The 60,948-nt window shown below is 41.8% G+C and overlaps 2 protein-coding genes across 3 annotated transcripts; one reads left to right on the top strand and one right to left on the bottom strand.

Moving 5' to 3' along the window:
* Positions 1-21,654: 21,654 nt before the first annotated feature.
* Positions 21,655-55,913, top strand: LOC122696384 (placenta-specific gene 8 protein-like). 2 transcript variants are annotated; one of them, XM_043906317.1, is made up of 5 exons: positions 21,655-21,767; positions 42,157-42,285; positions 44,769-44,893; positions 53,447-53,561; positions 55,702-55,913. In XM_043906317.1, exons 2-4 carry the CDS (start codon positions 42,186-42,188, stop codon positions 53,549-53,551), a joined length of 330 nt encoding a protein of 109 aa, XP_043762252.1. In that variant the 5' UTR covers positions 21,655-21,767; positions 42,157-42,185; the 3' UTR covers positions 53,552-53,561; positions 55,702-55,913. The 2 variants fall into 2 exon arrangements, with proteins under 2 accessions (XP_043762252.1, XP_043762251.1); XM_043906316.1 differs by lacking the exon at positions 21,655-21,767 and adding an exon at positions 25,027-25,167.
* Positions 50,443-52,920, bottom strand: LOC122696383 (pyridine nucleotide-disulfide oxidoreductase domain-containing protein 1-like). Its single transcript, XM_043906315.1, is given in 3 exon segments — positions 50,443-52,207; positions 52,209-52,456; positions 52,564-52,920. Coding segments are annotated over 3 exon segments (1,434 nt in total). The 5' UTR covers positions 52,729-52,920; the 3' UTR covers positions 50,443-51,186.
* Positions 55,914-60,948: the final 5,035 nt, after the last annotated feature.

The following is a 60,948-nucleotide window of genomic DNA, read 5'->3' on the forward strand; positions in this document are numbered from 1 at the left end:
ATATTTCACTAAGTATTACTATCCCCATTTTATAGCTGAGAGAACTGAAGCTCATAAAGGTTTAGTAATTTGCTCCATCAATGCTGAATAAGTAGATAGTAAGAGAAAGAGATTGGATCTCAAAATAGGTCTTTTTGTGTCTAACACCCAGACTCTTCTCTCTCTTATTTATTCAACAGATGCCTAGTATGTATTTCCCTGTACTAGGCTCTCAGAAAGCTACAAAGAAAAACAAAACATGATTCCTGGAACCCAAGAAAACCACTGCCAGTAGAAGAGATAGATACCAAACCTGTAATTACAAGAGACTTTTTAAAAAAGTGCTGCGATGGGTAAATACTATGGGAGCACAGAGAAGCATGTAATATAGGGTGTAAATAGAGAGACATCTCACATTAGGGCAGGATTTTACCAGGAGAAAATGAGGAGGAAGAATTTTTTTTTATTTAATAAAATGCCAGAGAGTAAACATTTTTGGCTCTGCAGACCAGACAATCTCTGCTGCAGCTACTCAACTCTGCTATGGAAGCACGAAAACAGACACAGTCCAAATGAAAATGAATGAATGTGGTTGTATTCCAGAAACCTAATTTACGAAAACAAGAAGGCAGCTGGATTTTGCCTGGGTCAGAGTTTGCAGATCCCTACAAAATCAATGATTAAAGCAGGGAAGGGATCAAATCTTTGTCTAGAAAGAACACTCTGGGCAAGGTAAAAGAAAGAGTTCATATTCTCATTATCTTTTTCCTTGGAGTAACTCAGGAAAATTTGCACCGTGGTTGACCTAAGGGAGGCATCTCTGGTAGCTCAGCTGGTAAAGAATCTGCCTGCAGTGCAGGAGACCACAGTTTGATTCCTGGGCTGGAAAGATCTCCTGGAGAAGGGATAGGTTACCTACTCCAGTATTCTTGGGCTTCCCTGGTGGCTCAGACAGTAAAGATATTGCCTGCAATGTGGAAGGCCTGGGTTTGATCCCTGGGTTGGGAAGATTCCCTGGAGGAGTGCGTAGCAGCCCACTCCAGTATCCTTGCCTGGAGAATCCCCAGGGACAGAGGAGTCTGGCGGGCTACCGTCCATGGAGTCGCAATTGCAAAGAGTCTGGCATGACTGAATGACTAAGCACAGCACAGACCTAAGGGCCTGGGATTTTGTGAGATGTGGAAAGTAGTATTTTAGGGTATTTTCACACAGTTGTCTCACTCCCTTCTCACTTGCCCTCCCAGTACCATTTCCTCCTATATATTTTTACCTGTTCCCCTTTTGAAGGGGTGTAGAGTTGATAGATTTAGCAAATAAAAATACAGGACACCTAGCTAAATTTGAATTTCAAATAAACAAAAGATAATTTTTAGTGTAAGTATGTCTCATGCAATATTTGGGACACACTTATACTAAAAATGTATTCATTGTTTATCCGAAATTCAGACTTAACTGGGGACTTGTATTTGTTTTATTCTTCTCACTTTTTGTTTTATTTTTTGGTCTGTGCTGGGTCTTCATTGCTGCAGGGGGCTCTTCATTGCAGTACACGGGCTTCCCAAGTTACGGCACACCGGGGGCTCCAGAGCACATGGGTTCAGTGGTTGCATAACAAAGGCTTCTCTTGTTGCAGCATACAGGCTTAGTTACCCCACCGCATGTGGGATCTTAGTTCCCAGTGAAGTGAAGTGCAAGTTGCTCAGTCGTGTCCGACTCTTTGCAACCCCATGGACTATATAGTCCATGGAATTCTCCAGGCCAGAGTACTAGAGTGGGTAGCCTTCCCCTTCTCCAGGGGATCTTCCCAATCCAGGGATTGAACCCAGGTCTCCCACACAACAGGCAGATTCTTTACCAGCCAAGCCACAAAGGCCCAGGAATACTGGAGTGGGTAGCCTATCCCTTCTCCAGGATATCTTCCTGACCCAGGAATCGAACCGGGGTCACCTGTGTTGCAGGTGGATTCTTTACCAACTGAGCTATCAGGGAAGCCCCTAGTTCCCAGACCAGGGATCAAACCCATGTCCCCTGCATTAAAAGGCAGATTCATAACTACTGGATCGCCAGGGAAGTCCTGGGACCCTGTATTTTATCTGGCAATGCTACTGGGGCTCCTTCAGTCAGAGTTCCTCAAAATTTTAAAGAAATGTAAGCGGACAGGCTCAGCATAACCTGATGTCTAGATTGGGTTGTGACTGATAGGGACACGTGGGCAGCAGGTAGGTGTGGGTGGGACAGGAGAGTGAAGCCTAGGAAAGTGAGTATTAAGGTAGATTCCAGCAAAGTCCAAAGGTCGAAGGAAGTGGGTGCGGGGAATGCTGATGAGAGGTTTCTGAGAAGCCTGTGAAACAGCCTGGGCTTGGAAGTGGAGCAAGGGTAAGAGAAGTGCGTTTTATAATTCCTTCTGTCTGAATAGAGTTTTACAACTTCACACTGGTCATCTCCATTGACTCATGCAGGAACCTTTCAGAGAGAGGGCATGACTCATTGATCTCAATGAAAAATGAGGAAACAAAAGACTCAATATAGGTCAGGCACGTTCCCTTGGATAACCTTGGTGAATGGCCCTGCTGAGATTCAAACAAGGCCTTTGACTACACTTCACTTCCTCTGCTTTCTGAATGTTTGTTCTACGACCAAAGAAGTTAATCAGAGTGGTAAGAAGAAGCAACACGAGCATCAACAGCTAACATTTATTGAGCACTCACCTGGTGCCAGTTCTGAGTGCCTTGTATATTTAGTCACCTCTCACAGTATCCTGATGAGGTGGGTATTATTACCATCACCAATGTATAACTGGCACAGAGAGAGACAGAGCAAATCATTCAAGAAGATACAGAATGAGCATTCAGGTCCAGTTATTCTAGTTCAAGAGCCCAAGTAGCTGATGAAGACTCAGCTCTCCTTAACCAAACTTCAGTCAGGTTCCTCTGAGATATCTTCCCCATCAGGTCTCAACCTTGTCCCTGTCCTGTCCTTGCTGAGTCCAATGCAGCAAGAATCTTGCTAAGTCCGTTTAGAGAGAATTCCTCACCCTTAATATATATATGACTTTTAACTGCACTGTGTGGCATATGGGATCTTAGTTCTCTGACCAGGGATTGAACCCGTGCCCCTTGCAGTGGAGGCTCAGGATCTTAACCACTGGACTACCAGGGAATCCCTCCCTGACCGTCATATCTGATCAAATTCCTCATCCCCCTCCCTCCCCCATAGTTATCTCATCACCTTGGTCTGTCTTCAGCAAGAATCTTATTAAGTCAGTTTAGCAAGAATCCCCCTACCCATAATGTCTTCTCTTACTACCTCTCCATTTACTACTGACCTCCTCAGACTGCTTGTCAGCTGTAAATCCCCAGCTGTGTTTTCTGTATTCAGAATTTTTGTTGTTGTTTAGTTGTAAAGTCACGTCCGACTCTTTTGTGACCTGATGGACTGTAGCTTCCCAGGTTCCTCTGTCCATGGGATTTCCCAAGCAAGAATACTGGAGTGGGTTGCCATTTTCTTCTCCAGGAGATCTTCCTGATCCAGGGATCAAACTCACATCTCCTGCATTGGCAGGTGGATTTTTTACCACTAAGCCACCAGGAAGCCCAAGAGATAATTCCTATCTGAATTGCATGGCAGGACAAACACCTAATAACAAGAATAGTTGCTTTTCTTATCATTCCATAAATCACCGCCTCTTTTTGAAGTCCCAGGGCCATCCCATTCCTTGGCCATAATTAGCTAACTTGTCCTTGGATCTCATTATCTTTGTGGGGCTCCCATACAAACATAACTAGCTGTGTTTTTCTCCTGTTAATTATCTTATGTCAGTTTCATTAACAGACCGGCCTCAAGAATCTAGAAGGGTAGAGGAAAATATTTCCTCTCCTACACAAGTAATCCACTGATCTTTTGCAATATGCAACCACTCTATTGGAAACAGATATACAACAGATAAGACAAGGGAGTCCCTTGTCTCCAAGGAGCTGTGGTTTGACCAGGAACTGAATAATCTGAAATTGGGACAGGTCCAGAAAGTCCGGAAAGCAAGATTCCTATAGTCTTAGACTATAATCTATAGAAGAGCAGCAAGAATAAAGTCTTTGGTGCATCTTTATAACCCAGGGACCAACGCGATGATCCACTCAGCTTGTTGAGTCTAGCGTATTCAGAGCTCAAAACATCCAATGACAGTGGTTAAGGTCATACAGTGTGTTAAAATGAATGTTAATTACAACAAGAATGCAAGTAACTGAAGAAACATGTTCTTTTTTTTTTTCTTTTAAGCAGAAGTGAGTTCTTTCAAATGTTACTGTTAATTTTTGCAATTGTGTCTTGAAAGCATTTTCCTGCCAACTTTTTCCATGATTGTGTCAACTCGGGGGGAAGAGAGCAATGCAGCGGTCTGTTTTTCAAGATTTGTATCAAGTCAAACAACACTTTTCATCCCCACAAAGATGAGAGGTTCTCCCCTTGCTTAAAGTAGAGTAGGTGATGGGCCAGGTGCTACTTCCTCACCCAGGCTCTAATTTTAATTTTTGCTTGAAAATAGTGTATTTAAACAAAATTTTTCACAGAGTGTGTATTTCACAGGATGTGAAAACCCAAACCAGCTTCACTGGTCTGGGTGGGGTTGAACTTTCTACCCACAATTCAATTAACCCACCTGTGCAGTAACTGAATCATCCCACAAGGCAAAACAAGCATGAATGTGTTTGGCTGCATAGGCAATAGAAATTAAGGGCTGGGTCCTGAATCTTTGTTTTCAGAAGGAAAATACTTGTTTGTGATTCTCTTCCTACCATGATTCTTGCACCTCCTACCTCGCCCCAGCCCAGGTGGGGTTCCTGTGTTTTATTCTCCCAAAGCACCCGTTTGCAACGCATTTGTGATCTTCTGTGATTTTCTGTCTTCTTGCAGTGCAACTTCGGCTAACAAAGGACTGGTGTACTTGGATCTCATTTATACGGGATCCTGGATGCCTGGCAGAGTAAGTGCTCAACAAATATGTCTGTTGATGACCAACTAACTGGAGCTTCCCAGGTGGCTCCATGATCAAGAATCTTCCTGCCAATTCAGGAGATGCAGGTTTAATCCCTGGGTCAGGGAAGATCTCCTGGAGGAGGTAATGGCAACCCACTTCAGTATTCTTGCCTGAAAAGTCCCATGGACAAAGGAGCCTGGCCGGCTACAGTCCATGGGGTTGCAAGAGTCAGACACAACTGAGCAACTGAGCACCTGAGCACAGATGCATGACCAATTGACTGTCCACTTTCTAGCTGTGGTTAACATATGCGGAAATCAAGAGAGCCCCATGTTTATTCAGAGCAACTGAGTCCGTCTTGACTCTACCTTTTCTAGTTTTGTGACTCTGGAAAATTCACCCAGGCTTTCTGAACTTCATTTTTTCATCTGCAAAATAAAGATGGTAATAATAACATCCTCCTCTGGGGCATTTCTAAGGAGCTAATATGATGATGGACTTATAAGTGCTTAGTAGACATTCCAAGTACATCAGCCAAATTCAGTTAAGTGGTGAATTTATCAGTGTTGATGCTATAAAAGATGGCAGAAAATGAGTAACTTAAAAATTACAGAGACTTCCCTGATAGCCCAGTGCCTGAGAGTCTGCCTCCCAATGCCGAGGACTTGGGTTTGATCCTTGGTCAGGGGACTAAGACTCCACATGCCACAGAGCAACTGAGCCTGCATGCTCTAGAGCCCATGCTCTGCAACTAGAGAAAGCCTGCACCTGCAACAAAAGGCCCAATGCACCAGAAGGAAGACCCAATGCAGCCAAAAAAAAAAAAAATGCAGATATGGCCATCTATATCTTTGCCACCCAAAGTCAGTTTATCTGAGGATATCCATACCATGTGGGAACTCATGGAAGTGTCAGCAAATGAACACATTCACTGTCTGCCTTCTCTTGTCCTGACTACTTGAGTGCAGGCTCCTTGAGGCCGGGGAGCTCACTGAGTGCCAAGTTCTAGGTCAATGTCAGGCCTAACTGTATTCAATACTTGTTTACTGAATGAATGACTGCTTGACCTGAATGAGCTCTACACTTCCTCCAGCTGTTGAACCTTCGTGCACCAGGTGTGTGACTAATGCCTGGGAATTAAATTGCTTTACCTGTATTGCTCAGTTGTGTCCTACTCTTTGCAACTCCACGGACTGTAGCCCACCAGGTTCCTCTGTTCATGGGATTCTCCAGGCAAGGATACTGGAGTGGGTTGCTGTTCCCTTCTCCAGGTATCCAAACCCTGTCTGGATTTTAGTGTCTATGAATCCACCCCTGAATTTTGTTTCCTCTTGGCATAGAATTGTACCTAATCACTAATCCTCTGGATTAACCAAATGACACACCCATTTCTATGGGTACCTACCAATTCTGGTTTCCCAGGGATGTCGTAAGGACACCCACCCGGGCAGAACTTCCAGGAAACTGACCCAATAAGAAAACTTACCATCAGACTGGTTGCCAGGGGTGGGATGGGGAAGGAAACAGGGAGGTTTTGTTTAATGAATATAGAGTTTCACTTTTGCAAGATGAAAAATTCTGGAGATTGGTGGGACAAAAATGTGAGTATATTTAGTTTTACTGAACTGTGCACTTAAAAATAGATGATCAGTGTGGTGACCCAAGGACAAAAGAGCAGATAAAATCTGCTTGGATCTTGGGTCCAAGATTCCAGGGTCTTGGAATGCAGGAATGGAAAAACCAAACCCTTATCATCCTTCCCTCCCCCATGTTGTAACTATTAATGGATTTCAGGTCTTCCTGAGCAGTATAACCTATCTCCCCTGCTACCCCATAGGGAGAAGGTATTTGCCTTACTCTTCCCCCTACCCAGTATACATGCCACATCAAATCAGCAAATGACCCACAAGACCCCTATCCCACTCCTTGTACCATGGCTATAAAAGTGGATCCTGTTCACTAAGGGTTCACTAAGGAGCTCTGTTCAACGTCAGTTCTCCCTGGAGCTGGCCCACTGTTCTAACAGTGTCTCCCACTCTAATAAACTTTATTTCCCTCTCATTCTGTCTCATGTCAAAATTCTTTTCCAACCCATGCCTGGACCACGACAGTCAGTAAGTTTTATGTTATGCATATTTTTTACCACAATATTTAAAAATGTAATCATTGGAAGTCTCCACCATACACTCAAGAAAAAGGGTGAGACCTCCAAGGTATAAGGATACTGCATTTTATTTTATGACAGATTGTATTTAAAGCTTAGGTGTTCTTATCACCTCTGGAATTCTTATAGCTTCAGAGAAGCATTGATCTGTAGGGTCAAATAGGAATAAAATATCATCCAAATATTTCACATTCCCAGACAAAAATGGAGCTTAGAAAAATTAGGGTCCACACTATAAACCAGTGTGTGAAAGTTATTAAATGCACAAAATACATGGACCCAAATTAGCTATAATGTTGTGGCCATGCGTTCCAGGAAACAAACTCACTCAGAAGGACAATGCAGATAATGGAGTGCAGTTTATTACACTGGTGGGCCCAAGGCAGAGTCTCCTCTTAGCCAAGGACCCCGACCAGTTTTTGTGAAAACTTTATATACCCTAAGTGTACATGCTCAAACCCACATCCCCAAATTCCTTGAAACTAGTCTGGACAGGGTAAAAGAGAGATACAATCAAAGTTAACCCATGATTCATGTGTCACAAGCCTAGATAGTTAAACCATGGACATTTATCAAGAGGCCTGTGCTCATACCCCATAAGCATAATGGGATTTACGACTTTGTTCTGTTACAGAGATAATTGGCATGTTCTTTTAGGCAAAGGAGAGTCTAGGTACAAGTCCTGAGGCTCTTTCATCCGGGGGGTCTGGTTTCCAGTTTGTATGTCGTTTCCATAGATACAGGGCACACAGCTCAAAGTCCACAGTCCGGCCCAAGATAGAGTCCTGCTTTCAAGATGGAACCTGTTCTGTCTGTTTCCTCCTTCAATAACACTTACGGGATTTTCCCCAGCCTTATTGGGATATCACTGACATATAACATTGAGTGAGTGTAAGGTATGCAAACTGTTGAGTTGATACACTTACCTATTGGCAAAGATCACCACCTGCAGCTAACACTTCCATCAAGTCACACAATTACAGCTTCTTTTCTGTGCTGAAAACATATAAGATCTACTCTCTTAACAGCTCTGAAGTGTGTCACACAGTATTAACAGTGTTTGGGTTTTGAACAAAAGTTGCTTAACTGGAAACTTCTCTAGCAACAACTATAGACCTGTGGGGTAGAACACACACACCTGGTTTTCCACCATTATCATTCAACATCTCCATTCAAGTTACTCTGCTGAATTTGCATGCCTTTTGTCTTCTTGCTTCACAGAGCACGGTTACCTAGAGCTAACGGAAATAGGAAAAGTTTCAGTACTTACATTTCCCTTCTTTAGAAACCCAGAGACTTTCATCCATCAGCTTTGTCACTTTTCATATTTACACAATTGTTTCAGTGGCAGCAACACTGTAACCAGAGCAATTTACAGTTCATCCAGGGCTTTCTCCCATTCCCGGAGAAGGCAATGGCACCCCACTCCAGTACTCTTGCCTGGAAAATCCCATGGGCAGAGGAGCCTGGTAGGCTGCAGTCCATGGGGTCGCAAAGAGTCGGACACGACTGAGCGACTTCACTTTCCCTTTTCACTTACATGCATTGGAGAAGGAAATGGCAACCCACTCCAGGGTTCCTGCCTGGAGAATCCCAGGGACGGCGGGGGGCGGGCGGGGGGGCTGGTGGGCTGCCGTCTATGGGGTCGCACAGAGTCGGACACAACTGAAGCAACTTAGCAGCAGCAGCAGCATTTCTCGCATTCCCCTCTCAGTTTTTCTTCTTAAAGCATACGGCATCATTGCCCTGCCTCCTTTACAAAAATGTTCTCTACAACTTGTCTCCAGCTGTGGGTTTTTTTTTTTTTTTGGAGGGAGTTCCCTCCTCCTTCTCTGGCTCTATCCTTCCTGCTACCTTTCTCTCTTGGTTTTCTCCTCTATTCACTCAGAGAATACTTCTAGAGGGGCGGCAATGTGCTCCCAAGAGGGAGTAAAATGGATGTAGAGCCTGCTCCCTTGGGGTCTCCCTGAGACCAGAGAGACAGGTGTGGATCAAATCAACACAGGGACAAAGGTGGACTTGCAATGGCAGTTCCTGATGGGGGCACTGGGCCAAGGGGAGATCAGGGAAGGCCACTGGGTCTGAGCTCTGAAGGATGGGTGGGTGTCTGTGGACAGGTGAAAGGGTGAGGCCAGAAGCCCAATGTTCTGTCTCAGGCAGCACCATCTTCACCCACATCCTTAATTTGCATGGTGCTTGCTGGTTTACAACCACTCAGACATCACGCTGATGTTCTGTGGAGTGGAGGGCAGACGTTAATATTAATAGCTCTTCATGTAACCGAGGACACACACAAGGTTCATTAAAGCCATTGAATGGTGTACCCAGAATGACGTGGTCTGGAAATGGCACTGAAGCGACCACTGGACTGACCTCAGGTCTCCAACCATAACTCCTGGGAATATCATTTCCTCTTCCTTGGTGACTCAGTCATTCATAAGATCTCAACAGAAAGATCTCAGACCCACTTCTCTGGTCCTACCAGAGAATGAAAAATGCACTTTTTCACATTAGCAGCTGGATATTTCTACATGGGCACCCCAAAAAATGTCACTTAAATAAAACATCAAAAACTGTTTGTTATTGTTGTTCAGTTGCTAAGTTGTGTCTGACTCTGTGATTCCACGGACTGCAGCTCCTCCACTGTCTCCTGGAATTCCCTCAAATTCATGTCCATTGAGACAGTGATGCCGTCCAACTGTCTCATCCTCTGTCATCGCCTTCTCCTCCTGCCCTCAATCTTTCCTAGCATCAGGGTCTTTTCCAGTGAGTTGGCTCTTCATATCAGGTGGCCAAAGTACTGGAGCTTCAGCTTTAGATACTATTTCCCTTTTTCATAGTTTTCTTAACCTAATATTGGACATTTATTTTCCCCAATGAACTATATGATCATTTTGTCTAATTCTAAGAAAGAAAAAAAAACCCCTTGTTTTCATTTTAATAGAACTGCATGAAATCAATTTTAAAAGAATTGACTTTATTATAAGATTTCTCATCCAAAAACATGGAAATCTTTTCCAGCTGTTCAGATTTTTTTGTTTTATAAGACAGTAAGATTTTTTCTCTATATTTTCTGTTACTTTCTTATTAGAATTATTCCTAAGTAGTTTATAGTTTTCATCACTATTATATATGGAAAAAAATATGTTCCCATTTTTACTTTTTGCTGGTTCTTATTAGAGCAGAAAAAGACCTTTTGATTTCTGTATATTTATCTAGTATCCATCCACCTTATAACATTCTCTTGTAATATTTGCTATTGGTTTGAAATAAATAGTCTTTTGCCTGTTTAAATAATTTTCTTTTATACCTACCTGCTTAGAATTTTTATTCAGATTGAATGGCTGTTGAATTTAAACAAGTGTTGTTAGAATATCTGCTGATGTTTTCTCTTAGTTTATCAGTGTAATAGATTATGGTGATGGATTTAGAGACTGACCCACTCATGCAGTTGTGGAATAACTTATTTATTGTCTTTTATTTATTGCTTATTATTGTCTTTTATTCTTTTGATATAATGTGTCAAGAAGTCTTCTATAATTGTCCTCTCTAAATCATCAGTGATATTAATCTATAATTATAATTAATAATTAAAAATAATCTATACATTTTTTTCTTTCTTAAATTTTGGTGTTAAAATTACATTGACTGAAAACATCATTTTAAAAGACTTTTCAATGGCTTGGAGGAGTGGCTGAATTTCCATTTATAACCTGCTCCCAGGTGATACTAATACTACCAGTCCATGAACACACTTTGAGTAGCGAGGGTCTAAATTACTTAGCACTGGAATTATCAGACATTTAGAGGTAGATTAAAGCCCAACTCTGAGGCCATCGGGCCCTAGAATCTTTTCAGTATTGACCTCCAAGCACATAATCATTATTCTGGTTTTTTTTTTTTCTGTCTTCTTGGGTCTATTTTAATAGCTTGTGTTTTTGCCAGGATATCACACATTTCTGTAGGCTTTCATAATCATTGCTGTAGAGTTGCCTATAATGAGTATCTCAAATTTTAAAATTTCTCACATACCTATGGTCATGACTTTTTTCTCATTCCTAACCTCTTTTATTTTCTTCTTTTTTTTTTGACCTCGTCAACTTTGCGCATTTTTTGTCTGTTTTATATATAGTTTATTAGTCTATTCACTAACTTTTGGAGTTATTTCCAGCAGATTCTAATTCATCCTTACTAATACTATTTTAATCTATTATTTTTTCTATATCATTAATTTCAACTTTTACCTTTGTTGATTGATTTCAATTTTGTGTTTTCTTTTTCTAACTTTTTTAAGATGAATATTTAGTTCCTTTTTTTTTGGTTTTACTTTTAAATTGTGAAGGCATTTTAGAGCTCTAAGTGTTCCTTTCAGTACTGTTTTAAGGGTCCTATTACTTTCAATAAAAGTGGATTCTTTTTTTTTTTTTTTTATTAGTTGGAGGCTAATTACTTTACAATATTGTAGTGGGTTTTGTCATACATTGACATTAATCAGCCATGGAGTTACATGTATTCCCCATCCCGATCCCCCCTCCCACCTCCCTCTCCACCCAATTCCTCTGGGTCTTCCCAGTGCACCAGGCCCGAGCACTTGTCTCATGCATCCAACCTGGGCTGGTGATCTGTTTCACTATAGATAATATACATGTTTCGATGCTGTTCTCTTGAAACATCCCACCCTCGCCTTCTCCCACAGAGTTCAAAAGTCTGTTCTGTATATCTGTGTCTCTTTTTCTATTTTGCATATAGGGTTATCATTACCATCTTTCTAAATTCCATATATATGTGTTAGTATGCTGTAATGTTCTTTATCTTTCTGGCTTACTTCACTCTGTATAATGGGCTCCAGTTTCATCCATCTCATTAGGACTGATTCAAATGAATTCTTTTTAATGGCTGAGTAATATTCCATGGTGTATATGTACCACAGCTTCCTTATCCATTCATCTGCTGATGGGCATCTAGGTTGCTTCCATGTCCTGGCTATTATAAACAGTGCTGCGATGAACATTGGGGTGCACGTGTCTCTTTCAGATCTGGTTTCCTCAGTGTGTATGCCCAGAAGTGGGATTGCTGGGTCATATGGCAGTTATATTTCCAGTTTTTTAAGGAATCTCCACACTGTTTTCCATAGTGGCTGTACTAGTTTGCATTCCCACCAACAGTGTAAGAGGGTTCCCTTTTCTCCACACCCTCTCCAGCATTTATTGCTTGTAGACTTTTGGATAGCAGCCATCCTGACTGGCGTGTAATGGTACCTCATTGAGGTTTTGATTTGCATTTCTCTGATAATGAGTGATGTTGAGCAGCTTTTCATGTGTTTGTTAGCCATCTGTATGTCTTCTTTGGAGAAATGTCAGTTTAGTTCTTTGGCCCATTTTTGGATTGACTGGGTCATTTATTTTTCTGGAATTGAGCTGCAGGAGTTGCTTGTATATTTTTGAGATTAATCCTTTGTTTCTTCATTTGCTATTATTTTCTCCCAATCTGAGGGCTGTCTTTTCACCTTGCTTATGGTTTCCTTTATTGTGCAAAAGCTTTTAAGTTTCATTAGGTCCCATTTGTTTCTTTTTGCTTTTATTTCCAATATTCTGGGAGAATATTCCAATATTCTCTATATTCATAGAGGATCCTGCTGTGATTTATGTCGGAGAGTGTTTTGCCTATATTCTCCTCTAGGAGTTTTATAGTTTCTGGTCTTACATTTAGATCTTTAATCCATTTTGAGTTTATTTTTGTGTATGGTGTTAGAAAGTGTTCTAGTTTCATTCTTTTACAAGTGGTTGACCAGTTTTCCCAGCACCACTTGTTAAAGAGGTTGTCTTTTTTCCATTGTATATCCTTGCCTCCTTTGTTGAAGATAAGGTGTCCATAGGTTCATGGATTTATCTCCGGGCTTTCTATTCTGTTCCATTGATCAATATTTCTGTCTTTGTGCCAGTACCATACTGTCTTGATGACTGTGGCTTTGTAGTAGAGTCTGAAGTCAGGCAGGTTGATTCCTCCAGTTCCATTCTTCTTTCTCAACATTACTTTGGCTATTTGAGGTTTTTTGTATTTCCATACAAATTGTGAAATTATTTGTTCTAGTTCTGTGAAAAATACCGTTGGTAGCTTGATAGGGATTGCATTGAATCTATAGATTGCTTTGGGTAGTATAGCCACTTTGACAATATTGATTCTTCCAATCCATGAACACAGTACGTTTCTCCATCTGTTTGTGTCCTCTTTGATTTCTTTCATCAGTGTTTTATAGTTTTCTATGTATAGGTCTTTTGTTTCTTTAGGTAGATATACTCCTATGTATTTTATTTTTTTTTGTTGCAATGGTGAATGGTATTGTTTCCTTAATTTCTCTTTCTGTTTTCTCATTGTTAGTATATAGGAATGCAAGGGATTTCTGTGTGTTAATTTTATATCCTGCAACTTTACTATATTCGTTGATTAGCTCTAGTAATTTTCTGGAAGAGTCTTTAGGGTTTTCTATGTAGAGGATCATGTCATCTGCAAACAGTGAGAGTTTCACTCCTTCTTTTCCTATCTGGATTCCTTTTACTTCTTTTTCTGCTCTGATTGCTGTGGCCAAAACTTCCAACACTATGTTGAATAGTAGTGGTGAGAGTGGGCACCCTTGTCTTGTTCCTGATTTCAGGGGAAATGCTTTCAATTTTTCACCATTGAGGGTAATGCTTGCTGTGGGTTTGTCATATATAGCTTTTATTATGTTGAGGTATGTTCCTTCTATTCCTGCTTTCTGGAGAGTTTTAATCATAAATGGGTGTTGAATTTTGTCAAAGGCTTTCTCTGCATCTATTGAGATAATCATATGGTTTTTATCTTTCAATTTCTTAATGTGGTGTATTACATTGATTGATTTGTGGATATTAAAGAATCCTTGCATTCCTGGGATAAAGCCCACTTGGTCATGGTGTATGATTTTTTTTAATATGTTGTTGGATTCTGTTTGCTAAAATTTTGTTAAGGATTTTGCATCTATGTTCATCAGTGATATTGGCCCATAGTTTTCTTTTTTTGTGGCATCTTTGTCTGGTTTTGGAATTAGGGTGTGGTGGCCTCATAGAATGAGTTTGGAAGCTTACCTTCATCTGCAATTTTCTGGAAGAGTTTGAGTAAGATAGGTGTTAGCTCTTCTCTAAATTTTTGGTAGAATTCAGCTGTGAAGCCATCTGGTCCTGGGCTTTTGTTTGCTGGAAGATTTTTGATTACAGTTTCGATTTCCTTGCTTGTGATGGGTCTGTTAAGATCTTCTATTTCTTCCTGGTTCAGTTTTGGAAAGTTATACTTTTCTAAGAATTTGTCCATTTCTTCCAAGTTTTCCATTTTATTGGCATAGAGCTGCTGGTAGTAGTCTCTTATGATCCTTTGTATTTCAGTGTTGTCTGTTGTGATCTCTCCATTTTCATTTCTAATTTTGTTAATTTGGTTCTTCTCCCTTTGTTTCTTAATGAGTCTTGCTAATGGTTTGTCAGTTTTGTTTATTTTTTCAAAAAACCAGCTTTTAGCTTTGTTGATTTTTGCTATGGTCTCTTTAGTTTCTCTTGCATTTATTTCTGCCCTAATTTTTAAGATTTCTTTCCTTCTACTAACCCTGGGGTTCTTCATTTCTTCCTTCTCTAATTGCTTTAGGTGTAGAGTTAGGTTATTTATTTGGCTTTTTTCTTGTTTCTTGAGGTAAGCCTGTAATGCTATGAACCTTCCCCTTAGCACTGCTTTTACAGTGTCCCATGGGTTTTGGGTTGTTGTGTTTTCATTTTCATTCATTTCTATGCATATTTTGATTTCTTTTTTGATTGTTTCTATGATTTGTTGGTTTTTCAGAAGCGTGTTATTTAGCCTCCATATGTTTGAATTTTTAACAATTTTTTTCCTGTAATTGAGATCTAATCTTACTGCACTGTGGTCAGAAAAGATGACTGGAATGATTTCAATTTTTTTTGAATTTTCCAAGACTAGATTTATGGCCCAGGATGTGATCTATTCTGGAGAAGGTTCCGTGTGCACTTGAGAAAAAGGTGAAGTTGATTGTTTTGGGGTGAAATGTCCTATAGATATCAATTGGGTCTAGCTGGTCCATTGTGTCATTTAAAGTTTTTGTTTCCTTGTTAATTTTCTGTTTAGTTGATCTATCCATAGTTGTGAGTGGGGTATTAAAGTCTCCCACTATTATTGTGTTACTATTAATTTCCTCTTTCATACTCGTTAGCATTTGCCGTACATATTGCGGTGCTCCTATGTTGGGTGCATATATATTTATAATTGTTATATCTTCTTCTTGGATTGATCCTTTGATCATTATGTAGTGTCCTTCTTTGTCTCTTTTCACATCCTTTATTTGGAAGTCTATTTTATCTGATATGAGTATTGCGACTCCTGCTTTCTTTTGGTCTCCATTTGCATGAAATATTTTTTTCCAGCCCTTCACTTTTAGTCTGTATGTGTCTCTTGTTTTGAGGTGGGTCTCTTGTAGACAGCATATATAGGGATCTTGTTTTTGTATCCATTCAGCCAGTCTTTGTCTTTTGGTTGGGGCATTCAACCCATTTACATTTAAGGTAATTATTGATAGGTGTGGTCCCGTTGCCATTTACTTTGTTGTTTTGGGTTCACGTTTATACAACCTTTCTGTGTTTCCTGTCTAGAGAAGATCCTTCAGCATTTGTTGAAGAGCTGGTTTGGTGGTGCTGAATTCTCTCAGCTTTCGCTTGTCTGTAAAGCTTTTGAATTCTCCTTCATATCTGAATGAGATCCTTGCTGGGTACAGTAATCTAGGCTGTAGGTTATTCTCTTTCATTACTTTCAGTATGTCCTGACATTCCCTTCTGGCCTGGAGGGTTTCTATTGATAGATCAGCTGTTATCCTTATGGGAATCCCTTTGTGTGTTATTTGTTGTTTCTCCCTTGCTGCTTTTAATATTTGTTCTTTGTGTTTGATCTTTGTTAATTTGATAAATATGCGTCTTGGGGTGTTTCGTCTTGGGTTTATCCTGTTTGGGACTCTCTGGGTTTCTTGGGCTTGGGTGGCTATTTCCTTCCCCATTTAGGGAAGTTTTCAGCTATTATCTCGAGTATTTTCTCATGGCCTTTCTTTTTGTCTTCTTCTTCTGGGACTCCTATGATTCGAATGTTGGGGCATTTCACATTGTCCCAGAGGTCCCTGAGGTTGTCCTCATTTCTTTTGATTATTTTTTCTTTTTCCCTCTCTGCTTCATTTATTTCCACCATTTTATCTTCTACCTCACTTATCCTATCTTCTGTCTCCGTTATTCTACTCTTGGTTCCCTCCAGAGTGTTTTTGATCTCATTCATTGCATTATTCATTTTTAATTGACTCTTTTTTATTTCTTCTAGGTCTTTGTTAAACATTTCTTGCATCTTCTCAATCTTTGTCTCCAGGCTATTTATCTGTAACTCCATTTTGTTTTCAAGATTTTGGATCATTTTTATTAACATTATTCTAAATTCTTTTTCAGGTAGATTCCCTATCTCCTCCTCTTTTGTTTGACTTGGTGGGCATTTTTCATGTTCCTTTACCTGTTGGGTATTTCTCTGCCTTTTCATCTTGTTTAGATTGCTGTGTCTGGAGTGGGCTTTCTGTATTCTGGAGGTCTGTGGTTCCTTTTTGTTGTGGAGGTTTCACCCAGTGGGTGGGGTTGGACGATTGGCTTGTCAAGGTTTCCTGGTTAGGGAAGCTTGTGTCGGTATTCTGGTGCATGGAACTAGATTTCTTCTCTCTGGAGAGCAATGGAGTGCCCAGTAATGAGTTTTGAGATGGGTCTGTGTGTTAGGTGTGACTTTGGGCAGCCTGTATGTTGATGTTCAGGGCTATGTTCCTGCGTTGCTGGAGAATTTGCGTGGTATGTCTTGCTCTAAAACTTATTGGCTCTTGGGTGGTGGTTGGTTTCAGTGTAGGTATGGAGGCTTTTGGACGGTCTCTTATTACTTAATGTTCTATGTAGTCAGGAGTTTTCTGGTGTTCTCAGGTTTTGGGCTTAAGTCTCCTGCCTCTGGATTTCAGTTTTATTCTTCCAGTAGTCTCAAGACTTATCCAACTATACAGCACTGATAATAAAACTTCTAGGTTAATGGTGAAAAGATTCTCCCCCGTTAGGGACACCCAGAGAGGTTCACAGAGTTACATGAAAAAGAGGAGAGGGAGGAGGGAGATAGAGATGAGCAGGAGGAGAAAAAACGGGGACTCAAGAGGAGAGAGACAGATCTATGCAGCTGTCTGTTCCCAGAGTGTTCTCCGTAGCCCAGACACCCACAGAGATTCACAGAACTGGATTGGGAAGAGAAGGGGAAAGGAGGAAATAGAGGTGTTCTGAGGTAGAAAACAGAGAGTCAAAAGTGGGAGAGAGTAATCAACACACTCCTGAGTGAAAATGGGAACTGAATATTGGATTCTTAAATGTCCAAAATTTATATCACATACTGAAAAACAAAGATTAAAAATCTAGAGTAGAGGTTAGACTCTTAAAAATACAATATTAAAAACAAAAACACAAAAAATTTTAGAAATATATATGAAGTTCGGTTTAAAAATAGGGCTTCTCTCTTTTTTTTTTTTTGCAAGGTTATAGTGAAATGAAAATGAAAATTAAGGAGTAGTAGAGGAGTAATAGAGGACTTTAAAAGGGAATAAGAGAAAAAGAAAAAAAAGAAAAAAAAAAGAGAAAAAAATTTTTTCCTAATTAAAAAAATTGTAAAAATCTATGAAAATGAAAGTTAAGGAGTAATGGGAGAGTAATAGGGAATTTTAAAAGAAAATAAAAGAGAAAGAATAAAAAAATAAAAGAAAAGGAAAAAAATTTTTTAATTAAAAAAAAAGTAAAAATATATCTAGGAATTTCTCTGGAGCTGCTGTGGTCAGTGTGGGTTCGGTTCAGTTTCAGATAGCTCCTCGTTCCAGCTTACACTTCTCGATATCTACAGCCTCCTTCCAGTGTAGTCGGTGTTACCTACAGGGATTTTAATCTGTTGCACCAGTCACTTCTGAAGCGGTTCCCTTTGTTTATTTGGCTTCTGTTTGCCAGTCTCTTCAGTGCCTAATTTCTGCCCTGACACAGGCGGGCAGAGGTGGTCTCTTATTCAGGTTGCTAGTTCTGTTGCACTGCGGGGAGGGGCTGGCACTGCTTTCCCCGTCTACGCTGCTCAGGCTCCCGGCTGCTCTATATGGAGCGTGCCCTGCGCTGCGCGCGGTTCCAGCCCTCGGGTGTTCCACAAAAGCGCGGAACAAAAAGCTGTGCCTCAGTTTTGTGCCTTCCCCGTCCGGGCAGCTCAGGCAGCCAGGAGCTTGACGGGCGCACTCTCCCCGGCTGTGGCAGGCCCACTCCCTTCCGCGGTCCCAGCCTCAGTCCCCGCCTGCGCCGGTCGGGTGCCTGCGCCCTGTGTCTCGCGGCGACCCTCCCGGCGGATGTCGACCATCCAGAATCTCAGGAGGTCTTTGGTTAGAAACTGGAGGCCTGTTTGCAGTGCGGTAGGGGATGCGGTCCTTGGGGCCGAGCCTGCCCCTTTCGCCTCCCCCCTGCCTCCAGCCTCCGGTGGGGCTGGGTCGGTCCACAGCCTGCGAGCTCTTCTCTGGACTTGCTCCGTCCCTTTGTTCTGCGAGCGGCCGGCAGTGTGTTCGGGCCAGTTAATTTTCTCTCTCTCTCTCTCTCTCTCTTGCTATCCCACAGTTTAAGTTGGTAACTCACAAAAGCTCCCTCCGATTGTCCTCAGGGCACTCAGGCCCGGTCCTTACCCTAAGCAATGCCGCCCGCTCCTCTCCGTTCCACCCCCACTTGCTGGTGGCGGATGCGGGCGTCTGGGGTACTTTTCTGCTGGGAGTTGCTTTTAGGCACGTAATCTGTGGGTTCTATTTCTTTTTCCCCTCCCAGTTAGGTTGCCCTCCGAGATTTAAAAACTTCCCCCAGACCCAACAGTGCGAGGGTTTCCTGGTGTTTGGAAACTTCCTCTATTAAGACTCCTTTCCCGGGACGGGTCTCTGTCCCTAGCTCTTTTGTCTCTCTTTTTATCTTTTATATTTTGTCCTACCTCCTTTCGAAGACAATGGGCTGCTTTTCTGGGTGCCTGATGACCTCAGCTAGCGATCAGAAGTTGTTTTGTGAAGTTTGCTCAGAGTAAAGTTGTTCTTCCGATGAATTTGTAGGGGAGAAAGTGGCCTCCCCGTCCTATTCCTCCGCCATCTTGGCTCCTCCCCCAAAAGTGAATTCTTTTTCACTGGCTTCTAGAGAGTTTTTCCTACCTACATCATTCTTGTGAAAATTACAATTGTCAATATATGTAAAAAGAGTAGTTGCCCTACTCTTTTTCGTATAAGCAAATGTGGGTGTTAACTACTGTTATTATTTACCTATTTATTATAGACGATGTGAGAGGACAAGCCTGGAGCTATTGATGGCTCCTGTACCTTCATGTGAAGTTTGAGAAGGAATGAAGTTGGCCTGAAGCAGAGCAGAACTAAGACCGCTGGGCCCCGATCACAGGGTTGGACCTGGAGCAAGCTGGTCCCAAAACCAGTTGCACCGAAGATTTTTCAGATATGAGGCAATAAATTTCCTTTTTTGCTTAATGTGGTCTTCTCTGGTAGCTCGGGCAGTAAAGAATCCACCTGCAATTCAGGAGACCCCAGTTTAATCCCTGGGTCATGAAGATCCCCTGGAGAAGGGACAGGCTACCCACTCCAGGATTCCTGGGCTCCCTGTGGCTCAGACACTAAAGGATCCGCCTCATGTTCGACTTTTGCAACTCCATGAACTATAGTCTGCCAGGCTCCTCTGTCCATGGAATTCTCCAGGCAAGAATACTGGAGTGGGTAGCCATTTCCTTCTCCAGGGGATCTTCCTGACCCAGAAATAGAACCCAGGTCTCCTGCATTGCAAGCAGATTCTTTACCAACTGAGCTATGAGAGAAGGCCATGACTAACACTTAATATTTACTGTTAATATTCTGTGACTGGAGTCAGAAAGAGTCTTAAACAATACAACTGCCAAGCGGTGCCCCAGGATAGAAACTTGAGATCCATTTCAATTTTGCTGTCTCACTGTCCACATTCCATATAGCAAGTCTGCGGATTCTACTTCTTAAATTTCTTTTCATTATTCCTTTTCCCCAGTTCCTTAATTCAAGGGAGAGGGGGCAAAAAAGCAGTATTTGCTGAATACTTATAGACTGCTAGGTAGTGGTGTTATGACCACATGACTTTAGTCACGAAGTCAAGTCTGACCCTTGTGACCCTTCAGACTGTAGCCCACCAGGCTCCTCTGTCCATAGGATTTCCCAGCAAGAATACTGGAGTGGGTTGCCATTTCCTTCTTCAGGGATCTGACTCAGGGATCGAACCCAAGTCTCCTGCATTAGCAGGCGGATTCTTTACCACTGAGCCACCAGGGAAGCTCAGACGGTTAGGACATGTTCACTATTTAATCCCAACAGTGACCCTATGAAGAATTTGAAGCACAGAGATGGCGACTAACTAGACCAAGGTCACACAGTGAGCCAGCAGCGATTCTCACTCCAGAGGCCATACTGGGCACCCCTGTGCCAGACTGTCTTGATAAACATTTACTCAGTGGCTAACCCCAGAAGCAATAGTTATAGAACTCCACCCCAGGCAGTGCCCATATGACACAGGCCAGTGGCTCCTTAGTCCTTTTGGAAAATGGCAATGACTCTCCAAAGCAGTCTAGTCAATACCCAACCTGATCACTTTTCTCAGAGAATTTGTCATCAACCACTAAGTCTCCACGTTCTCAGCCCCAAAGCTTGTGGAACCTGTTTGCAAAGAGAAGAGCAACACCAGCCAGGTTGGAGCCATGCTACATCTTTTGTTTAAAGAAAAGACAAAAAAAAAAAAATGGCCTGGTGATTTTCTCAGCAGGAGTTCACACACACACACACACACACCTGTTCACATGTCTGTCTCCTTGAAAATATAGTTCCTGGACTTCCCTGGTGGTCTAGTGCTTAAGAAGCTTTCTGCCAATGCAGGGGACAGGGGTTCAAGTCCTGGTCCGGGAAGATTCCACATGCTGCAGGTCAACTAGGCCTGTACACTGCAAATGCTGAAGCCCAAGCACCCTAGGTCCCGTGCTGTGCAACAAGAAAAGCCACTGCAATGAGAAGCCCATGCACCACAGCTAGGGAGTAGCCCCTGCTTGCTGCAGCTAGAGAAAGGCTACACAGTAATGAAGACCCAGCACAGTCATAAATAAATAAACAAATTTTAATATATATATAGTTCTTCACGGAGTCTTTCCTGTTGTTTTTGTTTTTAATTTTTTAAATGTTTGGCCACACAGCACATAGGATCCCTGACCAGGGATCGAATCCACACCCCCTGCAGTGGGAACTCAGCATCTTAACCACTGGACCATCACAGAAGTCCCTGTGGAGTCTTTCCTGAATAGTCCTATAAACCTCTGTCTGCCGCCATTCCAGGACTCCTCACATAGACCATCTGAACACTTCCTACTTCTTCAGATGCTCCTTTCACTTCCTCAAATCCACTGAGCTCACGCCGGGACTTTGGCCCTCTCTTGGGATGCTCCTCCCACCCATCCACACAGCCACCTCCTCATCCTCCTCGGGTGTCTGCTCCAGGGAGGCCTCCCCTGCCCATCCTGTCTGAGGTAGGTCTTGCCTTCCCCGACTCCCTCTTTCAGAACCACAGCCCCTTGATGACTGTCTTTGCAACCCTTAGAACAATACACAGCAGTTTTATTCACTTGGATGCTGACTTGGGGTTTATTTGTGTTTGCGTGTGTTTTTCTTTCCTCTTTCTTGTTTACTAGGATAAAACTAAATGGGCATCTTGAGAGCAGGAAACCTGTTTGTTGCTCTTATATCGCTGGTACCTCACACAGCCCTGTTGTATAGCAAGGACTCAGTATATATGTATATGTTTGTTGAGTGAACGAATAAAAGGATCAGAGACTAGAATATAGAACCTGGGGGGCCTGATTTAACCCCAATCACAGATGACCTGGTGGGTCCCTTTTAAAAATGCTCAGTTGGTATAAATGGGCAGAATGCGTGAAGTTCCCAAATCCTGGCTCCTTCCCTACTTGATGGAATTCAATTAATCCCTGGGTGATTCTTTTCCTATTTCTGTGTGACTGGCTCAGTGAGTGAGTGAGTGAGTGCTCAGTCATGTCCAACTCTGTGATCCCATGGCCTATAGCCTACCAGGATCCTCTGTCCCTGGGATTTTCCAGGCAAGAATGATAGAGTGGGTTGCCATCTCCTCCACCAGGGGATCTTCCTGACCCAGGGATTGAACCCACGTTCTCCTGAATTGGCAGGTGGATTCTTTACTACTGTGACTCCTGTGGCTGGCTCAGACCATAACTCTAAAGATATTTTAATGTGATCCCACAGGTCCCTGAGTTTCACTCATGCCAGTGACAGAGGCCTCCCCCTGTCCTTCAAAGGGCTCAGCGTCCAGCTGGGGAATGGGGCAGGTGAGATATCCTACAGTGGAGGAGAGGGGTACACAGAGGGCTTTGAAAGAACCTTAAAAAAGGGGCTTCATCCTGAGAAAGAGAAGGGGTGACAGGGGAGGGGAACGCGACTCTATTGCATATCGTCCATGTATCTAGGCTCTCCCATATTATCTTATTTAATTCTCCCCAGGGCCCTGTGATGTGGATGTTTTCACCACTGTTTTACAGTTGAGAGTCATAGTGGAAAAATACAGACTTTTATGTCAGATAAGCCTGAATTCACGTTCCACCCTTTCAGAGTAGCTGCTGTAGGGCCCTTGGAAACTACTTGACTTCTCTGGACTCAGTTTCCTTATTTTTATTATTGTAGTAACAATGACAGTTGCTATGAATGTCAAATGATGAAGATATATGACACATTAGTTGAAATGATTTTGTGCTTTAAGCACATGCTGATTTAATACATTACAGCCCTTTTTTATTAAGAGATTTGCCCAAGATCCACAGAATAAGTGGCCTAGAACTTGATGACCTGTTGCTTTGACTCTTGGGAGTCCCTTGGACAGCATGGAGATCAAATCAGTCAATTCTAAAGGAAATCAACTCTGAATATTCATTGGAAGGAGTGATGCTGAAGCTGAAATTCTACTACTTAGGCCACCTGATGTGAAGAGTCAACTCATTGGGAAAGACCCTGATGCTGGGAAAGATTGAAGGTAAGAGGAGAAGGGGGTGATGGAGGACAAGATGGTTGGATGGCATCACCAACTCAATGGACATGAGTTTGAGCAAACTCTGGGAGATAGTGAAGAACAGGGAAGCCTGGCGTGTTGCAGTCCATGGGGTCCCAAAGAGTTGGACACAACTGATCGTCTGAACTGAACTGAACTAAAGAAACAACAAAAGGATATTTTCTTTCTTTTTTCTTTTTTCTTTCTTTTTTTTTTTGATACTGGAGTGGGTTGCCATTTCCTTCTCCATGGGATCTTCCTGACCCAGGGTCGGACCTGCGTCTCCTGCACAGGCAGGCAGATTCTTTACCACTGAGCCACCAGGGAAGGATATTTTCTATATGGGCCATACGGTGTGTCTCACTTCCCAGATCATAAACTCTCCTAGGACAGGAATGATGTCACCGCCCGTTTTGGCTGAGTGCCATGGTTTTGGCTCACACTCTAGTCTTCTACAATAAGATCATATCGATTGTGCTGATACCTGGGTTTTCTATTCAGTGGTATGTATGAATATCAGTAGATTGCTGAAGGTCTCCCTAAAATCAGTGAGTGCCCAGATACTCCTTTCCCCTTATCTTCCACCTCCAAGAACAACTTCTTCTGTACACACAACTAACCAAGGAGAACGTAAAGTAGTTTCAGTGATATGACTCATTCAAGTTTTATATTCAAACACCACGGGAAAAACTCTACAAGTTAAGAGTTACATCGAAAAGGATTATGTTTTAACCTCCGCTAAATGAACACACTTTAAATCAGCAACCAGGAAACAATTGAAGTTTTCGTATTCAGTATTGCGTATCTGTGTACCTATCTACTGATTCACGAAGTGATTCAGCTCCTCTCTCATCGCTGTTCCCGTTCTCTAAGAACTGCCCATTCCTATTGTGATTAAACAATAGGAATGGTGGTTTCCGTTAAAGCTACACTTCTGTTTTCCATCCTTGCTTTGGTCCTCTGCATCCTTCATTGTTGTTGTTGTTTAGTCACTAAGTCGTGTCCAACTCTTTGTGACCCCGTGGATTATAGCCCACCAGGGTCCTCTGTCCATGACATTTTGCAGGCAAGAATACTCGAGTGGGTAGCCATGCTGTTCTCCAGGGGATCTTCCTGACCCAGGGATGGAACCTGAGTCTCCTGCTTTGCAGGCAGAGTCTTTACTGCTGAGCCACCAGGGCAACCCTGCACCTTCTCTTTGTATGAAATTGTCCCTGCAGTGATCTCCATGATGACAGTCTTGCCTTCTAGACTCCAGGCTCCACACCAGCACCAGACGGGTGGCTCCAAAATTGCCCCTGTCCCTCTCTGCACCCCTAACCTTCAATATCTTCTCTAGTCTCTCATTGGCCATACAGCACTTTAGCTTAGAAAACAACCTGACAAGAAGGAAATCTAATATGTCTTTAGCATTTTTGAATCATAAGGCCAGCTGCTCAATTCTCACTTTTAAACATGTGTCAAGACACTTAAATGCCTTGGGAAATAGATGAATTCTAGAAATTCTGAATAAATAAAACTTGGACCTTCATAAGATGTGCTGTTGCCCAATCATAGATAAATCTTGCTGTCTAAGGAAGCAGTATTATCAGGCAAATGTCACATAAAATAAATGGAATCAGATGAAACGGAGTGTCCGCTTTCTTAAGCGGAGAAACACTGACCACCCTACCCCACCCCAAGCAGTAAAGACAGGCTTGCTTTCTTTCCTCCAGTCCCACCTCCTAACTTTCCACACCCCCCCTCCAACCCCGCCTTAACTGATGACAGCCCTGGGCTGCACAACAAAACGGTCGTGTTCCAGAGGTTTTTCCTGCTTATCTGAGCTGCTGTCCTCTGTAGTCAGCCTGTGTGTGGTGAGTATTTTTGCAATAACTTTAATGTTGCCAATTTCTTGTCTTTCTCTTTCATCCTCTTTCAAAAGAAAATTATTTTAAAAATAATCAATTATTGAGCCAGTAAATTCTCATCATATAACTAATATACGATAAGGCAGAATTGAATAATAGGTGAATTTTTGTTAAAACCTACATGTCTGCAACATGTAATTGTCTTTTAAATTAAATTTGACAGGGGCAATTCATAAGATCCTGTGTATAGACTGTTTCTTAAAAATGAAAAGACATTTTTTAAGTGAAAAACTACTCTTAGTTATAAAGAAGAAATTAAGACTCTTGTGTTTAAGCAGATTATTCTAAATTCCTTCTAGAAACTTTGTTATTTTATAATTAGTTTCAAGATTTGCTGTGGAAATTACCATTGCTAGATTTTGCGGTTTATTACTACTTTGCGATCTGAAGTTAATTCTCTCTGTTTTTATATAACAAAAACAAATTTTTGAGATCATCACAGTCTGGCCATTTGTCACCTTCCCTGATTTGCATTGTTGTTATTATGGGCAATATTACCAAGGCAGATCTTAGTGTTTTCACTGTTGAGGGAATGATTAACTCTTCTCACGTGTATGATTTAAAGAAAGGGGTCAGGGAGAAAAGTTTTGTTTTCTTTTTTATTTCTTAAAGATGGTTGATAAAAGGTATGACATCTAGATGGATGTCTGGTCTAGAGACTTTGGAATTGTGCGTATGAGACTTACTGTTTCTGTATTTGTACATTTGTTCATTGAGCCTATACTCTGTTCCAGGCATCATGTTAGGAGAAAAAGATGAGGGGCCAGAATTCATAGAGCTCAGACTCCAGTAGAGGCGAGGGACCTGAAAACAGCTGATCTTAAAGTATCAGGTCAGATGCTCATACTCAGCCACACAGTCTTGTCTGAATCTTTGTGACCCCATGGACTGTAGCCCACCAGACCCCTCTGTCCATGGAATTCTACAGGCAAGAATACTGGAGCAGGTTACCATTTCCTTTTTCTGGGCATCTTCCCAGCCCAGGAATCAAAACTGCATCTCCTGCTTCTCTTGCATTGGCAGGCAGATTCTTTACCATTTGAGTCACCTGGGAAGCCTTGAGAGGCCTTGTGTGTGTGTGTCTTAGTCACACAGTCGTGTCTGACTGTTTGTGACCTCATGGACTATAGCCCGCCAGGCTCCTCTGTCGATAGAATTCTCCAGGCAAGAATACTGGAGTGGGTTGCCATTCCCTTCTCCAGGGGATCTTCCCAAACCAGGGATTGAGCCCAGGTCTCCTGCATTGCAGGCAGATTCTTTACTGTCTGAGCCACCAGGCCCTCAGAGAGGCCTTTTGTTGTTCAGCCACTCAGTCATGTCTGACTCTGCAACCCCCTGGACTGCAGCCCACCTAAACCGAAGGCTTCTCTGTCCTTCACCATCTCCCAGGGTTTACTCAGACTCATGCCCATTGAGTCAATGATGAGGTCTTAAACACGCTGAAAAAAGTGTGATATGCTGTTCATCTACATTCCTCCATATGTAAAGAAGTCCAGCATAATTGTGATTATTTCCCTCAAAGATTACCTTTATTTGAGGAAGGAGAATAAATATTTCTCCTGTATTTTATTTCACTTTATCACCCCAACTTTATTGCTGCCCTGAGGATATGCCTGCTTTAGCTCTTTCGAAGCCATCCAAAGCAATCCATCAGAAGAACCGCCCCAGTGCACTTCCATGTATTAGCAAAATGCAGAGGAAGCCAAGAAGAGTACTGAGCAAGCATCATTGTTTAGCCATCAGCTTTATTGAGAAATTAGCACTTAAAATTACTCTTAAACTCTTAAACTTCTCTAGGGGATCTTCCCAACCCAGGGATCGAACCTGTGTCTCCTGCATTGGCAGGTAGATTCTTTACCACTGAGCCACCAGGGAAGCCCTTGGATTAATGGACACCACCCAAATTCACCATTCTGTAATTTTGACCTTTGATTTTATGGCTAATGACCAGCACTATCTTAACCCTCTTTTCTTCCATCACCAATGCAATTTGTGGGCACTGAGTGGGGTGAAGGGCTCTTCCCACCGCTGCCCCCCCCACAACCCCATCCCTTGCTAATAGCACAAAATCTAAAATTATTTAGCAAAGGTGACTGTTGACCAAAAAAGACTTTTTAAAAAATCAGCTAGGTCGCTTCAAGATGTTTGTGCTGAAGTGAATGGAGCTATTAGCTATAAGTGATCTTCAACCCACGTGACTCAAAGGACAGATGATTCCGGTTCTAATTTAAGTTGCAACAAGTTTTAAATTACAGTCCTGTACTTCTTAGGTCTTCTGGTTCTTTTAGCCAAGTTACAGGTTTGCTATGCTGATAAGACCAGATAATAGATATTCCAAACATGGGTGGAGACAAGCCCTCTGCAAGTCCAGGAGCTGGTGACCCCCTCTTCTCTTTCTGGGATTCTCTCCTGCTGAGTTCCTACTGGAGACAAAGATTTCCAAGAAAGAGGTGAAGAGACAACAGATAGAATAAAAGCAAGACATGAGTCTGGGAAAATAATTGCCTAAGGGAGGAATCTGAGTTTAGTTGAGTTTTCATAGCTGCATATGACTTAAAACTTCTAACTCAAGGATTCATTCACTGAACCAATAATATTTCAGCCTTTAATTCTGCAGACAGAAATAAATTGGGGGATGAGCTGGAAGAACTCAAACTCTTTCTTGGAAAGACTCTTTCTGTTCCTTTATATCAACTCAAGAGTCACGTAGAAGTTTTAACTAATTAGATAATAATTCTGAGCTAAAGCCCAATGATTGGATCCCAATTTTAAAAGAGATAAATGCTCACTCCCCAGTTATAACAAAAAAGAAAACAGCCTTCTTTTCCCTGTAGGAAAAATGTTTTACTGCCACATTTGGGAGTAAACTCATTAAAATGTGTTCCTACACACACAAAACAAATTTTTATTGGATTAAATGGAAGGACAGACATCACAGATGTCAACAGTAGTTAATCTTTGGACTTCCCTGGCAGTCCAGTGGTTAAGACTCCCTGCTTTCACTGCCAGGGTACAGGTTTGATCCTGGTCAGGGAACTAAATATCCCTCATGCTGTGTGCCCCCCTAAAAAAAATAGTGGTTAGCCTTGTATGCTGGATTTAAAAGAAATATTTTCTTTTGACATTTTTGTCAAAAATTTAGATTTTTGACATTTAGATTTATCTTCATTGATTGTACTATTTGAACTAAGTTTTTAAAATTATACATATTTTGGGTGAAAAATTAAGTGGGAGGGGACATTTGAAATTAGAGGGGAAATGTGTGTTTTATCTTTGTGTAAAAAGACTTACGTTCCATTCCTTCAGTACTCAAATCATCGTTTTGGATAGACATCCTTTAATAATTATGATAATTCAATTCTCAGCCCACCCTGTATGCTGGAATCACCTAGGAAGCTTTAAAAATATCAACTCCAAAGCCTCCTTCACTTAGACCAATGGGACCAGAATCAGAATGAAGCCAAGTGGTCAACTTATTATATAATCTAAGGGTCCATATTGTAATTTCTGTCTTCGTAGCATTGACCAGGAAGTTTGCTGTTGTTGTTTAGTCGCTAAATCATGTTGACTCTTCTGAGACCCCATAGACTGTAGCCTGCCAGGCTCCTCTGTCTGTGGGATTTCTCAAGCAAGTATACTGGAGTGGGTTGTCATTTCCTTCTCCAGGCGATCTTCCCAAATCAGGGATCGAATCTGTGTCTCCGGCATTGGCCGTTGGATTCTTTACCACTGAGCCACCAGGGAAGCCCAACCAGGAAGTCATATTACCTAAAATGAGACTCCATGAGCACTTTACTGCTTTCTTCTATCATCACAATGGGTGGGTTTTGGTAACACCCGGTGTAAAAGTTTTCCAGCTCTCTGCTGTAGAACTTGGACTTTGATCAGTTGTACAGCCAGATGTGATTCATTGGTGTGTGCTCAAGATGTACTGCTCAATAAAACACCAGCTTGTTTTAAATGGATATTTAAATACCAGTCGTAGCCCGTGTTGGCCAAGTCTCCTTTCTAAGCTTCCCCACTGGTCACTTGCTAAAGTAGTTTTATCAATAGAATGGATTTCTAAGGGAAACACAGACTTTCCTGCAGGTATGCCTTTAGCTTATCTCCATGTTGAATTAGGATGGCCATCAACTCACCTCCACACTTCTATTCAGGTGCATGTCCTGTTTGCATTTTTTAGTTTTTATAACACTACATTTGCTTTATATGCCTTTTCCTCACATCTGTTGCTGTGTAATAGGCAGCCCTCACTGGGTATCTGAACTCAGATTCATGCCAAAGACTTCTAATTTAGCCTCAGTGCAGCACAAGTCTTATCGAACCCCAGGTGGTGAAAATACTGTCCATGGAGGAATATTCAAGAATATCCATCCATGTTTTTCACTGAACAATCTAAAAAAATCTGATTTTTAATCTTGAATCATCCCAGATTATCAGAGAGGTAGATACTCAGATGAGATCATTTTAGCGTCTTGCTTTTACTGATTCTACCCCAGAATTGTGCTATGACCTTGTATGAGGGAATAGGTTCAGGAAAGTCACTGCTCTTTCTATTGTAGAGCTATTGAGATAGGCTTTGGCCACTGCATTTTATGTATCATCTCCTTTTTGAGGAAATTGAGAAATCTGTCTAGGTCTCAATGTCTTTTTATTTTATGGACGTGATCAATCTCCTAAATGTTTGTATTCCCTCTTTGCTTTGCCTAGTGGGAAGCTCAGAGACTAATTTTCAGCCCATACCAAGCACTGGACAGGAACCTTAGAACTGGTGCCAAATTTACTCCAGGCTTTATTTTCCCTGATCTCTTTATTTTTGAGTCTTGTTTTGTATGTAATTTAGTAGATGGTTCAAATCTTTTTAAAAACAGGGCAAGACTATGAATCAAAATTTCTCAGCCTTGACGCTAGTGAGCCAAATTTCTTGTTTGTGGGAATGGGTACGAAGTGGAAGAGAAGGGAAGGGACAGAGACAGAAGAGCCTTCCTGGCCTCTACCTACCAGGTGCCAATAAGCCGTTGTCCCCCTACCCTGAGCTGTGACAACCAAAATGACATTGCCAAATGTCCCCTGATTGAAACTCACTGGTATAAATGAATCAATAAACTTAATACTGAATATGTAGGGGAAGAAAAGCTCTCCTCAACCCTCTTAGGGTCCCTGGCTGGGTCTGAAAATTAAACTAAGTTTGATAGGGGAAATGCAGGCAAATGTTATTAAATGTACATGGGAACTTTTGCAAGAAAATTAAAGACTCAAGGAAGTGACCATAGCAGGAAACGTTTATACTTTTAGACAAAGAAACCATAAATTTGTGGAGTCAACAAGATAAGGGGGTTTGCCCGAGGGGTACTAAATGGTGAAAAAGTCACAAGGTTTGCTTATTCTAAGCCCTAAATTCCATCTCTGGTGCTAAGGATGTCTGCCTTCCTTCCGGCTCAGGGAGGGTACCTTTCTCCTGAGAGACTTACTTCTTGCTTTCTGGGAAGACAGGTGAAGGGAGAGACCTTCCTGCTTTTGCTATTTTCTCAAACCCCTTCAGGGGTGTCCCCGAAGGTGGTGCTAGTGGTAAAGAACCTGCCTGCCAATGCAGGAGACTCAGGAGACCCAGGTTCAATCCCTGGGTTGGGAAGATGCCCTGGAGAAGGAAATGGCTACCCACTCTAGTATTCTTGCCTGGAGAATCCCATGGACTGAGGAGCCTGGCGAGCTATGGTCCATGAGGTCTCAAAGAGTCGGACACAACTGAAGCGACTTAACACGCCTGCAAACTCCTTCAGCTTCAGTATGCCAAGGTGTCATATTTTAGGGTATTGGGTCCTGAACCCCACCAAAAACTTAGTAATTTCTAAGCTACGTGGAGGCCACTGTCTTTGAGGGACACAAAGATCATTGAAACCCACTGACCACGCTCAGAAAAGCCAAAAATTAGCCAAAAAAGAAAAAGAAAGTTTTCAGAATATGCATAATTAGATATAGCTCATATCTGAAGTTATTATAGCCACTGTAGTTCTCCTAATGACTCTGGGGAGAAGGAAGTGAAGGTACTATCATCGTCATTTAGACAAAAGGCGCAGAGGTAGCCAAGTATCGGTGGTTAGAGCTATGGTTAGAGCCCAGCATCCTGACCCCCAAGTCCAGGGGGCTCTTCAACACACCACCAAAGTGTTGTTGAGCAAGTTCAAAGGAGGGAGCGAGGCAAACCCAAATTGGAGGATTTGGAGTGGCTTCCTGGAGGAGGTAGTGTTTGAGATGAGATGTTGACTGGTCAATAGAGAAAGTGGAGGCATGAACTCACAGCAGAAATGGAACAGATGGAAAGCTTGCAGAGTGGTGAGGAAGCTGACCAGATACGGGAAGGAAAGGGTCAGGGAAGGACTAGGAAAACAGGGTGTGTTGTGCTGTAAAGAGCTTCTGAGGGCAGGCTTACGGGGTTTGGCTGTGAAAAGGCAATCATTCCCTAGAACCATGTATGCCTGACAGCCTTTCATAACTTATAAGATAAAAGTAGAGAAGAAGCTTAATGAATTAGGTCACCAAAGAGATTAATAATGGTAAGATGACAGCAGGGGGCATGGATCACTTTATCAAGTGATCATTATTCTCTACCCTGTCCCCAAATTAAAGGCTTCAGTGAGCCAAGTCCCCTTCACCATCTGGATGAAAGGAGGGTAACTGAACTTTCCTGGTGTCCAAAAATTTCCCAGTCTTGCACTATCAAGAACACAAGAGGTGGGTGGGACAGAGAGGGGAGTTGAGGGAAGCTCAAGAGGAAGGGGACATATTTGTACTTAAGGCTGATCCACGTTGTTGTAAGGCAGAAACCAACACATTGTAAAGCAATTATCCTCCAATTAAAAAAAAAATACAAGAGGGCTCCTCATTTAAGCATTAGCAGGCATGAGCACCACTTTAACCATGAGGAGAAATGTTTTTGAGTGACCTTTTAAAAATAAAAAGATTTAGCTTCCATTAGAAAATGCCATACCATCAACTACGCATAATCATTTTAAAATTTCCTTATGACTAAGAGTTCTCATTGTTCTGGCTAAGATTTCAGAAATTACATAATAGGTGGGACATTAGGCAGCATCCTACTAGGATACAACAACAGGGAATTATGAGATCCAGATAATTGGCTCCAGATGCAGACTCAGGCCTGCCGTGGAGGGCTGGGTGCTGGAAAAGATCAAGAAAGGAGATGTCTTCCTAGGTGCAGGGGTTGATGGTTTCTGGAGCCAGCTACAGGGAGTTGGAGGTCAGAAAGTGATGTGAGACTAATCATCTCTCTTCACTCCCAGTCTATAAACCAAAAGGGACCATTTCCTCCTCTGTCTCCTAACTCTTAACACAGTCCAGTGGTTAAGACTCTGCTTCTGATGCAGGGGGCATAGGTTCAATCCTTGGTCAGGGAACTAGAATTCCACATGCCATGCAGCACAGCCAAAAAATTTTTTAAAGAAAAGAAATGACACTGTAGGGGGAGAAGAATAATTTTCCCTCTAACCATCTATCTCCTCAGCTGGGGCCCTGTAACAAAAGATAAAGAGAAAAGGCAGAAGTTGATTAACACCTATATCTCACATACATGGGAGAAAAGAAGGAAAACTGTAACTGTCAGCAGTGGCTTAGACTTCAGGCTTAAATATAATCTTCTGCTAAAAGCAAAAGAGAAGCTGGGAATGGACCAGTTATGGGGAGGAGGCCAAGTCAACAAAAATAAGATTTGTTGTGCAGAAAAGGGCCTGGTCCATCCAAGAGTTTCTTATGATTTCTTTCTTATTAGAGTCATTCTTCTTTTCTTGGTAGGACAGGGAGACCACCTTACAAATGGTGATCTTCTTTCTAAATATACATTTCCCTTAAAGCATGACTTCTACTGGGTTTCCTATCTTCTCCCGAGTCTGCTGTTTCTCAAAATAATCAGCTCAAAATAACTTCCCTGGTGGCTCAGGCAGTAAAGAATCTGCCTGCAATGTGGGAGACCCAGGCTCAAGCCCTGGGTCAGGGAAGATCCCCTGGAGAAAGAACTGGCAACCCACTCCAGTATTCTTGCCTGGAGAATCCCATGGACAGAGGAGCCTGGTGGGATACAGTCCATAGGGTCACAGAGTCGGACACGACTGAGCAACTAATACACACACACAACTGTAATCCTAATAAGGCCAAACTGGCATTTGGGGATGCCATTTTCTGGTTAACAGTATAACTGGTCCAGTGTGACGTGGAGGCTGCAGAATTCTGCTTAAGACGCATTGGAGCTGGGGGGATGGAGTGGGACGTAGACTTAGACCAGGGACTAGAAGACAGGCGTGCTGTGGGTTGCTAAATGCTGCAAAATCTCAAAGTGATCAAAAGCAAGGCGTTCTCAACTGCCTTTATATAACTTCCTTGTTCCAGAAATGGGCGGCATAGAACCCATGGAATGATCTGGTAGGAAGTTGAAAGCCAGAAGGAGGTAGACAGAGGAGAAAAGAGGGGAAATCAAGGGACTGACAAGCCCTGGGAAGCCCTAGTGAATGAATGATAAGCAACAATCTCACCTGACCCCATCAAGATAGATCAGACTGGCTGAGAGAAATAGAGCCCATGTGAGACTCAGGCAAGTCAATGAAACTCCTTCCATGAGACAGAGGGCTTGGTGGAATAGAAGAACTCTGACTTTGGCTTTAGCTTGCCTGGCATTGAACCAGGCTGAGCCGCTTAACTTCTCCAAGTATCAGATTTCAACACAGGAAGCAAGATTGCTGCAAGGCTAGAATCCAATATCACACATCAGATTGCCAAACATGGAAACTGGCAATAGAAACAGCTCAAGAAATTTCAGTTTTCCTTCCTCTATCCATGAATAAACAATTATACATTCCCAGAGGAAATGCTCTTAAATAATCAAGCTAGAAATCAAATAAACCACTGTCCTTTGGGACACTATGGCAGGGGTGGTGGGGGTAGGGGAGGATGCTAGTGGAGAAAAGGGCCTACTACACAACCTAGAAAAGCCCACTATTTTCACCTCCCCTCCATCACTTCCCATTCCTGTAAGTGTGGGGAGCAGTAACTGCCCCTACACTGGTATTACCTCATACCAAAATCCTTCTCCAACCCTCCAACCCTGTAAAATATAGGATGCCCAGTTAAATTTGAATTTCAAATAAATATTTTTTTTTTAGTATAGCTCAAATATTGCTTGGGACATAATTTTCAAATTTAACTGAATAATCTGTATTTTTTTCATAAATGTGATGACTCTATTTAATCATTTAACCATAGTTTCTGTTTTTCTCAATTTTAAACCTAGGTGCCTGCTTCCCAGATTCTTTAGAAGTCTATGAGTAAAAAGAAAGATAGCAGCATTTCCCGATATGGGCTAGGATGTGGAGCAACTGGAACTCTCATACATTACTGATAGAGGTGTACATTAGTGCCACTACTTTGGAATACTGTTTGGCACTATTTACAAACCTTGGGACCCAACAATTCCACTCCTAGATATAGATATAACAGAGATGCATACACAGTTCACCTAAAGATATGTACAAGAATGTTCATAGTAGTATCATATTATTGGTAACAGTCCAGACTGCAAACAATACAATGGAAGCATGGATCAAGAAATTGTGGTATATCTATAAAATGGAATATTATACAGCAATGAGCAAAAGAAGCAAGAACTAGAAGAATAAATAATGTTTATAATTCAATGAATATAAGGCTCAGACACAGGTAAAATGAGTTTCTGATGTTAGAAGAAAGGATAGAGGTTGCCTCTGGGTGGAGGGTTAGAGCCCCTATGAGAGTAAGGAGGGCTTCTGGGGTTCTATGATGTCCTAGTTCTCGATTCAGGTTGTGGTTTCAAGAATTCACTTGATGAAAATTCATCAATCATGTTTACAATTTCTATCCTTTACTGTATACACCCTAGAGAAGGGAACGGCTACCCACTCCAGTATTCTGGCCTGGAGAATTTCATGGACAGAGGAGCCTGGCAGGCTACAGTCCATGTGGTCGCAAAGATTAGGACACAACTGAGCAACTTTAAATTGCATTTCAATTAAAGGGATATTTAAAGAAAAAAAAAAAAAACAGTAGAACTGGAGAGGTTAAACTGTCAACTAGGAACAATAAGGAGAAGGAAGAGACAAGAGGCAGGTTTGGAGGCAAGTCCCAATAGGACTTGCCACACAGAAGAAGCATTACAGAATAGGATGTGAACAAACCTGTGAGGGGACCGGGATCCTGGCCTGATCCTGAGCATTTTGAACATTTTTAAAAAATATTTATTTATTTGGCTGCACAGGGTCTTAGTTGCGGCTTATGGGATCTAGCTCCCAGACCAGGGATGGAACCCAGGGGAGTCCCCACTTTGAACATTTTTGAACTCAGAAGCAATGAGTAAGGTTTCATTCCTCACAAGGACTGCTCATCCATGTCTGCTAGGAGACTGCATTCAACAGGCTTCAGGCTCATGTTTCTGCCCCAGGCTCATGTTTCATGATGCTGATGATATTTTCTAAACCACTTTCTCACCTCAGCCCAATTCACATTTGGTGATGGAAAGTTCTTTTCTTTAAAAAAATAAATGTGCTTTCAGGATGTTTAGAAATATCCTTGGCCTCTACACACTTGTCCCCAAGTTGGGACAACCCCAAATGTCTCCAGACGTTGCCCAATGTCCTCCAGCAGTTGAAATCATCTCTGGTTGAGAACCAGTTCTCTACACATGTACTGCGTACTCTAGGTCAAGTTTTCAGTGACTGGTTTCAAGATATTAAAAATACATACATATGTACATGTGTACATTAGGAAAAAAAAGTAGTCACAAACTGTCTAGCTTCTTGAGGTCCCAAAATTCACCTGAGAAGGGACCCTCTAGGAAAAAACTGAACAGGGTTTGTTCATTTCAACTGGTCCCTGATTGATAGAGGTCAGTGGGAAGAAGAATGAAGTTTCTGGAATCCCTTAGAACTGAATTCAAATCCCAGCCCTGCCAGTCTGTCACTTTGGACATGTGGCTTCTTTCCCTTTTTAAGACCAATTTTTAAAAATATTTATTTATTCATTTGGCTGTGCCGGGTCTTAGTTGAGGGTCATGAGATCTTTTTAGTTGCAGCATGTGGGATCTAGTTCCCTGACTGGGGATCAAACCTGGGCCCCTTACTTAGGGAGCATGTGCTTTTAGCCACTGGACCACCAGGGCTTATTTTCTGTTTCCTCTATCAGTGCTCTTTCTTCTGTAGCCTTGTGGGAGAACTACACACACTTTACAATTCCTACAAGTATAAAAGAAGTATGGGACGGGGGAAGTATTGTTTCCTCCAGGGCCAAGTACCACTGTTTTTATTTAACTAACATTCATGGAGTATTTACTCTGCCAATATTCCTTCAAAGGACTTTTCAAACATCAACTCATTTAATCTTCGTGACAACTTTGTAACTGGGGTACTATTGATATCCCCATTTCACAGATGAGGAAACTGAGGCACAGAGAGGTGAAGTAATTCACCCAAGGTCATGTAGCTAGTCACTGGGAGAGATGGAGCCTAGGGCCAGAGTCCACGACCTGGTTAAGGTCATGCTTCTTCATGCTTCTCGGTCCATTTTCTCATCTTTTGGTTCCTATAACATTTCCCATAAGATGCTCCCCATATCTTTTCCCTGAAGAGACTAAGAAGAGGAGGTAGAGCCAACATGCAATCTTTGAGACAAGCTACATTTTCTCATCTATAAATTAAAGAAATTCAACTAGCGATCATGATTTTTCCTTGGCCTTGGCGCTTACACTCTTTGCTTCAGTATTCTTGTCTGCAGTGAAAAGAGTCTTAACAGCCTAATCCCCTGAGTGCTCTGACCTGCTGTGAATATTAAATAGAGACCAGTGTTAAGTAGGAACCAAACATGGGAAGCATAGCACTGTCTATAAGCATAAGCTATGGTCGTACTGGCAACATATCACATTCAGATTTTTTCCATCAATGTTCGCTGGCACTTAGACGCTCTCCCATCATATGGTGATTTGCAGGTTTCAAAATGTCTTCACGTATGTATTCTTATTTGAGCTTCCCTAACACTAGCAATGACTAAAATCCAAGCTTTCTGACTTCGAACCCATTGATCCCAGGTGCTTTTCTGTATCAATAAGTCATGCATAGACACTGCTACTTGGCCGCATTTAGTGTAAAACAGACAATGTCAGGTCACTGACACACATGGAACACGGGGCTTAATAGACATAGTCTCATCACATTAACACCACAAAGAAGAAAGTCAGATTATACTCATTTTAAAGGTGCTAAAACTGAAGCTCAGAGAATTTAGTTTAATTGTCTGAGAACACAGAGAGGGTGGAAAATAGATTTGAATCCAGGTTCATTTGTCTCCACTGGTTCCTAACCATGATCTAGGCCTGGGCTAGTCAAAGTGTGGGCCGGATGCCAATAGCATTGACACCAGCCATGAGCTTGTTAAAAAGGCAAATGTTGGGTCTTACTCTGGATCTACTGAATAAGGATCTGCTTTCTAAAAGGACACCTTGGTGAGTCCTGAGCACATCATAATTTAAGAATCACTGATCTCTATTGCCCCTCAGTGAAGGTCTATCTCTGATATTCAGAAGTGCAAAATCTGTAAATAAGCACATATATGCACACATACACATCCATACACATATATATTGTAGGGTGTTTTTAAAATATACCTCTTCCCTGGTAGCTCATACTGTAAAGAATCTGCCTGCAATACAGGAGACCCAGGTTCGATTCCTGGGTTGGGAAAATCCCCTGGAGAAGGGTATGGCAACCCACTCCAGTATTCTTGCCTAGAGAATTCTATGGACAGAGGAGCCTGGTGGGCTACAGTCCATGGGGTCGCAAAGAGTTGGACATGACTGAGAAGCTAATACTTTCACTTTTTCTAAAAATTTTACTTTAAGAAAGGGAATTTAGGGATTTTAAAGCAAGTGGCATGAGTCCCTGTGTTAGACTGGGAATTGAATTAATAGATACACAATACATGAAGGAGTCTTTTGGGCCTAGAAAAGAGAACAACAGTCTCAAAGGCCCCTTGCTGAATCATCTGACTTCGGAGAAAACAAAGCATAATTTTAGTTCCATCCTGATGCTCCAGGCCAGTTGCATCTATCTGGGACTTATCACCCCCTGTCTGGAAACCTACCACCCCCTACACCCGCCCAGAAGACTTATCACCCCCTGCCCAACTACGAGTGTCATCTCAACAAAAGAATATTCAAAATATCCCGCCTGATTGACGTTTCCCTTATAGCTTACACAAACCTCCCTCTAAGTATGAAGCCTCCCTGATCCCTTTGGGCGCTCAGCCTGGTCGTTAGGCCGACTGTTGCCCCTCCTTGCCTGAATAAAGGTAACCTACTTCTGTTGAGGTCGTCTTTCCTTTTCTGCCTCACCGGAACTGTACCTTACAATACATACCAGGACAGATGTTTTCATATATAGCAATGGTAGCATTTGCCCATTCCAGGTTTGTTTGTTTTATTTTTTATCAATATTTCTAATTTAGGAAATTATTCGCTCCTTTTTTTAAAAAATCAAACACAGCTGTAAAGTAATTAGCCTCCAACTAATGAAAATAAATGGGGAAAAAAATCAAACACAGCAAATTTTATCCTTACTCTAAACGACTCAACACAACAAATATATGAAGCACTAGAAGAATATTTTAGATACAGTTTTTGCCCTGGAGTAATTTTTAGCTTTGGGGTCTCTAGAGAAGTACTTAAGGACAGTTTTCCTTTTTGATATATTGGCTAGACTGATTTTGGTTACCTATACTGATAACCAAAACATTGTTTTTTATTATAAAGCAGTTTCTGTCAAGAACATAGTCTTACTGGTACATTGCTCTTTCTTTAATGGTATACACACACCCAATAGCAGAAGCAGCTTTCTGTATATGTTAACTATACTGATTTTCCCAGTAAATAATTTTTAAAGTAATGGATAATTCTTTCTTGAGGTCAGGGGTATATCTGTAACATTCAGAGCTGAACCACACATTACCTATACAACTTACTCTTACTTGTAACTATTTCTTAAGTATCATGTGCCATCTCTGATCAAACAGTAGGAGCCTCTGATACCCTGTCTTGTGAAGATACGTCCAACAGGAACATTCCAGGATTGATTAGCAGTGTCTGCTTCGAGTATAAGAAAGACCCTGAAGTACACCTGTTGTGCACTCTGACCCTGTTTCCTGCTCCAAAAAGCAAATGTCTTCACTGTTCCTCATGCCTTCCACACTCTTTTTGCCTCCTAGGCGTTTCCTCACATTATTTTCACTGTCTAGAATGTCTACTATCTTGCCTACACAAGAGTCACACGCTCTCCAGTCAGCCTTCCTAAGTTTTTCCGGAACAAATGATTAAAAAAAAACAAAAACAAGAAACCTGTTCCCAGATCATATGTTTGGACTTCAGCTCAGGTCCCTGGGTCAGATGTTTATCTTACACCCCTCGTAGGGTCAAAGAGATTCCCAGAACAGACTTGGTTTTTTGCTTTATTTTTTGGTACACTTTTGTTATGATAGTTTCAGGTGAAGGGAGAAGGGACTCAGCCATACATACACATGTATCCATTCTCCCCCAAACTCCCCTCCGGCCAGGTTGCCATGTAACATTGAGCAGAGTTCCCTGTGCTATACAGGAGGACCTTATTTGTTACCCATTTTAAATATCACTGTGTGTACGTGTCCATCCCCAGCTCCCTAACTGTCCTTTCACCCACCTTTCCTCCTCCCCCCACCCCACCCCCTGGGCAACCATAAGTTCCTTCTCTAATTCTGTGAGCCTCTTTCTAGAACAGACTTGTTTTGATAGAAAATAAATGCCACCACTTCCTCTGTGAATTATTATACCTGTCCTTCCGGGGCTGTGCAAGTGTCTCTGCAGTTTTAGGTCTTCTGTTTCACTACCGGAGAGTCCTACCTGATGAGTTCTCTTCTCCATTTCTCCTCCTTATTCAAAGTTCTGATATCTCCCCTCTGGCTTTGTACCTACACCCAATATCAAAATAAGGCCGGACTTGCTGGATAAAAAGATTTTGAAAGAATTATTCCTTTCTCTTCTTATCCTCTGTTTGATTTGGTTCTCAGAAGAATCAGTGGTTGGGAAAGCAGTCAAACAAATATGATGTAGATTTAAAAGCAGTCAGATTAGGCACCAAAACAGCTGGTCCCCTTCAGCACTCTTACATCTTTTTATCAGCCTTTCTCCCTTAAGAAGCACTTTGGTACTTATTGAATACATAGATTCCTCAATCCCTTTCTAGACTTTTTAAATTAAATCCAAATTTCTAGGGATTATAATTTTAAAACCCCCTCAACTGGTTCTTACCCATAGTAAATTTTTTAAAAAATAAAAGAAAACGTTGCCGGTTATAAGTAAGTTTTCTATTGTATTTAAATAAGTTATATCACAAATGTTAGCTAACAAGGTGACAGCGATTTTCTAAGCCTGGTTTGTAAACAAACCCGTGGAAAATAACTTCTGTGTAGAAGATTTTAATTAATAAGACTCCTTTATAATGAGAAATACAAAACACTTCTACATAAAAACTGAAAAGTTTGTGTCTTACCCTTCACGAATTTAAATTCACTCGGTTAGACAAGGGAATACTATCCATCCTCATGACTTTTCACCATCACCTCTCTGCTCATTAGCTCAGCAATATCCTATTGCATATCTACTGCATCTATCTGTATTTTTAACCGAGCACGAGCATGAACGTGGGTGCACAGTCAGGACTGGGAACCACAGCAGTAGAATCTTGGACTGGAGGCTTCCTTAGCAACATAGCGGAGGAAGACTGAAGGGAGTAAAGCGATGGGAAATGTGGGTAGAGGCTGCCCTCCAACTAGTCAAGGGAAGTATTGAAAGTGACCCGGGACCAAACCACAGAGCACGCGGACTTCCCTGGTGATCCTGTGGCTAAAACTCCTCCCTCCCAAGGCAGGGGTCCCAGCTTCGATCGCTGGCCAGGGAACTAGATCCCACATGCTGCAGCTAAAAATTCTGTATGCTGCGACGAAGATCAAAGATCCTGTGGGGCTCAACCCAGCACAGCCAAAGAAATAAATAAATACTAAAAAATAAAATTAAAAAGTACAGAGCACAGCATAGTTAGATTCAATACAAGAAAAGAGAAAGTTTTCGCATTAATCATGAATGAAATCAAAGACATTCTCTCTCTTGAGAGTTCTTACTGGGTAACAGCTCACAAGACTTAACTTGATCACTGGATGAAATGTGAGAAGTATGGGAGGGACACCATTTCCTAGTGGTTTTGCAACCACTGGGTTTTTCTGTGGGACTTAAAGCCTCTTTTTTCGGAGAAACCTTCACAAAGAGAAATTAATCTTTTTCCAGGTAAACTTTGGCTATCAGGATACCACTAGTAATCAGTTTGCTAATGCTGACATTAGCCAGAAACACCTGCTTTCATAACACCAATTTTATGGAGAAGTAAACAACTTTTACTTTTACAGAAGAGAAACTGAGAGAATGCCTGTGAACTTGCTTTGTAAAAACTGATTATAATGACCATTAAATAAAAATACTTCAAATGCAAAATAGTTGTCTTGAAAACAGCACACACAAAAAAATCATCTTGCTGATAAGAGGACTTGGTGAATGGGGAAAACACACAAACACACACACACATACACAACCAGACAACCTGAGAATGGAATCCTCATCCCTTCTCCTTTATGTTGCTTTTCTATCTTTTATATTTTTAATTCTCAAATATCAGCAATAGTCTGGAAACTATTGCTGATGCTAAGTTGGTTGAATGTGACTGACTCCAACCAAAGGAGGTGCAGTGAAATGCTTTCTGAATTGATATCTATGTTATATCCAACCAATACAGTTAGGTGTTAAATAATTTCTTGGTTTTGTTTTCACAGGCAGTACCCTTTTGAACTCAGTCTTGAAAATGAACCCAGTTGTCTCGCAGCCAGGTTATGGCTCGGTGGTCTCGGCGTCTAGTGACTGGCAAACCGGCACCTTTGACTGCTTTGATGACATAGGGATCTGTAAGTAAACGTAGCTGTTGCTTTCTCCTGGGCTACAACCATGCCGTCGCTGCCATAACAAAAACCGCTCACTTATCCTCTCACTGAGATCCATGTGTGATTGTAGAGATCAGAGGTCACAAGGTGGAACGCCTGGGCAGACTTCACTACTGGATGCGTTTCGTTTGTCCTGTACATAATGACCCCTCTTGCTGTATTAACTTTAAAACCATAGAAACCATATAAAAGTCAGATGCCATGGACTTCCTTGGCAGTCCAGTGGTTAGGACTCCTCTCTTCCAGGACAGGGAGCCCGGGTCAGGGAACTAAGATCCTGCATGCCACAAGACCAGGTGCCCGCCCCTCTCAGATCAGATTCCACATAAAAAATGTAGCTTTCCAATCTAGATTTCCAGCTTCTCTTGAAAATTTGGAAAATCTGGAAAGAGGAGTCCTCATTCTCAACTGGCAGAAGTCAGCTGCTGCCAAGCTGACTTTTTGTTGTTGTTTAGTCGCCAAGTCATGTCCAACTCTTTGGGACTCCATGGACTGTAGCACACCAGGCTTCCCTGTCCTTCACTATCTCCCGGAGTTTGCTCAAACTCATGTCCATTGAGTTTGTGATGCTATGCAACCATCTCAGCCTCTGCCACCCGCTTCTCCTCCCGCCTTCAATCTTTCCCAGCCTTAGGGTCTTTTCCAATGAGTCAGCTCTTCGCATCAGGTGGCCACAGTTCTGGAGCTTCAGCTTCAGCGTTAGTCCTTCCAATGAATATTCAGGACTGATTTCCTTTAGGATTGAATGGTTTGATCTTGCAGTCCAGGGGACTCTTAAGAGTCTTCTAACCTCATTAGTTAACCCTATTCAAAGGGACCTTCACTCTACAGTTTGCCATATTCATGTCCATCATCCACTGTTGGCTAGTGTTTTTTTCAACCTGTTTTATTCATTCATTTTGTCTGCCTGCCTTGAATTTATTATCCTTATCCAGATGGATCATCTGGCTTTATATTTCCCACCTCATTAGCATCCCTGTGTTCTTGATGTGTTTCTCCAATCTTCTCCTTTCCCTACAGGGCTGAGTCTGTGTTCCCAGTTTTCACTATTCTTATGAATCTTGTGGTCGGTCCATTTCAGGAAGCTTTCGGTTTTTAGCTTTCCTAACCTTAAACTCTTTCACAGTACCAAACACGCTTTGGTGTAAGACAATTTCCTTGTTTCCTAGTCTATTGCCCAAAGGGATGTAGACATTCTCTGTGGGGCTAGTCTTTCCACTGTCTTGAGAAAGAGCCTCTTTTATGTGTGTGTATATGATGGAAGTTCCAAGTTCTGTGGAGACAGCCTTTTGCTGAAAACCATCAATCAAAAAATAAGAGTTTTCTTATCTCATCCAGGGTACAGCCATGACAAACCTCCACCCTAAAATAAGTTTTTCAAAATAAGCTTGAACTCAGCACGTTTGAGAACAGTTTCCTGTTTGTCTCTATTTTCTCAGGTCCTTTTTTGTCTCACACAGACTCTTAAAAGTGAAAGTTCAATATGCTTTTTAAGTTTTTATGTCAATATCCCTTAACTTTTACTTGCTTCGATCCTCATAACAATAATAGAACTTTACTCTTAGCCAGAATGACCGTCTAGAATCTGTTTCCTACTGCTTATCTCAGTTTTCCAATGATCTCTTTACTCAATGTTTTCTGATCCTAAGCACCCTCCCACAGTTTTCAGAGGGTTTCTCAGACATTCAGACGCCACAAACTTCCTATGCCAGTGCTCCAAATATAAACAAGGATAAGGAAGAAAGATAATTTGGACATGCTCATATCAACAAGGCAGGAACTTTTTTGGGAGGGGGGTGACTATTTTGATGATTTAATGAGTTAAGATTGTCAGGTGAGAAGTTAGCAATTTTTTTTAAAGCAATGTTTTTTCTAAACTTTTTATTTTGTATTGGGGTATGGCCGATTAACAAACAATGTTGTGATAGTTTCCAGGTGAACAGCGAAGGGACTCAGCCATATGTATACATGCATCCATTCTCCCCCAAACTCCCCTCCCATCCTGGCAAGGCAGGTGTTTTGCAGTTAAATCTGACCTGGCATATGACGAGCAAATTTCCCCAGTGTGTGAGGGATCTAGAAGCAAGACATAAAGAGCCAGGTGACCCCATTGTTTTCACCAAATGTCCATTAAGGCCATTTCCTGAGTATGTATTTTCTTGAAAGTGGTATGCTCAGTTGTGTTGACTCTGCAACTCCATGGACTGTAGCCCGCCAGGCTCCTCCATCCATGGGATTCTCCAGGCAAGAATACTGGAGTGAGTTGCCTTGCCCTCCTCCAGGGGATCTTCCCAACCCAGTGATCGGACCCATATCTCTTATGTCTCCTGCACTGGCAGGCGGGTTCTTTACCACGGAGCCACACGGGAAGCCCTTGGAAGAGGTGTGATTAAGTCAACCTCCTTACAGTCTTGACTGATTCCTCTGTGGTTTCACCCTGCATTCAGGTCTCTGTGGGGCCTTCTGTCCCCTGTGCCTTTCGTGTCAGATCGCCTCTGACATGAACGAATTCTGCCTGTGCGGATCAAGTGTCGCCATGAGGACAATGTATCGGACCCGATACGGCATCCCGGTGAGTCGCCCACGTCCACCATGAAATAGTCACCCAGACAGCCCAACAGCCTTCCTTCAGTCTGACCACATCTCCATGACTGCCCTCCTCATCATCATGACTTGACCCTAGTCTTTTCTCCACTGCCGTCCTAAACATTTTTCCTTTAAACTTTTTATTTTGTATTGGGGTATAGGTGATAAACAATATTGTGACAATTTCAGGTGTCCAGCGAATGGACTCAGCCATACACATAAACGTATCCATTACATCCAGGCTGCCACATAACATTGAGCAGAGTTCCGTGTGCTGTACAGTGGGTCCTTGTTGGTTTTCCATTTTGGATATAGCAGTGTGTACATGACCTTCTCGAACTCCATAACTATCCCTTACGCCCACATCTTACACTTTTCAAATGATTTACAGAGACTATCTATCTATCCCTTGGGATAATTCACAATAAAACTTTTTATTGATGCAATAGATGTGTCTCTGATAAAGCTGCTGGAGATGAGCAGGTGAGGGATGAAGGTCAGCACAGAGTCTCTCCTGGATTTACTCAGAGCCAGACAGTGGACTCTGCAGGGTGGGTGGCTGTTGCTTAGAAAGCCTTAGGTGAAAAATGGGTGTATACAGATCCCCACGGAGCTGGCACATTTTTGAGCCAGTTACTTCACTGATAACTCGTAAAACAGTGTTCATTCACTCAAAAGATATTATTGCGGACCTAGAACCTTGTTAAGTCCTAAGCTATTATTCATTCATTCAACGGGGATTTATTGAATATGCAGAACATACCAAGGACAGATGCTAAAGACACACCAATGAACAAAGGAAATAAAAATTCCTGTCTTCATGGAGCTCACTTCAATTTTTTTGTGATTTTTATTTTAACATAATTTCAGACTTAAAAGTCACAGAAGTGGTACAAAGACTTCCTAAACAATCTTCACCCAGATTCCCCCAATATTTAAAAAGTACCAGATTTGATTGATTTTCTTTCTTGTCTCTATTTATCTATTCTATTTTTTTTCTGAATCATTTGAGAGTAAATTAAAAACTTGATACCCTATTATCTCTATTTCAGTGTGTATTTCTTAAAAACAAGAACATTCTCTTATTTTATCACAATACTATTATCAAAAGGAATTTAACATTGATACAGTACTATTAACTAATCCATGGGTATTATTTAAACTTTACTAATTATCCCGATAACTTTCTTTAGATGAAAAAAAAAAAAAATGAGTTGTCTGGACCAGCTTCTGCCAACCCCTGGCCTTTACTTTCTTTCTGGACTATCCAGGGCAACAAAAATGTGAAATTCTGCCCTCAGCTGAGCTGAGTAAGGGCCCCTGGGGGTTGATTGGAGATGTCTGTGGCATCTGTCTGTCCCTAGAACTGCCTCAAGGGAGCGGTGGCAAAGCTGCAGTGATGAGATAGAGATGCTGAGGAGTTAAGCCAACTGTTTGCCCTCTCTTGAAGAAGAAGATAGGGTAACATGGGTGTGTGTGCCCGTATCACTTGAGACACAGAGCACCTGTGGACAGTATTAGAGGGTGTGGGTTGGGAATAATCTGAAGAGAGATCTAACGATGAAAGCAGGCAGAGCCGGGCAAGTGATTCTGTCAATGGAAAATTGCAATCATGCAGGGGCTGGGAGGGTTAAGATGAACTGGGGCCACTGGAACTGAAAGAAGTCATTCAGTTGTCTTCTATAATATGGAAGATTTTCTCAGTCTTTTTTTTTTTTTTAAATGAAGACAGATCAGTTATTTCATAGACTATCCCTCAATTTGGTTTGTCAAATGTTTCCTTATGATAAGACTTTGGTTGTACACTTTGGGCATCAACTCTATAAAAGTGAGGCTATGTTCGCCTTGCATCACATGACATCAAGTTATCTCATTGTGTGTAATGTTCACTTTGATTCCTTAGTTAAGATAGTGTCTGTCAAGATTCTCCACCACAAAGTTGCTATTTTCCCCTTTATAATGGATACGGATCTTGTAGAGAGATGTAAATCAAACTTTCACCCACTAGTTGTAACATCCGTGATAGATTCTTGCCTCCATCAGTTATTACTGTGATGGTTGTCAATGGGAGAGCTTAGACACTAATGGAAGAAAACTGTTACAATATAACTAAGAATAAGTAAGAATATAATGTATAGGTTGGTGATATGTACAATAGAGGAAAATGAAACAAGGAAGAGGAATTTAGTGTTGAAAGGTTCTAATTTTAAATCGCGTTATCAGGAAAGACTCAGTAAGAAGGTAAAGACCTAGTCTATGCCTGTACCACACTAAATATGCTCAGTCTCTTCTGACCTTGGTAGCTAAGCAGTGTCGGGCCTGGTTAGTACTTGGATGGGGGAGAAAATAAAGACCTAAAAGGATGAGAGGATGGCTCATCTGGGAAAGGTCCAGGCAGAGGAATGAGCTAGAGCCAAGGTCCTGAAGTAGAGCTTACCTGGAATGTCCTAGACATAGCAAGCAGCCAGAGAGGTGGAAAGACTGGAGGTGGGGTGGGAGATGGGGAGTGGTAATAGAAGAAGATGATATCAGAGCATTAGCAAGAGTGAGACCTTCCAGGGCCTTGCAGACCGTATTAGGAAATCTGGCTTTCATTTTAAGTGAGCTGGAAAGCGATTAAAATCCTTTTAAACACAGAAGTGACATGAGGTACTTGTATTCCTGAAAACTTAGCCTCTCACTCATGGTGACCAATAACAATTCACCTCCCTAAGCCTTGGCTCTCTGATAAAATGGTAAGGATGATACCTCCCCTAAGGTGGTGTAGTTAAGAGCCACAGGAGAAAATGCAGGGAAAGGCCTTGGCACAGGGTCTGGCAAGTAATACGTGCTCAGTGAGTAACTATTGTAACTTTCTGTTCTTAGCTCAGCTGTCTCTGGGCAGCCTGCATCCCTCCCGTGGGCTTGCTCAGCTGCCTGACTCTCTCAGCAGTCCCTGTGTTCTCATTTACATCCCTCAGAAGGCAGCAGAACTTAATTCCAGGGTTCTTAACTTCGGGACTGTTCCATAAACTTCCCCAAACCACACGCTGAGTGCTGGGTGTATGTAGTTGTGAACGTAGTTGTGTACCTGGGTGTATGTAGTTGTGTATATGGGAGTGAGATTCTCCAAGTGGTCCCTAAGAGGGCAGAGGAGGGAGTGCTTAGCTGAATTCCGGAGATAAGTTTCTGGAAACAGCTCAGGAACTAGCTCACTTTGGGGCTCTCTGACAAGTCATTTGTTAGCATCAGTTTTCTTATCTTTCATGAAAAAGTTGTGCAAGATGATTTCCAAGATCTTCCTAGGGTCTAGGATTCTATAATAAGTTTTCTTGGTGTCTATTATATAAGTGTATTTATAGACAGTGTTATCTCTAGTCTTCTTTCTTAGAACAGACCTCTAAAATGGCTGGTAAACCCTAGGACTGATTTGTGTAGTTCAGGTTCTCTGCTTGTTTCCCCTTTACATCTATGCAAACATTTATAAAGCTGCCCCAACACAGCCTCTCTGACCTGCCCCTCCCTTCATGGACACAGGCAAGAGAGCATCCCCTTGGCTGGGGCCACAACCCGCACAGCAGAGGAGAAACAGAAGAATCAACCACAGGTTGAACTCCTATGTGCTGGAATACTGCTCAGACATATATTTGCTCATATACTACTTACAAATGTTTTGTGGTGCAGGCAGTGATATCTCCACTTCGTGGACATGAAAAGCAGGAATAAGAAAGCCTTAAGGTCATAGAACATGGAAATGCTGAAATCTGGGCTCAAGTTTTTTGGTTTTGTTTTTTTTTAATTATTACTTTATTTTTTTAAATTGAAATGTAAACAAAATTTACAATGTGGTATTCATTTCTGTACAGCAACGTGAATCAGTTCTATGTATATATATATATAAAATCCCTCCCTCTTGGACCTCCCACCCACCCTGCTTCATCCCACGTCTCTAGGTCATCACAGAGCACTGAGCTGAGCTCCCAGTGTATACAGCAGGTTCCCACTAGCTATTTTATACATGGCAGTGTGTATACATCTATGCCACTCTCTCAATTCACCCCACCCCATGGGCTCAAATTTATTCTGACTTACAGTCAGGCCTAGTTTTTTCCCACTTGACCATCTTGTCTTCCCAAGTCCATGTGTATTGAGTCATGTACCACAACCCATTCATTTGCTTAGTGATTCTGTAACCAGTGCTCATGACCAGATTTCTTTTTTTTTTTTTTAACAGCTTCCAAACAAGTGAAGCGCCAGTCCCCTTTTCCAAACAGAGTGATGAATGCAAAAATCTTTGTTTCTGGTACCATTTCCCAAAAAGCTGTTCTGGTCAAGGCATTTATGTCCCTTGCTAACTTCAGCATGGTGTAAACCTGTAGTTCATGTCCTCTCATTTGAAAAAGGAATGTTTTTTTTCTTCTCAATAGTCTCTATATCTGTATATGAAACAGACTTAGAATTAGGGTGTGTTTTCTAAAGATTTCCCTAGGTTTCTCAGCAAATAATAGTGGGACTTTTTTCTCCTACAGACTTCCTGAGATAAAGACAAGTATAGACACGCTGGAACAGAAAACTAGTTACATCCTTGTTGAATATTTTCTTTTTTATATTAATAACATATTATGTATATTAAATAAATGTTGGTTTAATGAAGGCTTAAAAGATGAATAAAAATAATGAACTGAAGCATGGGAAAAAAACAAGCACTTTGAGGAAGGGTTAAAGGGTTTGGATGATTTTTCAGGGAAAAAGAAATGGCCAAGGGACCAAATTGTCTTCAAACTGAGTATCTGTTCCTCTATTTGATGAGGGTCACAACACTAGATTTCTAACATGGTTATCTTGTTGTCCAGTCTTTATTCCACACACTTTCTCTGTTAGATGAAAATCAAAATCACTATAGCAATGAAAAAAGTTTATGAAAATTAAATCACTTTTCTCACCACTTAGGAACTCCCAAACTTTATAGGCCAAATCTACTCTCTTTCTCTTTCCTGCTCTCTCTCTCTCTCTCCGTCTCTCTGTTCACATTGGAAATTGGGAATTGTACTAAATTCAACATTTTAAAAAATAAGTGCTATCCAAAAGTGGAGTGCAAAATATTTCAGTCAGTCAAGACACACAGTCACATAACCTGCTCATCAGATTAGACCCCTCGGGTCACCCAGTGCTGACCGTACAGAGCAGGAGTCCCTTGTAAGGCATCTCTACCCACGGGTCATCGAAGACCCAACTGCACCTCCCATGGAGAGGGCCTTCAAAACTCTGCAAAGCAGTTCTTTCTACAGTTTTTCTAGACACTCTTCGTTCTCTAATTTCTTCTTTTGCCCATAATGTATATATCCTCTCTTACTGTGGACTGCCTCCCTTGCAGAACATGAGAGATGTCAATGAAAATGATTCGAGGGGTACAGGGTGAGGTGTGATCTAGCACTATACTCACAATCAATTGGAAAAATTGGTGCATTACACAGCTGGCTTTAAAGGGAATCATTCCACATCAGTAAAATTAGTAAGTAAATCAAAAGGTTTTTATTTATTTTTTTTTTTTGTAGTTAACCAGAAGTTTAATTTTAAGACAATTTTATCAATATTTTATACATATGGAGCTACATGTTCAAAATTTATCTCTGAAGTATTGAAAACTTGAGAATTTGAGACATTCTGAGGTCTTGAGATCATGAATTGCATAAATTTACAGTATGAAACAGGAAAAATAAATTAACTATTGTAAAACCCTTTAAATGTGAAATACGTAAGAGATTAAGTTCATGTAACTTTGTTAAGTTCTTTATGTCTTGCCACAACTAGCTGTATTTTTCTTTTCACACAACTGGCTTACAAAGGCTGATCATAGAAAGTGAGTGATTTCATGTAACAACAGTTGTAGAACGCAAATAAGGAAGGAATAAGGTATCGATACAAATAATATAGCAAGTAAGATACTGCTACACATCTGCTTAAGTAGATTACAAGAGTAAGCTTCTTGAAACCACAGCCTGCCTTTGACCTCTCATGGTCAAAGAATGGCTCTGGTATGTTAACCAGATACCACACTGTTGGTTAAGTAGATAACAAGCTAATTCGTTTCAAAGCTAAATCACAAATGAATGTCTCTAAGTTTAAAACACAGAAATGGATACTTCAGACTTATCTTTACATAATTAGTGGTCAATTTTTTGTTAGGAAAAAAAAAATCTATAAATTATTTTAACTTCAGCTGGTCATCATTAAATCTGTGTAATCCTCTGACTTTTTAAATCTTATTTGCAATGTGATGTAGCTCTTGAAATGCCATTTCTAGTCAAAATAATCTTCTATATCAATATTTGGATCCAGCAGATTTCCTCCATATGCTGAAAGGTTCATCTGGTTTAAAATTAAATTTTCAAATGTTTCTTCTAAGTCAGTCTCACCAATTAAGACGGCGCCCATCATTCGCCCGTTCTGCAGGACGGCTTTGATGTACTCCTGCCCTTTGGTACACCTCAGCAGTAGTTCATGGTTTGAACCCAAGCCCTGTGCATTGTATTTTCCCAGTAATACAACCTTATAGTTAAAAAATTTTGTTACATGAGCGAAAAGTTCAAAGCTGAAATCCATGTCAATGGACTCTCCCACGCTAGCTGTAGCCATGCACTTTGCCGCATACCAGCCCATCTGCCTAGCCTGGGTCCACAGCCTCATCTGTTGCCACACAGGGCTGGGATGCCAGGAGGCCGTGCAAATATCACCTGCGGCGTAGATGTCAGGAAGGGACGTGTGCATGTGGTCATCCACCTTCAGGCCACCGTCTTCTCCTACATCAAAATTGTTGCCACAGAGAAAAGGTTCTGTATTTGGTGTAACTCCTGTAGCACTGACAATGAAATCGCAGCCAAATATCTTTTCATTGGTCAATTCCACATATACAGGCCATATCTCTTTGTCAGTAGTAACTGACTGATCATGATGGTCTCTTGGAAAAGACAAGGATTTTTTCTCAGAAATTCTAAATTCTTCCTGAAGGTAAATTTTCTTTACTTCACACATGGTTTCAATGTGAATTTTATGAGAAAACTCTTTTGTTCCTTTAAGATCCAGCCCTTCATGCCAGTCGGGTCCCAGGGCGCTGCCTATGTTACCAGCATTAGCTCCGGTTTGTGCTTCCTTTTTCCGTCCTTCAGTTGTATATCTGGTTCTTTTTCATGCAATTTTAGCCTCTGGTTTTTCATCAATGAGCTTTGAAGTCAAGAATTCAGCTGCTCCTGCATCGAAGAAAGTATTCCCAATTGCTTTATCTTTAATGACCCAAATTACTTCACAGCCTTCAATTTCATACCTGTGCACTGTCTGTATCACGGATTCCTAACACATAAGGATTTCCTTCACATATCAATTTTGGTTTTGCTCCAGCACACAGACAGAGCTTCTTATAAATATGCTGATTGCCATCTTCAGTTAAAATGCAATGCTCTTTGCTCTTTAGTTGCTTCACTCCAGATTCTATAACCTTAATGTTGGGAAAGCGATTTTCTAACATGGTACTTGGTTGTTCTTCAACATCAAATTCTTCCAATACTTTAGAAACCTCCTCAGGACTCCTTCCTTGTTATATATTCCTTGCTTTCCTTCATCTTCAGGCTTTCCCACTGGTTTGTTAATCTCAACAGGTGAACATGCTCAAGCAATTCCCACCTGCTTGAAATTTGTAACCGCTTTAATAACAGGAGAAGCTGTTATCAGGAGAATATCTTCTGATGGAAAATTAATTGCCAACTGCTCCGCACACGTGACACCCGCGATGCCACCGCCGACCACAATGAACTTCCCCGCCGTCGGGGGCGAGCACGGAGCCTCCATAGTCTTAGTGGTTTGAGGACTACAGTGGGGATCAAAAGGTTTTTAAAAAGGGAAAAAAAAAAAAACAGAACTCTTGCAGAACAGATAATAGAGAACTGTGGCTATGATTGTAACCTGCAGATCATTTGAAATGGTACGTTATGATGAAAAGGGTACTGGCTTGAGAGGAGAAAGACCAGTCACTGCCACCAGTTTATGTGATTTAGTTAATAAGTCAGTTAACTTCACTTAGTCATCAAAAAAATAGAGATGGGCTTCCCTGATGGCTCAGTGGTAAAGAATCCATATGCCAATGCAGGAGATATGGGTTCTATCCCTGATCTGGAAAGATCCCACATGCCATGGAGCAACTCAGCCAGCGCGTCACAACTATTGAGCCTGTGCTCTAGAGCCCAGGAGCCGAAACTATTGAAGCACACACATCCAGAGCCCATGCTCTGCAACAAGAGAAGCCACTGAAATGAGAAGCCTGCACAACTGGAGAGTAGCCCCCGCTCACCGCAACTAAAGAAAAGCCGGCGCAACGACGAAGACCCAGCACAGCCAAAAATAAATGAATAAATAAATGAATTTTTTATAAAAAGAAAAATAGAGATAACATGATAAACAAGTGACATAAAATGCATGTTTTAAAGAAGTTTGAAAAGTGAAACAAGTGCAGGGAATTGTGTGACTATTCATGGGCTACCTGTTGATCCATTTGTTTGTTTTTTCACAGGGATCCATTTGTAAAGATTTCCTGTGTCTGGCATTTTTACCACACTGTGCCCTTTGCCAACTCAAGCGAGATATTGAAAAGAGAAAAGCAATGAATGCTTTATAAAAGATACTTGGTAAGTTGGCGGGACTTCTTTGATTTGTGAGTAGCAAAAGAAATTCTCAAAGGTATCTTTGATTTCTTTGGTTCTCTATCTCACAGATCCATGAGATGGCCCTTGACAAAGGGAGGGCAGATGATTTTCAATGGCCAGCCTGCACCAATCAGTTGGGACTCAGCTTCCCAGAGAGCCTGGGTAGAGAGGGCTAGCCCTGATTGGATGGGAAAGAATTCTGGGATTTGTTAGGATGTCTGCCACAGGTGGAGTGGCCATATGATGTACCAGATAAATGTGCCACATATCCTCCATGTGTATCTTCACAGCATCATGATTGAAGGTAGCAGAGATATGTGTATGACAGAACATCATTTCCCAAAGCCTACATCTCAGGTCCAGTGCTGTCAACAGCAACCCACTGAGATGTCACACTAACCGTGACGATGTAATGTATCTGGTGATATGTTCTTGTCAACACCACAAAGCTACCTTAGTCTCTGTGAATGAAGTGTGGACAATTCAACCAGTTATCCAAAATGCCCAAAGCTCCCGTTTAGGAAGAAGAGTTCTGCCTTTTCGGCGGTGATATTGTCAAAGCTGGGCAACTGCTCATATGCTAGTTTCCTAAGCTCTCCTGGTCACATTTTTAATCTTCTTAGTTCTTCCTATTTTTCTTAGGCAAGAGGATGATGGCTTACTCAGTCCTATCTTTCCGTCTGTTACTGCCAGTCCCATGGAATTCATCATCCAAGTTTTATTTTCACCTGGAAAAGGCTATTCTCTAAAAGTCCATTTCCTGAGAGGTCTTCGAGAGTGTTTGATCAGGATACTGCATTCATCTGTGCGAACAGTTGACATGGGCACAATCTGTCTCTCTCTCAGCTCTTTTGCCACATGCAGCACAAAATTATGTCCTCTTCATGAACATTTTAGCTCATTTCTTTTAGTGCCATCTTAGTATCTTAGTATTTGTCTTCTGACTGCTTTCCTCAATGACTGATGTGCTTAACCCATTTACAAGCAGAGTCAACACGGTGAGTTTTCTTCTTCTTTTACCACCTTGTACCCCTGCCTCCTGAGACTCAACTATTGTTTCTCTTCCAAAGCAGTGGTGTTTCTTTAAAGCCATTTGTTACCAATGCGATTCAGAATTTTGCCAAAGTAACCCTAGTCCCCTACTTCAGTTCAGTTTAGTCACTCAGTCGTGTCTGACTCTGCGACCCCATGGACTGCAGCACACCAGGCCTCCCTGTCCATCACCAACTCCTGGAGCTTGCTCAAACCCATGTCCATCAAGTCGGTGATGTCATCCAACCGTGTCATCCTCTGTCGTCCCCTTCTCCTCCTGCCTTCAATCTTGCCCCAGAATCAAGGTCTTTTCTAGTGAGTCAGTTCTTCGCAGAAGGTGGCCAAATTATTAGAGCTTCAGCTTCAGCATCAGTCCTTCCAATGAATATGTATGTAGTCCCCTACATAGAATGTGGCAATTTACTGGTCCAGTCATCCAGTTAATGAAAAAGATTGTCCTGGGATCTCTGCCTTTTAGAGTCTCTTGCCTTAGTGTAAATAATGATTCACTGACATTTGATAAGAGAAATTATCTCTGGCAATCTGCAAAGCATTCTGTTGGTTTACCTAATGACATAGCAATGGTACCTGACATAGTAGTCACTTAATAACTATTGTGGATGAATAAATAGATACAACTTTCAAGCAAGGAAGCATAGTAAGCTCTAACCTAGGAGACTCATTGAATCTTAGCTAGTGGCTGTGACTCATTCAAATATTGGGTTGACCAAAATGTTCATAAAATCTTATGGAAAAACCTGAATGAATTTCTTGACCAACTGAGTAAATTGTACTGAACCAGGGGTCATGATTTGATATAAATTTTAAATATGTAGCAATTTGGGGGCTTCCCTGGAGGTCCAGTGGTTAAGACTCTGCACTTCCATTGCAGAGGGTGTGGGTTCAATCCCTGCTCGAGGAACCAAGATTCCATATGCCATGTGGCCAAATAAATACATATTTAGAAATAAATATGTAGCAATTTGGCAGTAAGATAGCAGTAGAATGAAAGTTTTGATACTTGCAACAAGGATAATGTAAAGATGGAATTCTTTCATTGATTTGGTCTTTCTTTTTCTGATTTCTACAGGTCAAATTCACATGGTAGTGAAAGAAAATGCTGCAATGAAATACTGCATCTATTCAGTGCTATCTCATCCTAAATCTTAGAAACTAATTCAGCTAATCATATGGCTTCAAATGGCTTCAAAACATTTTTAATTTTTGATTTGCTTTGAAAGAAATACGTTTCCAGTGCTCTTCTCTAAGATGACTGCCATTAAAAATTAATTTCCTCAACAATTTCTGTGTCTTTAAATACTTCATCATGGAAATTAACATTCCCATATGCTTCTGTTTTTGTTGTTGTCATTGTTTGTATTAGGGTATAGCCAATTAGGGGCTCCCCAGGTGACATGAGTTTGATCCCCGGGTTGGAAAGGTCCCCTGGAGGAGGGCACAGCAACCCACTCCTGTACTTTTGCCTAGAGAATCCCATGGAGAGAGGAGCCTAGCAGGCTACAGTCCTTAGAATTGCAAAGACTCAGACACAACTGGAGTGACTTAGCATGCACGCAGGTGACTCAATGGTAAAGAATCCACCTGCCAGTTTGGGAGATACAAGAGACACAGGTTTGATCCCTGGAATGGGAAGATCCTCTGGAGGAGAAGATGGCAACCCACTTCAGTATTCTTGCTGTGATAATCCCATGGACAGTGTAGCCTGGTGGGCTACAGTCCATGGGTCTCAGAGTCAGACACGACTGAGCAACTGAGCCTGTCCTAGCTGATTGACAATGTTGTGATGGTACCAGGGGAAAGGCAAAAGGACTTAGCCACACATGTACATGTACCTATTCTCCCCCAAACTGCCCTCTTATCCAGGCTGCCACATAGCATACAATAGGTTACTTTTAAAAAATGAGCCAAGTTTGTCAAAATGTCAAAGTTGAATGATGAGTATGTAGAGATGCTTCATTCTACTTTTCTACCTTTACATAAGTTTGAAAATTTTCCAGTATAAAAAGTGTTTTAAATGTTGTCAAAAGGCTTCTGTTATTTTGGATTTTCCTTGCACCAGGAGACCAGGTGTTACCCTGCAAGGCCCCTCACCCCAGGAAAGTGTGGTTTCCTCCCCCAGGGAGTTTCATCCGCCTTTGGCAGGCCTTCACAGTAAACCATTTCCAGGAATTAATTGCCTAGCAATTCAGAGTTTACTGTAGATTTTATACACACAGGGAGGATTTCTACCATGAACCACACAACAAACCACCTAATTAAAATTCCCATTGCATGTCTCTGTCCTCTCCCAAGTCGTCTCTGGTAGCAAGCCAGCCACAAGGACTCCACTTAATTTTTCTTTTCTTTTTTTTCCAAGTTAACTTGGCATTTTATTTCATTTTGTAATTGACATAGAGCTGACATATAACATTGCATTAGGGGTGTGTATGTATGTGTGTGCACTCAGTCACTCAGTCATGTCCAACTCCTTGCAACACCATGGACTGTAGCCTGCCAGGCTCCTCTGTCCTTGGATATGCAACATAAAAACGTGACACATGTATATATTGCAAAATGGTCACCACAGTCATTCTAGTTCACATCCGTCACCACACAGTTACAAGATTTTTTTCTTGTGATGAGAACTTTCAAAATCTACTCTCTCAGCAACTTTCAAATATGCAGTAAAGAAAAGTGAAATGGCATTTACAAGGTCACCAATATATACAGAATGGCAGTGCTGGGTCCAAATAGCAGAACTTTGAGTCTTATTTTGTTCATGACAGTACACAAAAGTCTTGTTTTTTTCCTTATAAAAATTAACCCTAGGACTTTCCTGGTGGCCCAGTAGCTAAGAATCCGCCTGCTATGCAAGGAACACAGGTTCTATCCCCGGTCAGGGAACTAAGATTCCACAGGCCACGGGGCAAGGAAGCTCATTCACAGTAGCTGTACTGAGCCTGCGCGAAATGGACCCTGTGTTCTGCAACAAGAGGAGCCACTTCAGTAAGAAGCCCACGCATCACAACTAGAGAGTAATCCCTGCTCGCCACAGCTAGAGAAAACCCACACGCAGAAACAACGACCCAGTGCAGCCAAAAATTAATAAATAAAACTTTAAAAATTGGCCCTAGTGTTCAGGCTTCTGAGGATTGCTACTATAAACTTATACAATACCCTGTCTTTTGCCTTCCTAGCACTCTTCATCTTTCTGTGTTTTGGTTTAACACCTGCATCGATGGTAATTGATAAGCATCATGAAAACAGAGAGAGATCATATTTGTCCTAATTTCCTTCTTACTCACCCAACACATGGAAAATATTGTGTCAAGAAGTCACTAGATTAGGTTCAAAGGTATAAAAAGTGGCAAGAATTGTAATCAGATAAGACATTTATGCAAAATGAAACTATTTGGAGTTTTTTCCTAGTCATTTTCCTTACGAAAATATGGGGTGGTGTGCATACTATTTTATAAATTGTTTTGTTTTATGGCTTAACCACAAATTATGAAAGATTTCTCATATTAGTAAATATCAAAAATAGGCAGTACAATGTCATTGACTATAGTCAGCATGTTGTACTTTGTATCCCCATGACTTATTCACTAGAAGTTTGTATCTTAGGACCACCCTCATTTGCCCACCTCCCACCTCTGGCAACCACAAATCTGTTCTCTATATCTATGAATTTGGGTGTTTTGGGTTTTGATTTGGTTTGGTTTTTTAGATTCCACAAGTATGTGAGATCATATGATATTTGTCTTTCTCTGTCTGACTTATTTCACTAAGCATAATGCCTTTAAGTGTACATGTTTACACACACACACACACACAGATTCTCTTTATCCATTTATCTGTCTTGTTGTTTCCATGTATTGGCTACTGTAAATATGCTGCAGTGACCATGGGGGTGAAGCCCACATACCTTTCTGATGCAGAGCAATTTAGTTCCCTCTCAGCTTTCTAGTCCCGGAAACCACAGCCCCAGAGATGCAGAATGGGTCTTGCTGTTGTTCAGTCGCTTAGCTGTGTTCAATTCTTTGCGACCCCATGGACTGCAGCACACCAGGCTTCCCTGTCCTTCACTATCTTCCTGGAGATTTCTCAAACTCATGTCCATTGAGTCAGTGATGCCATCCAACCACCTCATCTTCTGTCACCCCCTTCTCCTCCTGCCTTCAATCTTTTCCAGCATCAGAGTCTTTTCCAATGACCTGACTCTTTGCATCAGGTGGCCAAAGTATTGGAGCCTCAGCATCAGTCCTTCCAATAACACTCAGGGTTGATTGGCATGGGTGTGGAATTCTGCTATTGAGCAAAATAATGTGCTTCCCATGTAGCTTATTTTAAAATTACTTTAAAATTATGATAGATTAAAATGTTTTTTAAAAATCTTTGATGTAGCTGATGACAGTTTTTAGTAGTCTCAGTTCCCCACTCTTGATATTATGCTGTCTCCCATACATTCCCAGTGGCTAAGGCTCCCTCATACCAGGCCAGTTCCTGTGTGTGTTAGTTGCTCAGTCGTGGCTGACTCTTTGTGACCACCATGGACTGTAACCCACCAGGCTCCTCTGTCCCCGGGACTAGAATACTAGAGTGGGTAGCCATCGACTTCTCCAAGGAATCTTCCCGACCCAGGAATCAAACCCTGGTCTTCTGCATTGCAAGCAGATTACCATCTGAGTCACCAGGGAAACCTCCTTAAATCAAAAACTCCTTAAATGCTACATCATGCTAGAAGCAAATTGCTAGAGACAAGAAAGAGCAACTCCTCAGAGGAGGTTGAGGTTGGGGAGAAGACAAGTGTTAATAGAAGATTTAAAAATTGACAAAGCCAAAGACAGCAGAAGAGAATTCATTTCACTTTTCCAGGGTATGTAATGATTATCCACACATTCTATCTGCCATGGTTGCTCTATCAGAGTCAGCTGTTGCTGCTCAGTGGCTTAAACAACAGCCATTTCTTCTACTCAAGAGTCAACAATTTGTGGGACTTCCCTGGTGGTGCAGTGGATAGGAATTCGCCTGCCAATGCAGAGCACACAGGTTCAACTCTTGGTCTGGGAGGATCCCACATGCCACAAGGCTACTGAGCCTGTGCTCCGCAAGAGAAGCCACCACCACAAGAAGCCTGCACACAGCGACAAGAGAGCAGCCCTTGCTAGCCGCATCTAGAGAAAACCCACGTGCAGCAACCAAGACCCAATGCAGCCAAAAATAAATTAATTAATTTTTTTTGAAGTTTATACTTTGGTGTTTCCCTGGTGGCTCAGATTGTAAAGAATTCACCTGCCAATGCAGGAGACTTGGGTTCAATCCCTGGGTCGGGAAGATCCCCTGGAGAAGGAAATGGCTACTCACTCCGGTATTCTTGCCTAGAGAATTCTGTAGACAGAGGCGCCTGGTGGGCTACAGTCCAGAGAGTCGAAAAGAGTCAGACACGACTGAGTGACTTTCATACTTTGGGTAGGATACTTGGCTTCTGCTCATGCAGTGTGAACTGGGGAAGCTCAACCAGGGCTGGGAAACAGTGTTGCCTCTTGGCTGTGGTTCAGCTTGAGTCTAAGGGCTTGGGTTCCTCTCCACGTTAGCCACACCACCGGCTGCTCGGATTGTCTCACCGTGGGGCTGTTGGGTGTCCAGGGCAAGCATCTTGAGAAAACCATACGGAAGTGAGTGACATTTTTATGATCTAGTTTAAGGAGTCACACAGCTTCACTTCTGCTGAACTCTCTTTATTGAGGAAGTGGCAAAGGTCCTCCTGGTTTCAAGAGAAAGGGGACACAGATTCTTACTTTTTTTTTTTAAAGAAAGTTTATTGCATCCAGGGAAAACAAGAACAACTTCTTATTGAAAGAACCCCAGACCCTAACTCGGCGGACCCAACCTTTTTGGTACCAGGGACTGGTTTTGTGAGAGACAGCAGGGGCTTCCTTGGTGGTTCAGTTGGTAAAGAACCTGCCTGCTAATGGAGAAGACATAAAGAGACGTGGGTTCAATCCCTGGGTCAGGAAGATCCCCTGGAGGAGGGAATTGCTACCCACTCCAGTATTCTTGCCTGGAAAAATCCCATGGATGGAGGAGCCTGGTGGTCTACAGTCCATGGGGTGGCCAAGAGTTGGACACAACTGAGCGACCAACACTAATTTTTCCATGGATGGAGGTGGGGGGATGGTTTGGGGATGATTCCAGTGCATTAGTTAGCGTGCACTTTGTTTCTATTATTATTACATCAGTTCCACCTCTTCTCATCAGGCATTAGATCCTGGAGGTTGGGAACTCTTCCTCTAACTCTTAACGGAGTGTGGCAAAGTGCTTGAAGAACGTAGGAGAC

This window comes from Cervus elaphus, chromosome 6, assembly GCF_910594005.1.
Source record: "Cervus elaphus chromosome 6, mCerEla1.1, whole genome shotgun sequence".
NCBI classification, from domain to species: Eukaryota; Metazoa; Chordata; class Mammalia; order Artiodactyla; family Cervidae; genus Cervus; species Cervus elaphus.

Bases quoted from the DNA above. Each gene is read 5' to 3' on its own strand.
- LOC122696384 (XM_043906317.1), top strand. From the start codon at position 42,186: ATGAACCCAGTTGTCTCGCAGCCAGGTTATGGCTCGGTGGTCTCGGCG. The intron at 42,286-44,768 runs GTAAGTAAACGT...CCCTGCATTCAG, and splicing joins CTTTGATGACATAGGGATCT to GTCTCTGTGGGGCCTTCTGT. The intron at 44,894-53,446 runs GTGAGTCGCCCA...GTTTTTTCACAG, and splicing joins GGACCCGATACGGCATCCCG to GGATCCATTTGTAAAGATTT.